Source organism: Lathyrus oleraceus, chromosome 2, assembly GCF_024323335.1.
Source record: "Lathyrus oleraceus cultivar Zhongwan6 chromosome 2, CAAS_Psat_ZW6_1.0, whole genome shotgun sequence".
Classification (NCBI taxonomy): Eukaryota; Viridiplantae; Streptophyta; class Magnoliopsida; order Fabales; family Fabaceae; genus Lathyrus; species Lathyrus oleraceus.
Window position 1 is genome coordinate 426,728,747 of NC_066580.1, and position 72,089 is coordinate 426,800,835.

Below are 72,089 nucleotides of genomic sequence, written 5' to 3' on the forward strand. Positions count from 1 at the left end.
TCCAGAGTTCTTATCCAGGTCAATGAATAATCGCTGTCCAGCTTAAACTATTCATATTAATCATCACTCGTTGGTCCGACGAATAAAGCATAAAGAACGGTAATAAGAACAAATCAATGGAAAAGAATAACTAATCAATGCATTCATAAACATCACATCTGTCACATTCAGAATCAGGGTCACCCCCTAGCAATGGGGGGTTTAGCTACTCATAATAGAAATAAAAACAAAGATTAATATTGTTGTCATTACAGAATTTCGTGAGGAATCAATCTTCAATAGTCGGAAAACTGTTGAACATATGAATCCTTTGATCTTCGTCCAGTCTCCAGCTCTCAAAACGCGTCTTTTTTCTCTCCCAAAACGTCCAACCCTCGGAAAATCGTGTTCTCCCCTCTAAATAGCTATGCAGTTGGGCTTTTCCTGATTATGGGGGCCATACGCGTATTGTCCAGTCTGATACGCGTATTGCCCAGTCTGGTACGCGTACTGCACGTAAGCCAGCCTCTGATACGCGTATTGCCCAGTCTGGTACGCGTATTGCCCAGACTGGTACGCGTATTGCCCAGGCTGGTACGCGTATTGCCCAGGCTGGTACGCGTATTGCCCAGAGGCTTGTCTTTTGGCTGAATTTTCCATCCCTCTGGTCATTTACGTATGCTACGCGTACTGGGAAGGCTCATACGCGTATCATGTAAGGCCATACGCGTATGGACAGCAGGTTCTCCAGAAAAATGATTTTTTCTTCCGTTTTCTTGCTCGGGCTCAATTTCTCATCTGACGTTTGATTCCCTGAGCTTCCAAACTAGTTTTTTACCTGCTAACATACCCAAAAGTGTAAAATATCCTCAAGAAACTCATAAGTAACAACACACTTTATATTATAGAATTGAGCTTATATCTAACTAAAAATGCTTCAGTTTACACAGTTTACCTGACTTATTTACGGTTAAATAGTGGAATGTCTAGCATAAATGGTGACTAATCACAACCCCAAACTTAGCTTGTTGCTTGTCCTCAAGTAACATTTTATTACCATACGATCATGTCACCCCAAACTTACTGTAAAACAGTTCTTACCACAATACTGCTGAAATATTTCGCACTGGACCTCTTGATGTTTTTCAGGTTTTTTGATTCTTCCACATGGCCAACGAGCTAGAAACTCTTTCCCTCAGAGATATGACTTTACCTGTCAGCTTATATTACACTCTCACCAAGTCTCTCTGGGTTAAAGTGTTATCACTCTCAAATCACAATATGCAATATCAAATCAGAAGTTTGAATAAATTCTCTCATCCTATCAACATGTACAATCACACACACTATTTGAGGTCTTTTAGGGTTGTAACGGGGCTTTGGTTTAGGTAGGCTATGAAATTTGAACAAAGGTTTTTGGTTCAGAGTACATGAAATCATTCTCTGACTATGTTTCTTTTCTATTATTCCTGTAGGGTTATGCAATCCTTTTTTCCTTTTATCTATAGTGAATGTCGCATCTTTCAAAAGCTGTTCTTTTATTGTTTTTCGCTTTTCTCTTTCTTTCTTTTCATGTTGTTGTTGTTTTTTTTTCTTTTTCTCTTTTCTTTTTTTTTCTCTTTTTTTTTCTTTTTTTTTTATACGACATTCACTTACTATTCATGTACTGCAAAGCTACCCCAAACTTAAAGGTTGCTATTCCAACAGCAACCCCAAACTTAGATAGAAACGTAGAGATGAAATCAATCACATACTCTGAACAGGGTAGGATAGGTACAAGGTCATGGCTTTAGAAAAAAAAAAAGGGTATATCAGAAATAACTGATTAACCGGCTCAACAGGGTAGAACAATGGATAATAATAATAATAAAGGGATGGCTAGAAAGGCTCTAGGTGATAAACAAAAACATGCCTCAGTGTGTGTATTCGTACAACTAATAATAACAAAAGAACGTACGCAAACCAAGATTGATAAAGACATACCTGATATCTCTCATATGATGATAAGTGTTTGGCTTTTTATGATCTCACCAGGACGGGTTAAGCTGACTTGTTCTATCATACCTCTGAGTTCAAAGCTCATGCTCGTGGTTCTGCGGTTAATCTTAACCAGTGCGTCCAATCATAAACAACAGTATCTACAGTCAGGGGACTGAAAGAGAGGACGCCCCAAGTATTTGGTGTAAGTGATCAAGAAACCAATAGCCAGACATAGTCACATATCTAACGAAATAAACAGGAAAATGGAGGTAAACCAAATCAAATTCATTAGATTAAGACAATCCATAATAGGTGATTACATCAAAGTAAAAGAAAATAAAAACTGAATAAACCAAAAAGAAAAATACACAAAGAAATTTCAAACCTCCCTTGGGTTGCCTCCCAAGCAGCGCTTCGTTTAACGTCGCATGGCTCGACGGGACACCTCATACTCAGATGAGTTTAACAGTTTCAATTGGTCCCCCTTCACCGGGATCATATGGTTTCAACCTCTGACCATTAACCTTGAAGGTGTCGCCATTCTTCTCATTTAAAACACCAATACCACTTTTATGTTTCTTCAGTACCTTTTCATCTTCTAATTCTGGTGAAGCTCTCAGATCCTCCCACCTGCGTGGGTTGTATTTCCTCCAAGGGGTTTGTGTATCCAGCATAGCAAGCACTTCTTTTTCTTTTTCCTCATCCTTCTCATCCTTCTCTCTGACCGACAGACTAAGAACTCTTTCTAACGGTAATTCAGGAAACTTTCTTTGAATTGTGCTAGTTACAATTTGATCAATCACTTCCACGGAGTGGTTTGTACACATATTCTCTTTATGTTTCATAGTATCTCAGACATCAATTCTGAGCTCTTCATCATACACCTTTAGGGTCATGGTACCTTCCTCCATATCTATATTGCATCTCCCTGTTTCTAAGAAAAGTCTGCCCAAAATCAGAGGTATCTCTTCATCTTCTGGCATTTCCAAAATTACAAAATCAACAGGAAAAACAAATTTATCAACTTTGACCAGAACATCCTCAACTACCCCAAAAGGTCTCTTCACTGAGTGGTCAGCAAATTGAAGTGTCATTCTGGTATCTTGAACATTTCCAATTCCTAGCTTCCTGTAAATAGACAAAGGCATAAGGCAAACACTAGCCCCCAAATCAATCAGCGCCCTTTTAAAAGACCTATCTCCAATGGTACACGGGATGGTCACAGAACCTCTATCTGGCTTCTTTACTGGAATCTTCATACCCTGCAAAATAGCACTACAAGTTTCAGTTAATATAACAGGGTTAGTGTCAGTGGTGCGCTTCTTGGAGATGATGTCTTTCATGAACTTCGCATAGATAGGCCTCTGCTCGAGTGCCTCAGAGAATGGAATATTGATTTCTAATTTCCTGAACAACTCCATGAATTTCTGAAAATTTTTCTCATCTTGCTTCTTCTTTTTGTTTCTTTGTGGGAATGGAAGCTTAATGATGGGTTTTGGTTCAGGTAGCTTTTCTTGTACCACCGGCAGTGTCACACTTTCTTCCTCAGGTGGTGTCTTGTTTTCTAAGATTTCCAGGTCCACTTCAAGCAATTGATCTTCTTCTTCCTCCTTCTTTTTAAGATCTTCAACAGATTTCCCGCTTCTTGTTGTTACCGCACTCACATTATTGTGCTCCCTCGGATTTGTCACTGTTGCACTAGGTAATGCGCCTGGTGTTTGGGAATTTGTTATCTGTTGTGCTATCTGACCCAATTGAATCTCCAGATTTTTAATGGATGCATTGGTGTTCTTCTGATTATTCCTGGTTTCTTCCTGAAATTGCATACTCTGAGTTGCCATCTTCTCTATAGCAATCTCCCAATCCGCTTTCTTAGGTACTTGTTGCTGATAAGGTTGCTGTTGCGATTGATATTGTGGTTGGTAAGGTGGTTGTTGTTGTGGAGGTCCTTGATTCTGAATATTACCTTGCTGATCTTTCCAAGAGAAATTAGGATGATTTTTCCACCCCGGATTATATGTATTTGAGTAGGGATTATTTTGCCTTAGGTAATTTATAGCTTGCACTTGTTCTGCGGTTGCAACACAATGCATGGTAAAGTGTGGTCCGCTACAAATCTCACAAATCATGGTCGGAACCGGTTGAACTTGAGCAACAGTCTGGGTACCTAAATTCATAGCTTTCAATCTTCTTTCAACCTCAGCAGCAATCTGGTCTTCCATTTTCACTACCTGATTTGCTAATTTCAAGTCAATTTTTCCCTCCGGCTGATTCACAGTACGGTCATATAATTCCAAATGTTCATTCGCTGCAATAGCTTCGATGATTTTTTTGATACCGGTTTCTGTAGAAAAATTAGACGAGCCACCAGCAGCAGTATCAATGAGTTGCTTAGTCTTCATCTTCAGCCCGTTTACAAAATTCTGCATTTGTTCAGTTTCATCCAGATTATGTGTAGGACATGCAACTAAACATCTCTTGAATCTTTTGTATGCATCTCCAAGTGTCTCTCCGTCTTTCTGTTTAAAATTCACAATGTCATACCTCTTATGGATATACACAGAAGCAGGAAAATACTCGTTCAAGAATGCTGTTTCCATTTGTTGCCAAGTAGTAATGCTTCCTGCGGGTAGGGAATAGAACCATTCCTCAGCGTCCTCAGATAACGTGAATGGGAACATGACCAATCTCTTTGCCTCTTCAGAATGCCCATCAATTTTTAATGATGTAGTCATAGTCAGAAACCTCTGCAGATCCTTGTTTGCATCCTCATTGATCTTTCCTGCAAAAGGTTTGCTTTCTAACTGACGGATAGTTGAGGGGTGTAACTGGAAGTGAGCAACATTAACAGGTTGGTTAACAATGGTCAACCGCACTGCTGGGTTATTCTGTCTGCCATAGTCACCTAAAAGTCTTTCCGCTGGGGGTGGGTCTGCAGCCATGTTAACTGTGTCTGGATGTGAATATGTGTCTGACTCAGATTTTTCGGAGTGAACAGAAGCTGGTGTTCTAGGTGTGGCCGGTTCTTCGGTGTCAGAGTTTGCCAGTTTCTTTCTTCTAGCTTCTCTGAGCTTTGCACGCAATGTTCTCTCTGGTTCTGCGTCAAAATGAAAATCAGCTGAGGCCTTACCTCGCATACACAGATTAGAAAGAAATTAGTTATAATAACAATAAAAATAAAAATAAAATTAGCAGTAAATAAAATTTTGGATGCAGAGCAACAAAATTCTAATTGAAAATAAATTAATAAACTCTATTATCTTTGGCAGTCCCCGACAACGGCGCCAAAAACTTGATGGGAAAATAGCAAGTGTACTATTTTTCTCACTGTAGTAATAAAAGGGAAATTCCCCGTTTGTCGATCTCAAGGACTGCTTGACGATACAGAGTTTATAGATTGTTTCAATTAGACAAAAGCCTTTGGTTTTTATGTTGTGAGTAATTATCCTACCAATTGCAAATAAGTAAAGCAAGTAAAAAGGTTGAACGAGATACAAATGAGAGACGATTGCTAGGGTCGGTGAATGAAACTTCCTGTAACAGATATAATTTATGAAGGCTTAGACAATATTCCTGTCAAATTAATTCCGGCCCTCAAGGGTATCTATTCCTAAGTCCTTAGTAAACAGACCTTTGATTATGCAACCTAATTACTATGTCCATAAATAGTTAAGTTCATACTCAAGCATTCAAATATCAAGAATTTCCGGTCAGATAGAAAATCCCTAGTCCTAGGTTATTTTTACTATCCAGAGTTCTTATCCAGGTCAATGAATAATCGCTGTCCAGCTTAAACTATTCATATTAATCATCACTCGTTGGTCCGACGAATAAAGCATAAAGAACGGTAATAAGAACAAATCAATGGAAAAGAATAACTAATCAATGCATTCATAAACATCACATCTGTCACATTCAGAATCAGGGTCACCCCCTAGCAATGGGGGGTTTAGCTACTCATAATAGAAATAAAAACAAAGATTAATATTGTTGTCATTACAGAATTTCGTGAGGAATCAATCTTCAATAGTCGGAAAACTGTTGAACATATGAATCCTTTGATCTTCGTCCAGTCTCCAGCTCTCAAAACGCGTCTTTTTTCTCTCCCAAAACGTCCAACCCTCAGAAAATCGTGTTCTCCCCTCTAAATAGCTATGCAGTTGGGCTTTTCCTGATTATGGGGGCCATACGCGTATTGCTTAGTCTGATACGCATATTGCCCAGTCTGGTACGCGTACTGCACGTAAGCCAGCCTCTGGTACGCGTATTGCCCAGACTGGTACGCGTATTGCCCAGGCTGGTACGCGTATTGCCCAGAAGCTTGTCTTTTGGCTGAATTTTCCATCCCTCTGGTCATTTACGTATGCTACGCGTACTGGGAAGGCCCATACGCGTATCATGTAAGGCCATACGCGTATGGACAGCAGGTTCTCCAGAAAAATGATTTTTTCTTCCGTTTTCTTGCTCGGGCTCAATTTCTCATCTGACGTTTGATTCCCTGAGCTTCCAAACTAGTTTTTTACCTGCTAACATACCCAAAAGTGTAAAATATCCTCAAGAAACTCATAAGTAACAACACACTTTATATTATAGAATTGAGCTTATATCTAACTAAAAATGCTTCAGTTTACACAGTTTACCTGACTTATTTACGGTTAAATAGTGGAATGTCTAGCATAAATGGTGACTGATCATCCTCATAAAAAACATTAGGAATTACACACCATTGGCACATCATTAGTCGTCACGTTGCTCTTCACTCTCCGAAAAGCCACCCTTAACAACGTCTGGTTGTTGTCCCTCAAAGACATCCCAACTCGACTGGAAGACGGGAATATTGAATCCATAGCCTCTTTGGTTTCAGGAACAACACAACTTCGACATCAAATAAACTCTTGCAATTAGTTACACACCGCACCAACTCTCCACACCTGAAACATCTCAGAGAAGAAGAAGTTTTTCTCCCACTTATTTCAACCCCGCTCCTACAGGAAAGCGGATAGAGAAACCAACGAGTACCGATGGCATTTCACACACATGTCGTATAGTAAGGAACAAACAACATATGAAAACCTAGTCGGACGGATCGACCTGCTCTGATAGCATTATGTAACACCCTAAACTCCGCATACAATTTAATATGGGATTTAATAAAACAAAATGCAACAATTTAGGGTTTCGTGCACAATCAAACATAGCATTCTCCATAACATGGGTTATAACATAACAATTTAGAACTTGGCATCGCATGCTCACCCTCACTTAAGGTATCATCGCAGCGGAATCATTATTAAATCAAATAAACACAATATTGCAACTCATGACATTTAGTCTCATAAATCTCAACATTCATAACACAACAAAAAGAGTTATATTATTCAACTCACAACAATTTTGAGATCTCAACAAAATGTAAATAATGACTTCAACAAGTGAAAGTAAGCGTTCCCAACCCGATGTTACATGATCAGAGCAAGACCCTACTAATAAAACAAAAAACTAATGGAAGCCACTTCAAGAGCTATCTTCCACTTACTCCAATAATACTACTCTTAAGTATCTGCATGATGCCCATGTAAAGACAACATTCAAATAGAAGGGATGAGAATACACTTCAATAATTAACAGTGAAAACAATCAGGAGTAGATTATCACATAACAACAACATACACATTACTCAATCAACACCAACATATTAACTATTCTCATCAAACAACACATCAACAATAATAAATACAAATGCAACATTTATGCAATGTACTCAACACCGACTCAACATGCATGTGGTACCAAATATGAACACTCAAGTTCATTTCGCTCCCCGATACCCACCATAGGATCAAATTCTCTCTTGGAACCAGAGTACAACAAAATCGTTACCATCACCATAGGTAACGCTTCACCGATTCCCATTAAACCAGCTACTTGCACTTGATCCCCACCATAGAACCCCGATTCACCAAAAAGAACTGAAGTTACAACAAGATGAATGCATGGATTCTCAGCAAACAACAACAACACATACACCTTGGCTCATCTTCTGACCGTGTATACCACCAATAACATAATCAACATAAACATATCATATGTATAATTAAATATGCAACATCTTTAACATTCACCATAATTATTAATCACAAGCAACAATCAAATAATGTTACAACAATAACAAAAAATAACAAAAAATAGTATTAACTCAACAATTGTAACTTCATATGCATTTGATCATGTTACTTCACCAACACGACGACACATAATTGTATAAACATTACGCTTTGCTAACCGATCATACAAGTCATCACAAACATCCCTGCAGTAGGCACATGACTACCTCTCAACTATATCACCAAGAACTACAATGATTCAACTCTGAGCGTTATCTTTCTAACACTTCAAACGACACGTCATTTGGACCCACAGATAAACAGTTATGGCATAAATCGTCGGATAATTACACATATAATTTTCATCAATTACTCAGGCCATTCCCCCATATTCGGCCTCTAAAAACATTACCATTTGATATTATTTTGCGTTATCTTTCTAACACTTTGAACCATGTTTCAATCCGAGTCACGAAACTCAAGTTACGACAAAAATTGTTGGGACTGAAAAATCAGTACACATCAGATGTAACTAGTTACACCAAAACACGTAACTGATTACAATCCGGAAAATTTCAGAAAAAAACTTATTAATTTAGTTGTAACCGACTACACCAGTTGGAGGTCTTCTTGACCTCCGATTTCAATTCTGTAAAAACCTCGGTCTCATAATTCAACATAATACACTTGTTCAATGATTAAAACAACAATTTTACAATAATTCACATATTTTCATCAACAAAATCATTCAATCTCATCAATTCATATTTATCCCAAACCTTCAAACCCTAAAACATGGTGGATAATATTTGACATCTCAAAACAGGAAATAATGCACATATAATAGCAACAAAATTCACACCAAATTCATCATACAACAACAATTATAACAAAATTTTAGAATCAACCATTAGAACACCCAATCCTATTGGAGGTCAAGGACTCCTCCTTCTACCCCTCATTCTTAAACACCCATAAAGAAGTAATCCCTCCCTTACCTTAATTCCTAGCAGCACTTTGGTAAAATTCAGATTTTATTGGTCCTTCTTCCTCAACTCCTATCCTTATCTCCATTCTCCCTTGCCTCTTGCCACTTTCTCTCTTTTTACAAATTTCTACGTATTGATCCTCAAAAGCTCTTAAACTTAGGTTAGGCTCTTAACTTATATCATTAGGATAATCTTTTTAGAATCAAAATTCTGACCCAACTCTTATCCCTCTTACTCCTTCCTCCCTTCCACTTCTCATAATTTTCCCTTTGATCCAAAGTCTCTATTTTCTCATTATAATTAAATAATCAAATGAATTACTATTATTTAAATATTAAAATACTAATATTCTAGATTTAATCTACTTTTCTCCATACACTCAACAATGCTAACCACACACCCTCCAACACTTATTTATTTAATTAAACCATAATAACTAAATAAATTGCACACAACTATAACTAAATAAAACATAGAAAATCATCATAAATCATCAATAATTCAAAATAAAACAATTAATAAAATTGGAGTGTTACACTTGGAAGGGTCTTGGCGAGCATATGAACATGTTGCAATAACATTGGAGCAATGCATACAAAAGGCTTGAAACTTTCCGCAGTCGCATCAACCTCTATTTAGTTCGACCCAATAGTATCTAACTGATCTCCCCTTATTATGGTTCATTGTCTCATTTACACTAAAAGTCTGTCTATGACAGTCAAAGATTGTAACCCCATATGTGTTAGCTTTGGTAGTTTCCTCCTTAATAAATTTCATACAACTTTCACTTAACAACTACACTGATTATAACACGGAACTCCACTTTGAACCTTTGGTCGCAAACAGTGATCCTAACCTAAAATAAGATGCTCTCATAAACACAGTTATGGGTAGGTTTCTGATGCCTTTGAAGACCAAGTTCATTGATTCCATAATACTTATTGTCATGTGGCCCCATCGTTAACCATTGCCAAATGCCCTGATCCATTTCTCCACTAGAATATTATCGATCCACCTTAACGCATCCAAATTTGACAATTTGATCTCTTTGAGGTAGTGTTGGAATAATGGTTAAGTTAGCGCATACCCTACGTTTACAACTTTTTTCTGAAGCGTCTTGTCTCTGATCTCACATCTGAAGTTTTGTGCAATATGTCTAATGCAATAAACATGCATAGAAGAAGTGTAAGAACAAAAATTGTTCTACAACAGATTCCATGATTTTGATGATAACAAAGGAAGAAACCAAAAATGGCACCCTAACGAAAAGTTTCTAAGTGTGCAGGGTTCTAAAGAAAGAAGAAACAAATCTGATGATGTCATCAGATGCAAAACAAGATCAGATGCAAAATCTCAAGTATCAGAAGCATCTAAAGAGGAATCTCATTCAAGAAGCTCTGACTCTGGACAAAACTACAAAAGTATCAGAAGCATCTGAACATGAAGTAAAGTCTAGAAGCTCTGACTCTGAACTAATGCCTTCTGTAAACTCTGGAAGTTATCAGCGCCATCTGAACTTTCAAGAAATAACATCAGAAGCAAGATTCTCCAGAAACACGAAGACTCTAATCAGAATTGTTAATCATGATGAAGTAACGTTTAAGCCAAGTTAAAGTTCTGCAAATGGATTTCCTCAATTAGAAAGAGACGTTAATCTCCACTTCCAAGAGAGAAGATACTAATTGTGGTAAGTAGTCACTTCTAAGTGAAAAAGTCTACTGCAGAAGCTATTAATGGAATGGCGTAACTACATCTCAATATCCAACAGATTCAACGCTACTTCAACTCTACTTCAACTCCTATAAATAGAGAAGAAATCTCATTCAGTAATGCAAGAAATCACTAGCCAAAACTATACTGAAATCATATCACGCTCAAGAAAAACATCCTTGTTCTTCAAGATTTTCACTAAGCTTTTGCTTATCAAGTGAAAAATTTGTTCTTAAGTTTGTAATATTTGCTTTCTTAGAAGCACTCTAGATTACACATCTTGTATCTAATTTTTATTTGTTTGATTTCCTCAAGTGACTCTTTGTAGTCTGTAGACTTGAGAGGACTAAGAGATTTTCTTCTCTCTTAGGGGTTGTTTGTAATCTTTCAAGATTAGTGGATTAAGTCCTTGTTGAAGGCGAAATCACCTTGGCCGGGTGGACTGGAGTAGCTTTGTGTTATAAGCGAACCAGTATAAAATCATTGTGTGATTTCATTTTGCAAAAGCGCTTATTTTTTTCAAACAATTCAAACCCCCCCTTTCTTGTTTTTCTCACCTTCAATTGGTATCAGAGCCTGGTTCTGTTATTGATTTTCTAATCAAACACTTAACCGTGTAGAGAGATCCAGTACGAGAAAAACAATGGCCCACTCAAATGAGAAAGATTCTTACAATGCCAAGCCTCCTGTTTTTGATGGAGAAAAGTTTGATTACTGGAAAGATAGAATCGAAAGTTTCTTTCTGGGTTATGATGCTGACCTCTGGGACATTGTCACAGATGGATACACACCTCCAGTCTTAAATGGAGCTGAAGTTCCCAGAAGTAAGATGTCAGATGATCAGAAACGAGCTTTCAAGAATCATCACAAGGCCAGAACCATACTCCTAAATGCTATATCTTATAACGAGTATGAAAAGATCACCAACAGAGAGACTGCTAAAGATATACTTGACTCTCTGAAGATGACCCATGAAGGAAACTCCCAAGTCAAGGAGACGAAGGCTCTGGCGCTGATCCAGAAATATGAAGCCTTCAAGATGGAAGATGACGAAGCTATAGAAGCTATGTTTTCCAGATTCCAAACTCTTATTGCAGGTCTTAAAGTGCTAGACAAAGGATACACGACTGCAGATCATGTTAAGAAGATTGTCAGAAGTCTGCCAAAGAAATGGAGACCAATGGTTACTGCTCTGAAGTTATCAAAGGATCTGAACAATATCAGCCTTGAAGAACTTGTTAGTTCTCTCAGAAGCCATGAGATAGAACTAGAGGAGGATGAGTCTCAGAAAAGGAACAAGTCAGTGGCGCTGAAGTCCAGACCTGAAAGACGGAAGTCAGACAGAACCAAAGCCCTTCAAGCAGAAACTGCAGACACTGATGACTCTGAATCTGAAGACTCTGATGATGAAGAAGAACTGTCCTTACTAACCAGAAGAGTTAAGCAACTCTGGAAAAGAAGGAACAACAACAACTTCAGAAGATCAAGACCCAGAGGGGATCGATCAGAGTCAACTTCAAAAGGTAAACCTAATAAAGATATTACCTGTTTTGAATGTAAAGAAACAGGTCATTACAGAAATGAATGCCCCAAGCTGAAGAAAGATAACCCTAGAAAAGAAAGCTTCAAGAAGAATACCTTCAGAACAAAGAAAGGATTAATGGCCACCTGGGACGATAGTGAATCAGGATCATCAGAATCTGACTCTGATGAACAAGCCAACGTAGCATTTATGGCTACCACATCCAGCAGCTCAGATGAAGAATCTGAAGAGGTATTTTCTGAACTTTCTAGATCTGACTTAGAATCATGTTTATCAGAAACTCTTACCTCTCTTCAGAAATTAAAACAAAAAATTAAAGACATTAAAGGCCTTCTTAAAGCAAAATCTGAAGTATGTAGTAGACTTGAGACAACAATTCTAGCAAGAGATGATACTATCAGATCTCTAATGATAGAAAGAGATGGAGCTAAAACAAAAAGCTTAGAATTGGAAGAAACGTTGTCTCAAGCACCACAAACTTCAAATGAAATTATTTATAAATATGAAGAAGCCTTTCAAAAATTTCTGAAGAATGGGATAGATAGGAGTATTATGGCATCCATGATTTATGGAGTAAGTCAGAATAACAAAAGGGGAATTGGATATGATCCTGAGAAAGATAAACCCTCTACAAGTGATCAAATTAAATCTCCTTTTTCATACCACTACACACATACACAAGAACACCAATTTAAAAATGCTAGAAGACCCAAAGTTGTGAGAAACTCTGGGAAAACTAATCTAAAAGGACCCAAGAGATTCTGGGTACCGAAAGATAAGATTATCTATGTTGCAGATATCCTATGCAGCAAAGTTCAAACACCAGTCATGGTACCTGGACTCTGGATGCTCGCGACATATGACGGGAAGAAAGTCTATGTTCCAAAGCCTGGAACTTAAAGACGCTGGATTTGTAGGCTTCGGAGGAGATCAGAAAGGAAGGATCAGAGGCTCCGGAACTATTGGTAATGGTACTCTTCCCTCTATATCTGATGTTCTTTATGTAGAAGGATTAATGCATAACTTGTTATCCATAAGTCAATTAAGTGATAACGGTTATGATGTAATCTTTAATCAAAAAACGTGTAAAGCCATTAGTCAGAACGATGGCTCTGTCCTTTTCACAGGCAAGAGGAAAAACAACATTTATAAAATAAATCTTTCTGATTTAAAAGATCAAAATGTTAAATGTTTAATGTCAGTTCACGAAGAGCAATGGGTATGGCATAGACGCTTAGGCCACATTAGCATTAGAAAACTTTCTCAGCTAACTAAACTTGAGTTAGTCAGAGGCTTACCTAAACTGAAGTTTTCTTCAGATGCTCTGTGTGAAGCTTGTCAAAAAGGAAAGTTTTCAAAAACATCTTTTAAAAAGAAAAATGTTGTTTCTACCTCTAAGCCTCTGGAGCTTCTTCACATTGACTTATTTGGTCCTGTGAAAACAGCATCAGTCAATGGAAAGAAGTATGGACTAGTAATCGTTGATGATTACAGCCGCTGGACATGGGTAAAATTCCTAAAGCACAAGAGTGAGTCTCACTCTGTATTCACCAGTTTCTGTTCTAAAGTGCAAAAAGAATTTGACTCTAAAATTGTTAGAGTCAGAAGTGATCATGGTGGAGAATTTGAAAATAAAGATTTTGAAGAACTATTTGATTCTAATGGAATATCCCATGATTTCTCCTGCCCTAGAACTCCACAACAAAATGGAGTTGTAGAGAGGAAGAATAGGACACTCCAAGAGATGGCCAGAACCATGATCAATGAAACAAATGTAGCAAAGCACTTTTGGGCAGAAGCTGTAAATACAGCGTGTTACATTCAGAATAGAATCTCTATTAGACCTATTTTGGAAAAGACTCCCTATGAACTGTGCAAGGGAAGAAAACCCAACATTTCATATTTTCATCCCTTTGGATGCATTTGTTTTATATTAAATACTAAAGAACATCTGAACAAGTTTGATTCCAAAGCACAGAAAGGTATTATGTTAGGATACTCAGAACGCTCTAAAGGCTATAGAGTATACAACACAGAAACCAAAATTGTGGAGGAATCAATTCATGTTAGATTTGATGATAAGCTTGACCCTGAAAAGTCAAAGCTAGTTGAAAAGTTTGCAGATTTAGAGATCACTCTGGTAGAATCTGAGAAAACTCCAGAAGCAACTGTCACTCCAGACTCTGAAGAAATTAAATCTCCAGAAATTCCAAGGAAAGTTAAAAGTCGTATTAACGTATCTGAAGATTTGATTCTGGGAAACAAGAACGAACCCGTCAGAACCAGATCTACCTTCAGAACTTCTGAAGATATTCCTCTGGGACTAGTGTCTCTGATTGAGCCTATGTCCTGTGATGAAGCTCTTCAAGATAACGATTGGGTGGCAGCTATGCAAGAAGAGTTAGATCAATTCTCCAAGAATGATGTCTGGGATCTCGTTCCAAAACCCAGAGGCACTCATGTCATTGGAACCAGATGGGTTTTCAGAAACAAGCTGAACGAGAAAGGAGAAGTTGTCAGAAACAAAGCTCGACTGGTAGCTCAAGGTTATAGTCAACAAGAAGGTATTGATTATAATGAAACTTTTGCTCCAGTCGCGAGGTTAGAATCTATTCGTCTTCTTGTATCTTTTGCTATTAATCATTCTATCAAATTATACCAAATGGATGTCAAGAGTGCATTTCTTAATGGTTATATTTCAGAAGAAGTGTATGTCAACCAACCTCCAGGCTTTGAAAATTCAAACTTTCCAGAACATGTTTTCAAACTTAAGAAATCTTTATATGGACTTAAACAAGCTCCCAGAGCTTGGTATGAACGTCTGAGCAATTTTCTTCTGGAACAAAATTTTATCAGAGGGAAAGTTGATTCTACACTCTTCTGTAAAAACCTTAATAATGATCTCATGATATGCCAAATTTATGTTGATGATATTATTTTTGGTTCTGCTAATATCTCTGTTTGCCAAGAATTTTCTAAGTTAATGCAGGCAGAATTTGAAATGAGTCTAATGCAAGAACTAAAGTTCTTTCTGGGAATTCAAATCAATCAAACTCCAGAAGTCACGTACATTCATCAAAGCAAGTACATTAAAGACGTTCTGAAGAAGTTTGATATGACTGAATGCAAATCTGCAAAAACTCCTATGCATCCAACTTGCATTCTGGAGAAGGAAGAGGTAAGCAACAAGGTTTGTCAGAAGCTCTATCGAGGTATGATAGGCTCTCTTCTCTATCTGACTGCTACTCGTCCTGATATTCTCTTTAGCGTCTGTCTTTGTGCCAGATTCCAATCAGATCCTAGAGAATCTCATTTAACAGCTGTTAAGAGAATTCTTAAGTATCTGAAAGGAACTCCTAACCTGGGCCTGATGTATGAGAAAACATCAGAGTATAGGCTTTCTGGTTATTGTGATGCAGATTATGCAGGAGATAGAATAGAACGAAAAAGCACATCTGGAAATTGCCAGCTTCTGGGAAACAACTTAATCTCCTGGGCTAGCAAAAGACAGTCAACAATTGCTCTATCAACTGCAGAAGCAGAATACATCTCAGCATCACTGTGCACAACTCAGATGCTCTGGATGAAGCATCAGCTAGAAGATCTCCAGATAATTGAGAGTAACATTCCTATCTTTTGTGATAATACTGCTGCTATTTGTTTAAGTAAGAATCCCATTCTACATTCCAGAGCCAAACACATAGAAATAAAACATCATTTTATTAGAGACTATGTTCAGAAAGGGATAGTAACGCTGAAGTTCATTGATACAGAACATCAATGGGCAGATATCTTTACTAAGCCTCTAGCTGAAGATAGATTTCTTTTCATCTTAGAAAATCTGAACATTAAAAATTGTCCTGAGTAATATTTGGCTCTGAACATGCAAAATGAGACTCTGATAAAAACAAATACACTTCTGCCTCTGACTCTGATACTTCTACCAAGTTAAGAATATATCTGAGTTAGAAATCTTCAGAAATCCTTTGGTATTCCTGAATATCAGATACATCAACACGTGGGGAACATGCGTCTAACCTTAGAACTTCTAGACAGCTGTCAAGAAATTCAAAAGGCAGACGTTTGAGTTTTCCTCGAGCAGTGTGCAAGCTGTGGGATTAGACATTCATTAATGAGCTGTAATCATTTTTCCCCCAAACGTGCTATTTTGGTTTTTGTGCTAACGCTGGTATGTGTGTCGTTTTGCATGTGTTTTTACCCTTAGTATATAAACACTTTCTCTCACTTTTCACACTTATCACTCTCACTCACTCTAAAACCCTAAACCCTTCTCTGAAAGTTCTCTGCAAGTTCTTCATCTTCTTCTTCAATCTTCATCATCTTCATCAACATGGACGCTCAACAACAAGAACTCTTCAACCATTCTCAACAAGTGGAATCTAGTTCCAATCCCCAAACCTCAAACACTCAAACACCCACGGTTATAAGCGTCACCACAACCCCAGTTTACAAAAAACCTCACATTCTTGACCGTGAACAACACATTCATCTTTCAACTCCCTTTGAAGGTTTGGATGTACTGTGTGAATCGCTGGTAGATTTTGAGAACTTGAGAAGAAACGGTGTTGATCTTACTGAAGATCTTCGCAAGCAAGGTTGGGAAAACTACTTCGACAGGCTTTATGGTCCAATCTACCCTCTTCTGGTGAAGGAGTTCTGGAGATGTGCAGATGCTGATGACCAGTTCATTGTTTCTTTTGTTCTGGGAGTGAAGATAGTGATCACAGAAGGATCCATTGCCTCTCTGTTGAATATGGAAAGTAGTGGAGGTAAAAGGATTTACAACATTCCTCCAAGGTCAAAGCGCATCACTGAAGTCATCAACCCTACAATCTTCAAACCTAATGTTGAAGGAAACCCCTCTAAAAACAAGGAGCTTCATCAGAACCTCCGAGTTTGGCTGAAGATTATTCTGGGAACAATCCATCATCGTCCAGCCTCCAACTCCTCTGACTACATAAATGCAGACCAGAAATGCATTCTGTACTGCATTCAGAAGGGTATCAAGATCAATCTCCCTACTCTCCTCTTCAGATATCTGAGAGATTCAGTCAGAGAAACGAGGAATAATATGAAGCCCAGATCCTACATTCCTCTGGGAAGATTGCTCTCTGATGTCTTCATTGAGCATGGCTTGATAGATGATCTGGAGAAGACCAGATGTATGGATGATCTGGCAATTGACGTGGGAAAGCCTCTGAATGCCAGAAACCTCAAGAGCATGGGAATCATCAAAGACATTAGAGTCAAGCCCTCTATGGATGTGTCCTGGGAATGTCTAAAAGATCAGAGGAAGATGCCTCATGGCCTGGTCAGATTCTTCAAGGATGAGCCCAGAGACGCTGTTGCCCTCTATCTTCATCGAATGTTGGAAGAAGGTGTTGATGTTTCTGATTTCCGCCTTGAAGACTGTCTGGACTCTGTAGAAGATCTTGTCAGATACAAGAGAGGTGTCTCTAAGAAACAGATAGCTGATGAAGCAAGAAAGGCAAAGAAAGCCAGAACTGAAGGAGCTTCTGGAAGTGGATCTTCAGCTCCTCCGCAAATCTCAACTGGTAAGTCTGTTCCTCTTGCTACTTCTGTTCCTATAATGGCTTCCTCTAATCCTCTCTCTTCACAACCAATATATACCACCTCTGAAATACCACCATCAATCATCAGAACCTCCCAACCTACACCTGTTCTAAACATTGCTAGAACCTTCATTCCTCCCTCTATACCTGCACAAACTCACCAAACTACTTCTTCTTCCTCATCCTCTGAATATGAATCACCCCCTTACCTTTCCCCTTCTTCTGACCAAGAGTTATCTGATCATGAGTCCTCTGATCAAGAACACTCTGACCCAAACTCCCCAACCATAGCAACACTCTATGCCCATAGACTTGCTTCACAACGAACACAAACCACAGAACCTGAAATAACTTCACCACTACAACAAACAACCACCATACCCTCTGTAATTCAACCATCTGCTCCTTTCACCTCTAATATCATTCCACCAATCCTTCCCGCTGTCCCAGAACCAGAATCCGAACCCTTAGATGTAAACCCACTCTATGCTTCATCCCCAGATTCTGAACTTCAAGCAGAATCTGAACCTCAACAAACTGAACCTCCCTCTCTAAATCTCAGCCCTCAAAACTCTCCACCTCATTCACCTGAACCTGAACCTGAACTTACCATACCTACCCTTGAGGAGGCCATTATACAGGTTGCAGAAGCTTCAGTCCAGAAGGTCAAGTCTCTGGCTAAAAACTCTGAAGTTAGTGATGATCCTAAATCTGTTAGGACACACTGGAACAGAGTCATTAGTTGGATGACCTCTGAGTCTTATAGGCTGAAGAGTATCTCTGAACAAGTCAGAAATGGCTACATCAGAGATGCTGAGGAACGGCTCCAAGAGAGATTGGCCAGAGAAGCTGAGGCCAGAAGATTAGAGGAGGAAAGATTGGCTAAGGAAGCTGAGGAAGAAGCAAGAAGGTTAGAAGAAGAACGACTGGCAAAGGAAGCAGAACTTCTAAGGATTAAGGAAGCTGAAGCCAAGGCTCAGGCAGATGCAGAAGCCCAAGCTGCTGCTGAAGCTGAAGCTCAGCAGGCTCTGACTCAGGGGGAGTCCTCTTCTGCGATCCCGTTGATTCTTAACACTCTGAAAGAGATCAAGCAAGATCAGAAAGAGATCAAGCAAGATCAGAATGAGCTTCGTGCCAGAATGGACAAACAAGATGCTTTGAATGAAAACATCCAGAACATGTTTGCCATGTTGCTTCAGAGACTTCCTCAACCTCCAAACCCTTAGGCACTTAGGATTTATTTTGTCTGCTTGCCTAGTGTTTTTGCTTCTGTCTTCTTTAGCTCTGATATTCTCTTGGATCTGATGTTTTGCATGCTTTTGTGCCTTTGTGCTTCTGATTAATGAAATGTTTTTCTCTTTATTATTCTTTTTATTTTTTATGCCTTTTTGATTATGCCAAAAAGGGGGAGAAATTATTAAATAGCTCTGATGAAAATTATGTCTAAAACCTTAAGCATTCTGCAACAATTGTAGAAATAGTTCTGATTAAATTAGCTCTGATTAAATAATAGCTCTGATTAAATAGTTCTAACATTAAATTTAAGAAATTGCAGAAAGTTTTCAGAAATCTCTTTACTTGGAAAGCTCTGGTAAGAACTTCTGAACTCCCTAGTACTAACTCAGGGGGAGCTTTTGTCTATCTGATCTAATATTTTTCATGTTTCATCTGATAATTTTATTTGTTTTGTCATCATCAAAAAGGGGGAGATTGTAAGAACAAAAATTGTTCTACAACAGATTCCATGATTTTGATGATAACAAAGGAAGAAACCAAAAATGGCACCCTAACGAAAAGTTTCTAAGTGTGCAGGGTTCTAAAGAAAGAAGAAACAAATCTGATGATGTCATCAGATGCAAAACAAGATCAGATGCAAAATCTCAAGTATCAGAAGCATCTAAAGAGGAATCTCATTCAAGAAGCTCTGACTCTGGACAAAACTACAAAAGTATCAGAAGCATCTGAACATGAAGTAAAGTCTAGAAGCTCTGACTCTGAACTAATGCCTTCTGTAAACTCTGGAAGTTATCAGCGCCATCTGAACTTTCAAGAAATAACATCAGAAGCAAGATTCTCCAGAAACACGAAGACTCTAATCAGAATTGTTAATCATGATGAAGTAACGTTTAAGCCAAGTTAAAGTTCTGCAAATGGATTTCCTCAATTAGAAAGAGACGTTAATCTCCACTTCCAAGAGAGAAGATACTAATTGTGGTAAGTAGTCACTTCTAAGTGAAAAAGTCTACTGCAGAAGCTATTAATGGAATGGCGTAACTACATCTCAATATCCAACAGATTCAACGCTACTTCAACTCTACTTCAACTCCTATAAATAGAGAAGAAATCTCATTCAGTAATGCAAGAAATCACTAGCCAAAACTATACTGAAATCATATCACGCTCAAGAAAAACATCCTTGTTCTTCAAGATTTTCACTAAGCTTTTGCTTATCAAGTGAAAAATTTGTTCTTAAGTTTGTAATATTTGCTTTCTTAGAAGCACTCTAGATTACACATCTTGTATCTAATTTTTATTTGTTTGATTTCCTCAAGTGACTCTTTGTAGTCTGTAGACTTGAGAGGACTAAGAGATTTTCTTCTCTCTTAGGGGTTGTTTGTAATCTTTCAAGATTAGTGGATTAAGTCCTTGTTGAAGGCGAAATCACCTTGGCCGGGTGGACTGGAGTAGCTTTGTGTTATAAGCGAACCAGTATAAAATCATTGTGTGATTTCATTTTGCAAAAGCGCTTATTTTTTTCAAACAATTCAAACCCCCCCTTTCTTGTTTTTCTCACCTTCAAGAAGGATCTTGCCAATTGTTATTAGGGTTATTATATGCACTCTCAATAGATGCATGTCTATCTGAAATCAAACAGAGGTTGGGTTATAGAGCAACATGTATTCATATATTCTTGAGAAATAAACTCTAGCCACCATCACTTTCACCTTCAACCAAAGTGAAGGCAATTGGAAAGCTATTATGGTTGCCATCTTGTGCCACTACCGTGAGTAACGTTTCTTTATATTTCTCGTACATTATGTTCCATCAATTTGAATAATTGGTTTTCAAAACACAAAACCTTTGTAGCATGGTTGATTCGCTCAGAAGAGTTGGTGAAATATTCTATTTCCACTAACACAACTTCTATCTGGCGTAAATGTTGGCAGTGTCTCCGAAATTGCAACAGTTTCTATAGCATATATCTTAAGTGAGACAAATTTTCATATACTCATTCAACAACCTTAGTCATCGCTATGCATGACTTCTTGTATGAGGGAGTATAATTGTATCGTGTAATGATATGGGAGACTATTGTACTCATCTTTAATGAAGGATCCTTGCTTTCAAGAGGAAACCTTTCTTAGCATATTATCTAAGAGCTTAGTTTACGATGATTATGTATCAAATTGGTGGTAATGCAAGTGTGAGGTGGATCCATAAAACTTATATCCCAAGAATCATTTATCTTCCTGTAAGATGTTGTCAGTCGGAACATGCAAAACAAGTTACGACACAAAATAACGTACCTCCCTGCATTAGTGTGATCTATATTATAATCAATAGAGTTTTCCACATGAAGATTTTTTATAGATGTCATACAGTCTTCTTTTGTACAAAACTTGTCTCCCAGTTTTAGCGATCCCCCGTATGCATATACGAGTTCTAAAAGATACATGAGGATGGCTCATCTTCGTTTAAGTTAAAGTTTGTCATGTGCACTACTACAAATAACACTTTTAACGTCTCACACGAAAGAGATGTAACCTCAGCTACTAAGGCAACATAATGAAGGGCATCATAAAAAGTGCACACTTTACCTCTCGATTTAAAAAAAATCAACGGGTATGTGATAAGGTCAGAGGTTGATCCCCAAGGAGACCTTTTTGGAATTCTGAAATGGCAAAAACACATGTCCCATCGGTTTTGTAATTTCACCAGCGAATGTACCATATTTTCACCTCAGTTATCTCATAAAACCAATGGGTAAAACAATTTTGAGTTTATTAAATCTAATATGGATTACTTATTTCACTAAACCCTATACTGAACATATAGATTCTCCAAATTTGTTAGGAAAATAATTATATGAACAATTATGTTATATTTGAAGAACAATTTACATTGACTATAATTGTGAAGCATCATGCAACTCACCATTTATCTCACGCTGTTTTATGGTTAAAATCTTTCCAATGTTTCAAGTTATTTATTTAACACTTTCTTTTCTACTAATTCATTCTTGAAAGCATATAATTTGATGTTTCGAAAAATGAACAAATATGGAAAAATATTGAATGAAAACTAGAAGTATTGGGGATATTTTAACAATAAAATAACGTGAGATGAATGATGAGTTGTAGAATGCTAGAAAATCATTAATCAATGTAAGATAAGTTTCAAATACAACATATTTTTGCATATGATTATTTCCAAAATTAATTTACTAGGTTATATGTTCAAAGAAGGGTTAGTGAAACAAATATTCGACATTAGATATAACTAGCGTCGAAAGAGGGGTGCATGTGTGTGTGTGTGTGTGGAAATTTATAAATTTATCCTTGCATCTTTTTTTAACAGCTCCTTAACATATTTTTAACTCCATTGATTATAAATTTATCCTTGCATTACTAGAAAGATGGAGATCTAAAACACACACATTTCATCTTTCTACCGGTGAATGTACCATCGCACTAGAGGGCATGTACGTGTTGTTGGGTCTACATATTAAAGGCAAGTGATAAATCACTTTATGTGAGATATTTAATCCTTTTATACTTGAATTTTAGGGTAATTTATATCTTGAGTAATGTCATTTATTATGTTTTATGTTACTTTAGTTAATTTGGGATATAGCATACTAGGTGCTCTCTCTTGTCAAATTTATATGTTTTGTGCTTGTGCAGAATCAACTTTTGTGACGAGTTCTATCATGCCAGGAAGTGTCACGCCAAAAAGTTATGACCCATACTCAACAAGCCTTGAGCCAGAAGATGCTAGTATGAGTTCTCAAATTCAGTATTAATGCTGACATGGCAGATATTTGAGAAGAACATAGAGTTGAGTTGGAGAAAATGAATGGATAAGGATGAAACACTACAAGATAACATTTTGAAAAAGCTGCCAAAGTTTGTTATTGCTACTGCTCCTGCATTGCTGCTACTATTGTAATGCTGCCACAATGTCATGTTGTCTCCTATGTGTAGTGTACTATCATAGTACATCACAAAGGAATATGCTTTATTATTTGGGCTAAGTTAATGGATCATTGTAAAGGCCCAATAACCAAGGAGAGACATTATGCAGCAGGAAAACCTCTATAGATAGAGCTGCAATGCAATGAAGAATTTTTTTTCTGAAACTTGGAAATTTTTTGCATAAGTGAAATAACGGTTAGCAAGATCCTCCTTCTATGCATGTCTACTGTATTAGGCATATCACACAAAATTTCATGTGGGATATCAAAGATAAGACACTTTGAAAAAAAGTTGAGAACATAGGGTATCCGTTAACAGAACCATCATTCTAACACTACCGCGAAGAGATCAGATTGACAAATGTGGATGTGTTAAGGTGGATTGATAATATTCCAGTGGAAAAGTGGACCAGGGCATTAGATAATAGGCAACTATGGGGCCACATGACAACAAATCTTGTGGAATCAATGAACTTTATCTTCAAAGTCAATAAAAACTTATTGATAACCGCGTTGGTGAAAGCAACCTATTTTAGGTTACAGTCATTGTTCGAGACCATAGGTTCAAAATGGAGTTCAATGTTACAATCAGGGGAATTGTTTAGTGAAAGTTGTATGAAATTTATTAAGGGAGAAACTATCAAAGCTAACACACATGCAGTTATAATGTTTGACCGTCATAGATGTTGGTTCGGTGTACGGGAGACAATGAACCATAATGAGGGGAGGCCAATGGGATAATATTAGGTCGAACTAGATAGAGGTTGGTGCGATTACAGAAAGTTTCAAGCCTTTTGTATACCTTGCACCCATGTCATAACGGTATGTTCATATGCTCGCCAAGACCCTTCCAACCAACTACTAGTTGTTTAGAAAGGCATAAACGTATTCAATGTGTACAACAATAGTTTTCCAGTGGTTGCAAAGGATGATTATTGGCCTACATATTAAGGGGACATAGTTTGGCACAACGAAAATATGCGAAGGAAGAAAAAGGGTCGCCCAAATAGTATGTGTATTCGAACCAAAATGGATACAACAAACAAAATGGTAAGATTAGGTAGTGCATGTCGTCAACTCGGACACAATCATAAAAACTGTCCCAATGTTGGAGCAAACTCCACAGGATAATTATTGTATGCACTTTTGATATGTAATTTATTTTTTGTAACCATTTAATTTTATATTGAATACAACGTTCATATTTTGAATATAACTTCTGGTTACAACAAAACAAACACAAGCACACATATAATCACAAAAAAAAGACTAAACACAAAAACATATCTAGAAGACTACAACCATCAGGACAATATCATTTGAACCATGCATCATAACACGACAAACACTATTAGTTTTAACTGACTCCCACATACGATGTACTCCATTATTGTTGAACATCTTAACAAGCCTTTCAATTCTTTTAATATTTTCACCATCTTGAATGTCTCTGTCTAACCAACGAATAAAGATCCTCTCAAGATGCTTGGAAGTCTCAGTGTTCCAAAGTCGGATCTTCATTGCAGGTTTTACTGACGAATAAAAAAGATTATCATTTCTTTTAATTCTATAAGAAAATTTGAAGAAAAATTTAAGAATGAAATGAGAAGATGGGTGGAAAATGGTGGAGAATGAATGATTTATTTATAAAAAAAATACAACATAAGTACCAGGGGGAAGGGCGTCTGTTCTTAGGCCAGCATGCATGCACTAGAGGAAATGTCGCATCCTTTTAGGCAACAATGCATGCGCCATTGGAGTTGGCGCGTTTCCAATGCATGCGCCACTGGACATGGCGCCTGAAGTCAATTTTGAGTGCATGCATTAGTAGTAGTGGCACATCCTCTTACATGCAGATTTTTTTTGTTTGAAACACGAGTATTTTGGAAGATAATCTAAAATGTTAGTTATATGGAGATAGAAAAATCCACTAGGAACTTTATATGGAGTGGTGATATCAAAACTAGAAAAATGGTCATGGTTTCTTGGAAAAACATTTGTACCCCTTATTCTAATGGAGGGCTTGGCATCAGATCCCTCATTTCTTTAAATGAGGCTACAAACTTGAAGTTATGTTGGGATATGATGGTCAACAAAGCTAAAACTTTTAGATCCTTTGGGAACATTAATTATCACATATTGTCCTCCATTCGGGCTGGAATTAAAACTGAGATGAGTATGATAAATACTCAGTTTAGTTGGATTCTAGACAAAGGGACTGACATTAAATTTTGGTTGGATAATTGGTGTGCTCAACCTCAGCTCCTTAAGACTAGTTTGGATTCCATTTAATCTAATTAGATCAATCCTTATAGTAAAGTAGCAAATTTCTACATAAATAGTCAATGGTTTTTCCCAAATCATTGGAATAATTTGTTTTCTTTCATATCAGAGAGAATTATCAAGGTATGTTTATCTAATAATGGAACAAAAGATTAGTTGATATGCCCTCATAACACCTCAGGAATCCCGTGTCTAAATGAAGCTTACTTGCTCAAATCAACTCCATCAATTAATTTCCCTTGGACAAAAATGATTTTGAATAAGGACATTCCTCCTTCCAGAGCCATGTCAGATTGGAAATTGATGTTTGATAAGCTATCTACTGATGAGCAACTCGTTTCTAGGGGTTGCAATATGGCTTCAATTTGCTCTTTGTGCAAAATCAATTCTAAAAATTCGGAGCATTTTTTTCTTTTATTGCAACTATGCAATGATACTTTGGCAGTGGTTTTGTAGAAACTTAAATATTACACACTTTTCGACTAGCTTGAATGATTTATGGAGGATTCATGGTCGTTCTTCTCAATACTCTCTAGTAATAAACTCTAGTATTGTTTTCATCATATATGACATTTGGAATGCTAAGAACAATGTTACATTCAACAACAATAATTCTACTGTCATAAGCACAATTGCAAGAATAAAAGCTCAAATCTCTTGTACCGATAAACACTATAATCAACATGCTTATTCTACCATGGATGACTTCGTGCTTATCAATACCTCACATCTAATTTATTAACTTTGATAAAAATCTTTTGCACCTAAAACAAAATTTCATAAAAAATAGGCTGTCTTTTTTTCTAATTTATCTTTTTTTAAGTGAGTTTTGGTATAGTCTCTCACTTCCTGTGTATCTCTTATGCTTTTGCAATTATCCTTATAAAAAAATTTGAAAAACTTAGTTATTTAAAAAATTAAATAATTAAGTACATTTAAAATTTATTAAAAAATCTAAAAAAAATGATATATAATTATAAACGGGATAATAGTAATTACAAATGGATGTTGTAATAATTAAAAATTCAAATATTTTATATTTTATGGGAGAGAAATCTTATCCTGATTATTTAGAAATTAGTAATAATACGGGTACCAAACTACCAATCTTTGGTGGAGTTTTACATAAAAATAATCATTCTTTTGTTGACGCAAGAAAATTTATTTACTAGATATTTTATTCTTTTACTCCACTTTTTATAAAAAAAAATTAATAACTATGTTTTATGAACAAAAATAAATAAATTTTAATAACCATGTATCAAATCATATGCTGCTTTGAAGTTGGGTGGGATCAACGGCAACACAGATAAATCAAATTGGAAGAGAAAAGAGAAGAGAAGAGTCCAGCCGAAACAATGAATCCGATGGGTGCAGCATCAGGGAGGAGGAGCATGTCGACGGTATCTAAAGCCGTCGCTGAAATTGTAGGCGTCGGCAAAACCAAGAACCGAAAAGCTACCAGTGAGCTCTGCACCTTCATGGGCATCCCTCATCACTCTCGTTCCGAAATCGCCTCCATCATTTCAAAGTTCATCAAACTCTACAGTTTCAGGGTTTCAACTCTACACTCTTTTCCCCCTCTGTTTCATCAATACACACCAACTGTTTGATCAATGTTCTCACTCACAAAACATGCCATATTTTTATAATTTTATTTACACTTATTTGACAATGGTATGTTGTGCTGTGCAGAGTCCTGGTATTAAGAAAGACAAACTTTGGGAGCAAAATTTGCAAACACTGTTGCGTGGCAGAAACAGTGTTGGTTTTCCTGAGATTGCTAAGATTTTGTCTCCGGAATTCAGCCAGGGTGCCATTAATATCAAGGATACTAATATGGATTCTTCCACGGACAATACTAAAGGGAAAGGCTCACAGAAGAAGGGGAAAAAGAAATAGGAAGTGGAGGCACTTGGTTGTTTTTTATTTCCTATTTGCTAGGTAGGAACCAAGTTATATTTTGAAAGTTTCTCTGTTGCTTATTATATGCAATTCTGCATGATAATTTCTTGAAAGTGTTACAATAACAAGAGGTTAAGTATTGAAACTAGTTTGGCTATTGCCTTGTGGTCTGTTGACAAAATAATATTTATATTTTCTGTGTCCTGTCTGTTTGCTGATTCATTATTTTTCTACTTGTTTGTTTGATTGAACTAAATCACAACAGTTATAATACTTTCACAATGCCTATTGAGTTTTGGTGGACACATATTTCTGCTAGAGTGGTTTTGGGGAAGCCAAGCCCTGTTCTGGAAAAGGAAGGAAGTACGTCTGATACATTTCATTTGACCATTCCACTGTTTTCAGTAAAATTCATGGAGCACTAGAAACTAAGTCACTCAGTTGTAGTTGGGTTCTCAGTGACTTTCCGTATTTGCAATTCCATTTATTTAACCATCATGTCTACTCTATATTAAAGTCGTAGAACTGTTGGATCTTGGAAGTTATCAGGAGAAATTACTGATTCTGATCTACCAATCCAACCTGAATGAGGTTATAGTTGTTTAGTGTAGCCTCTGATCTACCAATCCAACCTGAATGAGGTTATGATTGTTTAGTGTAGCCTAGTCTCTGTCTCTCCCTTGATATCGATCTCTTCAATTTTCTTATCAATTGGAAGTAACAGAATGGTAAGGAGGGTTGGGACAAAAGTAAATGTGACCGACAGGAAGAAAAAAAATCATACTAGTACTTAAAGCATGGAGAGAAAAAGGTATGAAAGTGCAAAAAGTACAAGCACAATTAGGCATAGAAGTTATTCCTTGTAACTTCAAAGTGGTGCCTGCACATTGGGTATTTACATGTACAAATTTGAGAAATGTCAAAGTCCAACTAATTTCTTTTCTTTCTCTAAAGTCTGCAGTCTGCTGTTTAAACAGCTGCAGACATTGAGCATTCATCTTATATCCATCATCACGCACTATCTTATCAAAGCTGTCCAGAGTCAGTAGTTTCATTTAAAGGTTTTTTTATCTTTACAAAATCATATGCCGCTAGTGCTGTCATGATTGTTTCTATATTATAAAGTGCTGCATGATTTGGTTTTGGTTTCTCTTTTGTGGATTTAATTTTGGTTTACTTGTGGTTAGACTGTCTTTGCTACGAGAAAGCAAGGTTTATTATGTATTAACGAATAACATCAGTTAGGTTCCCCTGTTAAGTGTTAAGTGTTAATAGGTAGCGAGTAGGACTTTTTCACCCAGTTTTTTTTTTTACTTGTTCACCCAATTCTTTTTATTGTTACTGTACTACATTGATATTTACATTTGTTGTGAGTTTGATATTTTATCAGTCTGTCCTATTTATGTACTTCAGTTCATTTGATAACAATTTCTGAAACACAACTCAGACATATTATTTCACATTTGGTTTGTGAGTAAAATTTGTGTTATGTGTGTCTCATCCATAAATTGACATAGACCTGTCAAAATGGCTACACCCTAAACCGCGGGCGCCTCAGAATTTTTAGGACCGGATCAAAAAAGCCCTAAACGGCGCGGACCTTAGGATTTTTAGGGCTGAACCAAAAAAAACTCTGTTGTAATATGAGCCAAACAATTACTACCTGAGTTCGGTTCTAGATGAGCTTTAGGCTACCCAATCTTAAATGGGGTTTTTTAAATAAAAAATTAAAATTAAAACCCTATAATATTTATTATAAATGAAATTAAAAATTATATTATTTTAAAAATAATATATTTTTAAGTATTATATTATCTTGAAAACGATGAAAGAGTGTTTATTATATTAATGTATAAGATTTAAAAGATAAAAATTGAATAAAATATAAATAAAATTTAGTTAGTTGAGAAAAATCAATACGTTATTTTAGAATTATTTTAGAATAAGAATATATATATATATATATATATATATATATATATATATATATATATATATATATATATATATATATATATATATATATATATATATATATATATATATATATGGACTAACCTAATAACTAGTGGGATTTTTAGGGACAGATTTAAAAAAGTTTTGAAAAATAGAATTTAATTTTAAACCCAAATTTTATGATTTTTTTATATTTGACGGACTAATCTATATGAACTTGCCCATTAAAAACATTTCATTTGAACATTAAAAGAAAGTAGAAAGAATCCTCGTGGCATCAAAATCAAGCATAACCAAAGGACCGCATCTTTGTGTTTAAACCTCACATTCCCTCACTCCATTTCATCTTTTTTCTTGTAGTTCAAACTCAAGAGAACTCTGTATATTGTCTACATTCTTTAATGCATATTTTAAGGTCTATTTTTCCTTAACTAAATTTCTCCCTTTAGTGATGGTAGATTGATTATATTGATAAGGAGTTGACTCATAAAGGGTATGAGTTTAATTTTCGTTATTGATATAATGATCTCTTTAGTGAATATACGTAAATATCTCTATAAATGTTATTTAAGTTTTGAGACCTGTACTTATCCTGTTGATCCTAAACCCCAATTCACATAAACTTTAAAAAAAAATTCTCCTTTTCAAAATTCAATTTGAACAGTGCCCAATACTAGAGTTCTTTCTCATTCTTGCCATTTGTAATGACCGATGAAGATGATCGTCCATGACATTGTTAGCATCCTTTCTCAACGTCAACCATCTTTCTTGTTTAATTCCTAGCTCGCGTAACCAGGTTTTTGACATCATCTCTTATTGACTACTCCCTCCGTTCCTTTACAAGTGTCACTTTCTTACAAAAAATTTGTTTCTTTTTAATTGTCACTTGCAAAGTTTAAGATAGTATTAATTGTTATTTTGTCAAAATTACCCTTATATAATGATTGCAGAGAGAGAAAAAGTAAAGTGAATGTAATAAATAATTAAGGACATTATAGGTAAAATAAGAATTATTGTTTGAAAAGTAACAATAATGATTAGCTTCTTTGACATGGGTAAAAAGTAAAAAAATAACACTTAAAAAGAAACGGAAGAAATACTAAATTGCCTTGGACAACATCTCTTATTGGTGCCAAATTGCCTTCTTTTGCACGGTCTTCAATAAAAGCTGCAGTAGCAAGGAAAACATAATAATGACATGAAATGGAAGGACACGTCCATCAGTTTGCTCTAATAAGTGCCGCTTAATTAGCATACTTACCGCATATTGAAACCTCATGGGTGGCAAACAATGGAATTCCTCTAAAAAGTGAAAAGTGAATTGAAAGGGATAATGAGGGTGGGGATTGTCTCCGGTAAATTTATCATTTAATGAAATCCACATCACACAATAAAATATTAAGAATACAAAAATATGAGAAGATGGAATTTGAATGCTCCTTCTGCGGTGAAATCTCCACAGGAAGGAATACTTTCCTAGAAATAATAATGGTTGCAAATTTTTTATTATTATACAAAAAAATAAAGTATAGATAAAAAGAATTACGATAAAAATATATTTAAAATATTTGTTTCCATGTTAATCTAACTCTTGAATTCAATTTATTATAGTAGTTAACTTCAAACATTTCTTTAGAACTAAGTTCCAAACCCGAATCCTTTACACAAAAACTCAAGTTTGAGTATTATTGACGAAATAAATAAATTGAAAAATAGACTCCATTCGTGGTGATCGCTATTATTTTCTTTGGTAGAGAATAATGTTTAAAAGAAGTTGATAGAAAATTTACACTATAACATGGTTATATAAAACCAACTGATACATCCTCATTCAAATGGATAGCTATTGTATGTTCACAGCTACAAATTTAAATTATTCATCGTACACAAATTATTCTGGAAAATACACAATCCAAAACTCTCTTGAAACAAATAGAAAAAGAAAACAAGCGGGAAAACAAGGAAGGGAAAATCATTTTATATATTTTTATTTTTGTATTAATTAGAAAATTGGAATCTATTGGTTGATGATTCCATACAGAACCTATAACATACACATCAATCTCTACAATTACCGTATAAGTAAAGTCCAATCAAAAATCGCCACGTGGACTACAATTGTAAAAACTAACAAGTATCGAAAAGTTCCGGAGTGAACATCGAGCTCAATAAACGGGAAAGGGAACTAAACGGCTAAAAGCTTGAAAAAATCTCTCTCTCTCTCTAGGGTTTAGTAAATTTGAAAACGAAAAGCATTTTCTCGGAGCGATCATGGTGCACGCTAGGGTTTTCGGAGCATTTGCCGGCAGAGCGCTCATGGCGGCTGCGGCGAAGGGAGCTGCCAAGAAGACTGCTGCTTCCGCCGCAGCTGCCTCCACAACTGTCGTGAAGAAAACGCCAGTGAGCAGGGGTAGCGGAGGCATACAGAAAGTCGTTCCGGTCACTTCTGAGCTCGGCAAATTCATCGGTTCGCCTCAAGTTTCTAGAACCGAAGCCGTTAAAAAAGTCTGGGAATACATTAAGCTGCAAAATCTCCAGGTCTTCTTTCATTTCCACTCAATGCTGCCATTTCTCTCCGCGATCTTCGTTTTTCTCTCGCTATTTGTTTGATTTTGCACTGAACATAAAATTTTGACTAGGTTTTATTGATTGATTTTGTGCTGGCGATTTGATTAGGTCATTGTTTGTTGTAATCAAAGTGCTTTGTGCAGTTGATTATTGCGTCAAACCATGTGTTTGAAGCTAGGTTAGGGTTTAATTTTTTGAATGGATATTTGTGCTTTATACAGTATTGTTGCATCAATGAGGCTGATCATTTCTCATCAAACTTGTGTATCTTTAATGAAACCTGATTCTGTTTTATGTAGTTTTTGAAATAACAAATGCAAAGTTGTTTGTGTTAGGCTTATCTGTTATATTGGTTTCACTGCGTTGGTGGTATGGGGAAATTGTAGAATCATTCAAAATCCATGTAGTTTGCTTAAAGTTTATTTTAAAAGAAAATACATTGTTGGATCATAGTAAGGTGTTTAGTATTGCATTATCATTATGTAATGTAATGATAATTTGGAATGGGAGCTTTGATGCCGTTCTGTGATTTGTAGGTCAGGGGTTTGAGTTGTGTTGTCAGTCTTTGTATTGTATGGCTAGATACGTTACAGGTCCAGTCCTTTTGAAACCTTTTCCATGGTGCGATGGATATGGTTTTTGTGAAGTGGCAAATGGATATGGTTTTTGTGAAGTGGCAAATGGATATCATTTTGAAAAGTGGCAGATGGTAATGATTTTTGAAAAGCAGGTTTCTAATATGTGTCTAAACGATATCCCTAGCTTTGAGATTTGTTTATTTTGTTTGTTTGTTAGCTGGTGATAACTATTGTTGTGTTCACGCTGGCATCTCAGTCCTGTCTGTTTTTGTTTCCTTGTTTCTTTCTTTTTTCAACTGTGTTTCTATGTAACAATTTGTGTAAGCTATCATGATTTACTACTCTGCTTAAGAGTGACAGGGTAATTTGTCTTCAATTATGGAACTTATTATTTTATTATACTTTTATCTCTTTTTAGTTTTGGTTCTCTTCAAAATGGCTTAACAGAGATACTGTTTTGCAGAATCCTGACAACAAGAGGGAGATTTTTTGTGATGAAAAGCTGAAGACCATTTTCGATGGGAAAGATAAAGTAGTGTTCACTGAGATTGCCAGATTGCTGGCTAACCACTTTGTGAAATCGTCCTGAAATTCAGCTCTGGTGGATTCCTAACGACGGTAACATGCTTTAGTACATTTAGTAGGTCTTTTTGTCTTCAACCACATATTTGGTGACCAATTGTTGGAGAAACTTGGAAATTTGTAATATTAGACGTTCACTTTGGTTTGAAAGTGGTGTTATTTTGTCCCACTGTCTTGCTATCAGGCTGTTATATGCTTTGTTATATATTCCAAACCATATCTCCATTACTTCCTCTGGTTCTTTGATTTTGTGAGAACACGCCAAATTGATTTTTTAAAATGTTAACCGGGTATAAATGAATAAGAATAACAATATACTTGTCAAGTGTTCATTGTTATGTTCCTTTAAACATAGTCTACACTGATATCTAACTTTTTTCTTTCTTCCTAATATCACAATTATTTTCATTAATTAATCAAACATGATTCCTGTTCATATTGCTCCTTTCAAAATACATAGAGAACCAAAGTGAAAACAATATTAGGGGGATTGTTTGCATAAATATTAAGAGATTGAGATATTAACATGTTTGAGCAAGCTAATTGTATTGTAGCTTTGGTTAGATTTTTTATTAAGTGAAGAGTCATTTGATTTTTAAAATGTGTTTGAATTCTCTTTTATGAACCTGTCTTGATTAAATCATTATTTTGCTTAAGTTTTTATTTGACTGCTACATGACTACAATTTCTTGTATGCCGGTGAAACATGTCTTACTTGAAACCAAAGCATATATAAAACCTATATTCCGAAATTGTATCATGTCTCTAGTTGAACTTGAACCATGACGTAGTGGCGGAGTTATGTGTGTATACTTACATAGTGAAATAGTCAAAGTGACATCAATGGGGTTTACTTCTCCCACCGTTAAAATTCAAAAATGTCTTTTCAATTTTTTTAATTTCAGGAGTATGTATTTGAATGCACCTTTTTACACCAAATCAATATGTAACTAAATACTTTTATTTTTGACATAATTTAGTTTGAAGCATCTCCGAAATAATCCTATATGCACTCTAGTCAGTTGTAATTGAATCACATATTTATTTTAACATAGTTATAGTTTAGTTTGGAGATACATCTCTTTAACAAAATACATATATACACTTTTGTAATCACTCTTTATGTAGTAGATTTTGATTTTTTTTAAATACATTGATTTAATTGATCATGTATTATAAGTATATTATCATAATAAATTTTTGGCTTAAATATAATTTTTGTCCCCTTAATTTGATGATTTTTAAATTTTAATCTTCTATTTTAAAAATCAATTTTTTGGACTATGAACTTTACCTTGGTCTCCATCCAATGTTGTAAATTTTGCACATGAATGAATATGAATTATTTTTAATCAGTTGATAATGATGACTAGAATAATTTATTATTTAATATTTTTTTATAAAATTAAATAATAATTAATAATTTTAATAATTATGGATGATCATGAATTAATTTTAATAATTTTAAAAAATACTTAATTAAAATTAATAATTATTAATTATTTTAAAAAAAATATTAAATAATAAATTATTCTAATTATCATTGTCAACTCATTAGTTTTTTTCATCATGCCATGTTTGCAAAATTGGAGGGGACCAACAAAATCTCATGGGAGATAAAATTTAGAGACTAAAAATGTGGTTTTTAAAATGAGGGGATTGAAAATTAAAATTCATCAAACTAAGAGGACTAAAAATGCATTTTATCAATTAAACCATACACAAATATAATAAGATGAAAATGACATACATAAATGAATCAATTTTAAATCCATAATATTGTCAAAATAACAAATTATAAATGATAATACTACATATAATCCCTAATATAAATATTATACTACTGTGTATATCGAACCCCATATTCCTTTGTTGCCTCCTATATTGCAATGCAATTTTGTGTGTCAGATAGAATGATATCTACAATGGCCCTTCTAGAAGTGCTTTATGGAAAGTCTACTCACTCTATATCCGCTCGCGCAAGATACGTGATACGACGACATGATCTGCCATAATGTGCTTCTCTTCTAATATCTCTTGATGAGCTGACCTAGGTGACTTTCCTTTAACATTTGGTGTCATGTAAAGATGTGACAATCTGAAAGACCACTAAATCTATTCTAATGCATAACTCCATTCGCTAAGAGCTACGATACCTCATGCTTTAGCCGATACTAGATGATTAAAGAAATCTTTATACATGGCATCAACATCTCGGTGGGGCATAACAGAAGGAACATATACGGAGAGCTCTCTTGGAATAACCTACATATATCCGAATTGGCGCATGACTCACTTAGGCAGAAGTGGATACATCAGATGTGACTCACAAGCCAACCATCTAAAGTAGAAAGTTATGTCATCTAAGGGATGCGTCTAACAATGATCGTCGTACGATCGGAAGCATATATCATCTGTTGTTGTGCAAACATATTATCGTTAACAACGTGCAACTAACAGTCATCTGTTTGATCTTTCAAAGACAAACTTCAGTTAACTTGGAGTGCAGGTAAACCAAACAAGCGCCCCCATTGTACTCATGAATCCGCTCAAAATGTGTGAAGTATCTGAGGTAAACCACATCCACAGAATATGCACCTTTGTCCGCAAATATGGATGTGTCAACCAATTACATTAGTTAGGATCTCAATGCACTTACTTTAAGATACATAACATGTTCATCATCGTTGCACTTCCGCAATCAAATGGTGGGCATATGGGCTCTCCAAGAATCCAAAATCTAGCATGACACCCTTTAGTGTCTTCTATCTCCTTCACGACATCCTCTAGGTCAACTCCCTAATGGTTCAACATCGTCTATTGTACGTCAGGTATGGTAATCCTAGAGTGGTCTAATAATCTTCCCTAATCAAAAGATATAGCAAGCATGACACTTCATATAGTGTGACGAACATCTCACGACGCGAAAGATGAAAATGTGACGTCTCATAATGCAATCTCTCAACAAACGCTTACTGTAACACCCAAGGCCAAAAATGGCAAAGAGTGGTTACATGTTACACTCCTAGCAGCTTCTAGGAAGAAAAAAAAAATGAATTCACATTGGAATGAGAGGGATCCAGAGGCTGTGCAGGTATTAGACTGCATGGTTGAAGGAAGACTTATAAGGATTAATTGGTACTACGTATACCAACAAGATGCATCTTCTTTTCGGTAGTCCGTTCCATAAGAACTCCACAGTTAAGCGTGCTTGACTTAGAGCAATGTGATGGGTGACCTTCTGGGAAGTTTCTAGGAAAGCGTGTGAGTGAGGATAAACATGCTGAAAAGACCCGTGTTGGTTTGTGGGGTCAGTCGGTAATCTTGAAAGCAGTATGAGGTGTTACAAATGGTATCAGAGCTAGACCTCTCCTAGTACGATATGGTTCGGGGGCGAACCAAGCGGAAGCTGGTGGACATGTAACACCCGAGGCCAGAGAGACCAATGAGTGGTTGTCGGTGCACGAGGCATGACGGAAGCTGGTGGACATGTAACACCCGAGGCCAGAGAGACCAATGAGTGGTTGTCGGTGCACGAGGCATGACAATGAGTATAAGAATTAATTGGTACTACCTATACCAACAATATGCATCTTCTTTTCGGTAGCCCGTTCCATAAGAACTCCATAGTTAAACGTGCCTGACTTGGACCAATCTTGGGAATGACGGAAGCTGGTGGACATGTAACACCCAAGGCCAGAGAGACCAATGAGTGGTTGTCGGTGCACGAGGCATGACAATGAGTATAAGAATTAATTGGTACTACCTATACCAACAATATGCATCTTCTTTTCGGTAGCCCGTTCCATAAGAACTCCATAGTTAAACGTGCTTGACTTGGACCAATCTTGGGATGGGTGACCTTCTGGGAAGTTTCCAGGAAAGCATGTGAGTGAGGATAAAACATGCTGAAAAGACCCGTGTTGGTTTGTGAGGTCAATCGATAATCCTGAAAGTAGTTTGGGGCATTACACTTACAACATATCATGGTTAATAATAGTATAATAGATCATGTATAAATCTCACATCCCAGATAGCTACATGGCATCATGTTCCTAAAGTTGTTGCATCCTCGCAATCTTCCGACCATGGTTGATGAATAGATCATGTATAAATCTCACATCCCAGATAGCTACATGGCATCATGTTCCTAAAGTTGTTGCATCCTCGCAATCTTCCGATCATGGTTGATGCATTTTAAAGCAGCAATGTACTGCAAAAAATACACCATTGTCAGACAGTTAAAATATTATAACAAATGTGTTTCAAATAATAAATATCAATAAATTTTACCCATGCATTCCACACGTGCCTGCTAGCATGGTCCGCATATAGAGGCATCAATGATGTGTCATGTGGGTCTCCTCCAAATTCCTCAAGAATGTCTGCATCGACAACAGGTGTATCAACCTGGACATGTAGGGCTTCCGGGGAAGCAACATGTGACACTTGCCTTCGGAAAGGCGAAACCAGAGACACCTGGATCCTAGAAATTGATGCATCTGTATCAAATGAGTTGGCATCAATTGGTTGCCGTGAGGGTCAAGCTACTTCCCTATGAAAAAATGCATGTTTGGACACTCTGTCGAGCCTCAATCAATCTTGGTTATCAGCCATATTACCTATAATTAAACCACAAAGCTAGACGAAGTAGAAAAAATCAAACCCAGATGAAACACATTCAAAATCAAACCAAGTAATACAGACAGACAAAATACGGAAATGCACTTTCGTATTCTTTGGAAATCAAATTCTGAAACAATATGGAAGTGTATTTTTGTATTCACCTATTACTCAGAAAGCACGCAAATGGCAAAAATGCATTGCTTAATTATACTACCTAAAAATGACTATAACTACCTATATATTGATGTATATTACACAACCTAATATTTTTATTTATCAATGCATGTATAGAAATTAAATGTGAAAAATAATTGGATTAAAAAACTTACCTAATGTGTAGTTGATGTGATCATTTTGATTCATTGAATGTTGAGAGTAAAAATTGACAAACCACTTGGATTTGATGGAGTAGAAAGGAAACTGGATTGACAAAAAAATATTGGAAGTGAGGAATGTAATTGAGAAGAGTTTTAGAGTTTTTATTTTGTTGTAAATGAGGAAGAGAGAGAGTCTGAGCGTATTTGATTGAAACCCCTCTTGGAGCTGCACTTCCATAAGTTATACGAAGATACTTTTCCGTATTAATTTTTTTCAAAGATGAAGGTCTGACTCACTTACGAATGGATTGAGTGTGGACTAGTGTGCATCCAGAAGTACATTTTTGAATTTCAAGAGTAGTTTTTTTGCTTTTCTTAAGAATGCGTTAACACCCCTTAAAGTGGGTGAAGTAATCCTTTTTAAAATGGAAAATTCCATGGGGAAGTCATACAATTGACTTCTTTGGTGAAGTCACTAATCTGCCCAATGAGGAAGCAATGTTGACTTAGCCAGAGCCACATAGGATTATATGGTACATACCACTTACTATGTATCCACATATCTATTAATATTGCAACTAAGTCCCTAACATATTAAAAGTGAAAAAATTACCCCAATATTTATGTTGTTTTTTATTTTTTAATTATTATAGTGAAAAACAATTAAAACAACATCATCTTTCTATCAAAAAAATATCTCAGGCTTATTTCATGTTCGTCAGTAATTGTTGAAAAAACTGGCCTTTTCCATTCTTCCCAACATTGCAGACGAACAAACCTTTGATGTTCTCCCATTCAGTCACTCGTCAAACATAATACCACCAAAAATCTGCATTTGAAGGCGAGATTGAAAAAAGCAGTTTGCTTGTTTTCATATTGAAATCACAGTTGTTAAGGTAAATACGAAAATGTTTGTTACATTTATTCGAAATTAATTATTAAGATTTACTGATTTTGGATAAAGTATAATTGGGGGTGTTAAATTGGATTTTAATTTGGGAGGGTTTATGCTTTGATTTTTTTTATGTATATGCGTTTCAAATTTAATGATTTCGATTTTATATTTTGTTAGTTACCTTCAGTTTTAATTAGGGAACTAGGTTTTGTGATAGATGTTGAGTTTTGTTGTGTTAATTCAAGTTTACTATGGAAAACTACGACGATTCTGTTGATGTTGATTCCAATGACGTTCATTCCACTGATGGTGATACATCTGATGTTTAATTGAATGATGATGAGGATGAAAATTATTTGGTATTTAACGGGTATCAAAGTTCAGATGATGGCGATGATGTTGATAATGACGATAATGATGATTTAGTTGAAGTAGATGCAGTTATAGGTGGTAGATTGGTGATTATTAATTTCATTACTTCTAATGAAATGTGTGTTATGGAATGTGGTATTGTTGATGAAGCTTATGAATTTTATTATCAGTATGGTGTAAGACCCTAATTTTGACCCTAAGATCCCTCATGGCATCATATCATTTGCTCAATGCATTGCCTCAAGGATCATAGCATGTGTGGTTCCTTAACCCTATGGGTGGGACTTGTGTGAGTGGTTTGAAACCACCAAGCATGCTTGTATTGTATGTTATTGCTTTTCTTATTTTGATTACTAACCAAAAGCACAAAAATATGTCACTAACTCTTTTTGTTTTGAAGCTCAAGTGATCATGTGCTCCCATGCTCCTAAGCTCAATGAAGTGGCTAGATGAAGTTGAGAAAAAGCATGACAATGGTCCACAAAGCTCTTAATCATCATATATGTCTCCCAAGTATCTCAATTTTCCAATTTGATCAAGATAAACCAAAGGGCTTGAGGATTGTTTCCCAAGGAAACCCTAATTTCATTGTGCTTCAACTGTGCCTTGCTCATGAAGCAACCTCAACCTATGATTAAATTTAATCAAGTAAAGTTATTTCATTCATTATTTTATGCATATATGAGCTTATATGAGGTTCCTCAATCATTCATTCATCAAGATTTGAAGTTTGGCCTTGAGAAGTTGACCAGTCAAGTCATCTGACTAAACTGAAGATCACTGAGACACAACTTGTGATGTGTTTGTCAAATGAAGATGACCCCAAGATAAACAATGTTCTTAAGAACCATATGAACAACTTTCATGTTCATAAAAAATCCATTTGAAACTTGGAAGGTCATCATTCATTTCAAAACATTATAGGTCATTTTGACTGAAACCCTAATTTTGGGTCAATTTCCCAAGGACCTAACTTCTTTAATTTTTATGATTTTGAGGTGAGACCAAATGAATTAGAAATATTGAGATGTCTACTTCAAATGTTATGTTGGAAAATTTCATAATCCTACAAGAAACACATGTGATAATACAAAACATTATAGGTCACTTTGGACCTAAGTCATTGAATTTGAAAAATGTCCAACTTTAAGTGCCCATAAGTTTCTCATGAAAACTCCAAATGATGCAAAATTTAAGTCTAAATTGATCATATTGAAAAGATTTATAACTTTAATGTTGGAGGTTTTTCCATTTGAGGCTTTCATCGTTGAAACAGAAGGGCTTGAAGATGCTTGTTTTTGGCAAATTTTTCAAAGGGGAACCTAAACATGTTTTGTACCCAAAACTTCACAGCCAGTTTTCATAAATTTCCAAACTCCAAATGAATTTTTTCCCAACATGACTTTTGTTCCTTATTTCAAGGGCTTTCAACCATTAATGACATTAATTTTTTGGACTTTCCATGAGTGAGTTTCGAAGAGCTTAATGTTTATGTTCATTTGTGCATTTCACTTTGTAACTTCATGTGCAAGCAAATGCCAGGCCAATTGCTCGTCCATTTCACTTCCATATGAGTTCAACATGGATTTGCATTCATTCTTGGGCCTCACATGCTCCTGTACAGGCCCATGCATGGAGGATCCAAATTTCATGCACACGAGGGAAAGCATTGCTTTGCATCCATTCCAACTATAAATAGAAGCTCATACTCATTCAAATGATAACCACAAGGAGATCTGAAGTGCTGTTGGATTGAAAACCAAACCCTCACCTAAAGGAATTTCAGTTTTCTATTTCATTTTCAAGCTTGAATTTCAACATCATTAGTTGATCTTCATAGCTCAATTCCTTAACCTTGCATCACCATCACACTTCCAGATCAGAATTGGATCAAGAGCTTGGACAATTCGTGCTGTTTGAAGCTCCATTTCAGAGGTATATTACCAAACTTTCTTGATCTAGATCTTGCAAAATAATGTGAATCTCTTTGGTTTGTGCTGTTTTCTGAAGTCCTCATGCATGAGGCAGGCCAGTGGTGGTCTCAATTTTGCAAATCGTGTCATTTCAGATCAAGCACCATGATCTTCAAGCTCATGTTTCTCTTTAAATAGGAACTTTAAGAATGATCCATGGTTACAGGGGTGATGTACATCACCTCAGCTTCATTTTGATACATTCCTTTTTCATTTTTATTGAGGTTTGATTTCCTGCGCGTGGTGGCCGGATCTGGTTAGATCGCCGGAGAAGATGGTGGTTTCCACCACCATCCCCACGTGGAAGCCTTGGAACCATTGGATGATGCTGAAACGTTATAATCTTGGCCCTTGCTTGTGTTGACTCATTTTAAATCCAAGTATAGTGCGCTTGACATGAGAGCATCGTGTGTCCGCGCCTTAGAGCCACAGGATCCATGCCACGTCAATTAATGAAATGATCCAGTGGCTGCGCATTTTTGTTATTTTCTGATTTTTGTTTTAACTTCATTTAATTCATTTTATTTTCAAAAATTCATAAATATTTTATTTGAAGTCACAAAAATATGAGACCAATGCTAAAAAATTTCTTGAAAGATCTAGTTTCATATTTTGATTTTTAATTATTTTTGTGACTTCATTTAATAATTTTTGTGAATTATTTGGTTTTTAATAGTTTTAATTCATTTTAAAATACTTTGTGATATCTGAAAAATCCAAAAATATTTTCTTAACACATATGGATCATGATAAGTCAATGAAAAATAGTCTCATCAATTTCTTAATTGGTTTGAGGTTTATTTGAGATTTTAATTCATATTATGTTATTTTAATTGTTTTTAATTGTTTTTTAATTAGTTTCTGATTTCAAAAATTGTTGAATTTTTTTGTCAAAGCTTGTTTGACCATGTTAGACGTATGAGAATTTAATTGGACTTGTTGAAGTTGATTTGAATTGAATTTGAGGTTTGACCATATTTTGTTCATTTTATTTTGCATTTATTTTTAATTCAAAAAATACCAAAAAATATGTTTGACTTGTTGACTTGCGATCTTCATTTCTCTTCTGTTTAGCATTGGTTGATGATGATTTGATTCACATTTGATCATTTGTGTTTGATACTTTATTTCTCTTTTCATTCATTTCATCTTCATCTCATTTCTTTTTATTTTTGGCCAATGAGTTAATGTCTTATGGTTAGTCTTGACAAATGAGAGGCTTAACCTTCTTTGATCCAAATCAAACTCAATTTGATCCAAGATCAAGTGAGTTGCTTTGTGTCCAAGAGAAGTTGCTTCTTGGTCAAGCAAAAAACCTAAAGTCCATACAAGGTCTTTCTCTTTTCTTTTGGCATGGCAAATTTTTGGAGCAAGGCTTACTAGTCATGATCTCTAACTTGTGTTTATTTGCCTATAGTTTTATTGACCGGCCTCAGATAGGTGTGACTACTACATTAGTCCACTTACGATTGCTTAACATAACGCTAAATTGTCTCATGACAAGCTAACATAACTACACTAATTACTAACTTTAATTTGAGCATTTAATTTCTTGCCCTTTACTTTAATGCACTTTATTTTTTGCTCATTTATTCATATTGATTTTCATTTTGCTCACTTGAGCACATATTTTATGTTTATGTCATTTTCCGTTTGCTCATTTGAGCTCATTATTGTATATAAATATATTGTTGTCTTGTGTTGGTTTTGTTCTTGTGTGAACCAAATGCAAAAAGGAGAAAGGACTTAGAATTAGGACTTACCAATGCTTAAAGGAGTTCAAGAGCAACTAGGTCTCATGCCTTTAGAATGCTAAACTTGTTGAAGAGCAACTAGGCCTCATGCCTTTAGAATGCTAAATGTCAAAGTTGACTTCAAAGGACTTTCTTTCCAAATTCATTCTTTGTCCATTCCTCTTATTGTGTTGTGAACTTTTTGATGTTTGCTCTTGTGTGATAGGGATTCCATCTTGAGATAGAAAAGAGGACCATTGTCATGAGTAACCAAGTTAAGAGAAACAAGCCAAATGGAGATCCCAGGAGCTTGAATCTAAATTGTTTGATTGCTCGACTGTATGCTAAGTCCAAAGAAAAGGAGCATCTTGAATCATCTCTATGATTTCAAGAAAAGGAACTCCAATGGTTTTATCTTCTCTCTTATCTTTGTATACTTTAGGACTAGCCTTTCTCTTCTTCTCCTCACTCTAACCTAAGCCAAAATCTTTTCTTCCAAATTTTGACATTGTTTTCAAATTAGAAACCTAGGCCTTATGCCTTTGACTTTCAAAAATCTTTTCATTAATACTCATATTGAATAAGATCCTAATCCAACTTTGACCTCATTTTGTAAATACACTTAACTTGTAAATACAACTCACTTCAAGTTGATTTTTGTGGTTCCAATGGCCACCTTGTTAAAACCTTCTTCAAAACATTAGTCATAGGTTTGAGTTATCATAGTGGTTGATGTAAATCTTACCTCATCCTTAGTGATTGGACTATAAGTCTTCCATACTTATTATAGGGTTAACCCCTCACTAGTATGTTGAAGCTCTCCTCACATGGTGGATTGTTGGTTTAGGTTGAGTTTTCTCCCTTTGATAAAAAAAGACCTTAAGGCTTTTGATCAAATCAATTCACCAATATTTGTGATTTTTACCCCGAACTACGAGGTTTTGATCCTACCTTTTTGATGGTACGTAGGCAATGGGTTCATCCATTCAAACAACAAAATTTGTAAATATAATTTATTCTCTTCTCACCCCTCCAATCTTTTGCACATATTTTCACAAATACCAACCTACAACACACATTTGCAAAAAGGGTTCCCTTAGAGTCCTAAGGATATTTTGGGTGCGTAAAACCTTCCCATTTCATAACCAACCCCCTTACCCAGATCTCTGACTTTTTTATTAGTTTTTGATTTGATAAAACTTCTTACTTGGTTTTTGTTCGCTTTTTAACCTTTCCTTTGGATAAATAAAAGTGCGGTGTCGACTCGAATTGTATGTTTACTTTTGGTTTAGTCAATAAACCTAAAGGTAACGAATATCCCGCTACATATGGTAAATGTAACGATTTTTCCATTAAGAAAAAATGATGTTAGGAGAAAAGGGCATGAAGGTAGTAAAATAACAGTAATGGGCACAATAATAATATTGACTTCCAAACATAGTTGTAATACCACCATAATTACCTTAATATTAAGCTCATTATTGTTGATGATTTAGGTTATAGTCATCATACCAGACCAAATTGAAAATATGATGTTGTTCTTAATTGGCTTCTAATTCCTTAACACTCTAGATTTTAAAAGAGTGGACCAACTACTATTCTCAGTTAGGAAATCCTAATAATGCTTCAGGTTAGAAGCTTTGTTGAGAGTTATTAAGGATACCAATCAAAGACATCCCTCCTTAAAGGGCTTGCAACACTTATGCCAAGCCATAGTAATTAATTTATTTTCTCTATATAACTCTTCCATAAAAAATTCCTAACCCATATTTCATTTTTTTTGTAAAATAACCAGTTTTTAAAAAAAAAACTGAAAATAACAAATAATTCAAAAAAAAACAAACCTAACTAACCACTTTTAGAAGAGGATGCACCAAATGAACTAGTGCATCCCCTAAGCAACCAAAGGAGGCGCTGTAACACCCTTCTAAAATACCCCAAATATTTAATTAAAAATAATAAACATATAACAATCAGAGTAATTATGCCCTTCAAGGGTGTCACACACAATATTCCACACAATTCAACAATAGGACGGTCATGCTCTTTTATTTATTCAAAACATAAACATTTGCATAAAACGCAGCGGATAGAGATCTCCTCAATCATGTAAAACATGTAACATTCACATGTAAATTATTCAACAAGGTAAATATCCCATCCCGATGTTACATCTATCAGAGCACGACCCACTAAGGAGACTACACTAGACTCCAAGCATTCGCTTCTACTCAACTCATTTCTCGTTACCTGAAAAATAGTTGTAAGGGTGAGTTCCTCAATCAATATAATAAGCATTATAAAACAACATGTAATGCCAAGTAATTAACACATCAATCACCCTAATTGCAATACACATTCAGTAATAGCTCATTGGCTTAAACATCATACTCAACATCAATATACAATACCAGTATAATCTCAAATCATACTTAACAACAACACAACACACGTATAATATTGGAACACATCCATTCATATTATACGCCATACATATTTTTATGCAATGAGACTCTACACATGCGGTACCGACTATTCTTGAACATATAGTTCAAGCTCACCGATCCCTCCAGATACGGCTACTAAGCTCACTAGTCCCATTCATTTGAGACCTAGTGACTCACTCACTAATTCCTCACCACGGGAATTAGCTACAGCCCCGAAGGCTAGACTATGCACACTAATCATCTAGTATGCAAACATCAACAACAAACCCACAATGGTTCACTCACTAATTCCTCACTATGGGAATTAGCTACAGCCCCGAAGGCTATGCCATACATGCTAATCATCTAGCAATGCAACATCAACAGTAATTCAAGAATAAACATATGCTCACACTCTGAGCCATACAACAGTCCATTCACACATACATGCATGATATATATATTCACAGCATCATATACATCATTATACATCATCAATCTTTCATCACATAAGCATGTCAGATTATGCCAAACAACAACCACAATATTAGTACATTTCAATATTGCATATACGGCTCAAAACAGCGGGAATTTATCCCTATTACACCATAGGCAACATAGGCCAACCCTCAATTAGGTACACCACATTTAAAAACAATAATTTTTCACTCTGCAACAGTGTTAACCGGTTAACGCCCTGGGTTAACCGGTTAACGCAGGCAAAACACATTTTCTGGCAAAACGCAACAGTGTTAACCGGTTAACGCCCTGGGTTAACCGGTTAACGCAGGCAAAACAGTACATTTTCACAATTCAAAACAGTGTTAACCGGTTAACACCCTGGGTTAACCGGTTAACGCAGACAAAACAGCAGTTCCTGCGCTAACACAAGGCAGAATGCAGAATTCTCCGCATTTTCCGCCGTTGGAGGATTTCCGAACCTCCGATTCCGATCCCGTAAGAAGCTATACGTTCGGAATTTCACAACTAACCCAAACACAGATCCAATTACAGTCTAAATACAATTTATCCAACATAATTCTTCAGCATCAACAATCCCAATTAGGGTCAGATTAACGGCTTATCACTACCCATCACATATTATCCCATAATACCCATTAATCGACGATAAACCCCCCTTACCTTAACAATCCGGCGAATCTTTGAGCTTCAAGCCTTTCTGTTCTTCAACCCTTGCTCTTCAGCTCCTTTCTCCCCTTCTCCGCCCTTTTCCTTTTTCACGATTTTCTCTGTTTTCACGTGAAATGTTTTTACTCCCCCTGGGGCTTTTTCCTTAATTCCAACTTATATATATTTTCCAAATAATAATTATTATTCCAAAATAATAATAATTCAAAAAAATTAATAATAATAATAAAATTTCCAATTGTTTAATTAAATTAATAATTAAATTATTAACTCAATTCAAATAATTATTTTATTATTATCGGGGTGTTACAACTCTCCCCCACTAAAAGAGTTTTCGTCCTCGAAAACATACCTCAAGCGAACAACTCTGGATAAGACTCCTTCATCTTACTCTCCAGTTCCCCAGTCACGTTGCCACCTGCTGGTCCTCCCCAAGCTACCTTCACCAAGGCAATCTCTTTACCCCGCAACTGCTTCAACTCTCGATCCTCGATCCTCATAGGTGATGTTTCAACAGTCAGGTTATCTCTCACCTGTACATCATCTATTTGGACTACATGCGACGAATCATGAATGTACCTCCTCAACTGAGACACATGAAAGACTTCATGCAAATTCGCAAGCGACGGCGGTAAGGCGATACGATAGGCTACTTCTCCTATCCTCTCCAAAATCTGATAAGGACCAATAAATCGAGGTGTCAACTTCTTCGACTTCAAAGCTCGACCAACACCAGTTATCGGAGTGACGCGAAGAAACACATGCTCTCCCTCTTGGAACTCAAGTGACTTCCTCCTCTTATCGTGATAACTCTTCTGACGACTCTGAGCAATTCTCATCTTCTCCTGAATCATCTTAATCTTTTCCGTAGTTTGTTGAACAATCTCCGGTCCAACCACCGCACTCTCACCGGACTCATACTAACATAAAGGTGTCCGACATCTCCTACCATACAAAGCTTCAAACGGTGCCATACCAATGCTCGAATGAAAACTATTGTTGTAGGTGAACTCAATCAAAGGCAAATAACAATCCCAAGCACCTCCTTTTTCTAAAACACAAGCTCTCAAAAGATCCTCCAGTGACTGAATCGTCCTCTCAGTCTGACCATCAGTCTGCGGGTGATATGCAGAACTCAATCTCAGTTTAGTTCCCAAAGCCTTCTGCAACCCCTCCCAGAACTTCGATGTAAATCTAGGATCTCTGTCCGAAACAATACTCGACGGAATACCATGCAAGCTTACAATCTTCTCAATATACAACTCGGCTAATCTCTCTAACGGATAATCCATTCTGATCGAAATGAAATGAGCCGACTTCGTCAATCTGTCCACGATCACCCAAATGGCTTCAAAATTCTTACTTGTCCTCGGTAAACCAGAAACAAAATCCATACTGATACTGTCCCACTTCCACTCTGGAATAGCCAACGGTTGCATTAGTCCAGACGGCTTCTGATGCTCAATCTTTGACTTCTGACAAGTCAAACAAGAATAAACAAAACTCGCAATTTCTCTTTTCATTCCCGGCCACCAAAATAACTTCTTCAAATCATGATACATCTTCGTAGCTCCAGGATGAATACTTAAGCCACTACGATGTCCCTCCTCAAGAATACTCTTCTTAAGCTCAATAACATTCGGAATACACACCCGACTACCAAATTTCAAAACACCATTCTCATCAACTCTGAATTCACCACCTCGACCTTGATTCACTAAAGTCAACTTATCAACCAAAAGCATATCGGATTTCTGACCCTCTCTGATCTCCTCCAGAATACCACTCGTTAACTTCAACATTCCCAATTTAACACTGTTGTGAGTACTCTCACACACCAAACTCAAGTCTCTAAACTGCTCAATTAAATCCAATTCCTTAACCATTAACATAGACATATGTAATGATTTCCGACTCAATGCATCAGCCACTACATTTGCTTTACCCGGATGGTAATTCAAACCAAAATCATAATCCTTCAGAAACTCTAACCATCTCCTCTGTCTCATATTCAGCTCTTTCTGATCAAACAAATACTTCAAACTCTTATGGTCACTGAAAACCTCAAATCTTGATCCATACAAGTAATGCCTCCACAACTTCAAAACAAACACTACAGCTGCCAACTCTAAATCGTGCGTCGGATAGTTCCTTTCATGAACCCTCAGCTGTCTCGAAGCATAAGCTATAACCTGCTTATTCTGCATCAACACACCACCCAAACCCAACAATGAAGCATCACAGTAAACTTCAAATGGTTCCGACGAACTCGGTAACGTCAAAATAGGAGCAGTAGTCAACCTTCTCTTTAACTCTTGGAAACCTTCCTCACATTTTGAGTCCCAAACAAACGCTTGCCCCTTTCTAGTCAACATCGTCAACGGTAACGCCAACTTAGAAAATCCCTCAATGAACTTCCTATAATAACTAGCCAAACCAAGGAAACTTCGAATCTCAGCAACAGACTTCGGAGCTTCCCACTTAGATACCGCTTCTATCTTAGAAGGATCAACAGCAACACCACCTCTTGAAATCACATGACCAAGAAAACTAACTTCTTCTAACCAAAATTCACACTTAGACAGTTTAGCAAATAACTGCTTTTCTCGCAGCACTCCTAAAACCACTCTCAAATGCTCAGCATGCTCTTCTTCAGATTTCGAATACACCAAAATGTCATCAATAAACACCACAACAAACTGATCCAAGTACGGATGGAAAATCCTATTCATGTACTCCATAAATACTCCAGGCGCATTAGTCACACCAAAAGGCATTACAGAATACTCATAATGTCCATACCTCGTTCTGAAAGCAGTCTTCTGAATATCCTCAGTTTTCACACGTATCTGATGATACCCAGATCTCAAATCTATCTTGCTGAACACACTCGCACCAACCAACTGATCCATCAAATCATCAATCCTCGGCAAAGGATACCGATTCTTGATCGTCACTTTATTCAGTTACCTGTAGTCCACACACAACCTCATAGTACCTTCCTTCTTCTTAACCAACAACACTGGTGCACCCCACGGTGACACACTTGGACGAATAAACTTCTTATCCAACAAATCTTCCAACTGACTTTTCAATTCAGCTAACTCAACAGCAGACATACGGTACGGAGCCATTGATATCGGTCTAGTACCAGGTACCAATTCAATCGAGAACTCAACTTCACGCTCTGGCGGTAACTCATTCACTTCTTCCGGAAACACATCAGGAAAGTCACACACCACTGCTAGATCACGAATCACCAGTTTATCTTTAGCCTCTAAAGTTGCCAACAGCATAAACAACTCTGCCCCATCTGCCACTTCCTCATTCACCTGCCTGGCTGATAGAAACAGACTCTGCCCTTCCTCAGTCTCAGGAAATATCACCGTCTTATCAAAACAGTTGATATAAACTCGGTTAAACACCAACCAGTTCATACCCAAGATAACGTCAATCTGCACTAATGGAAGACACACAAGGTCTATCCCAAAATCTCTACCAAAAATATTCAAAGGACAACTCAAACAAACCGAAGTAGTAGTCACTGAACCCTTTGCAGGAGTATCAATCACCATACTTCCACGCATCTCAGATATCTCTAACTTAAGCTCCACAGCACAATCCACAGATATAAAAGAATGAGTAGCACCTGTGTCAATAATAGCTATAAGAGGAAAGCCATTAATATAACACGTACCTCTGATCAAACGATCATCTGCAGAAGTCTCAGAACCTGATAGAGCAAAAACCTTGCCTCCTGACTGATTCTCCTTCTTCGGCTTCGGACACTGGGGACTGATATGACCCAACTCTCCACAGTTGAAACAAGTTACAGTCTTCAATCGGCACTCTGCAGCCAAGTGACCACCTTTCCCACACTTGAAACACTTCATCTCAACACTGGTACACTCATGAACACGATGTCCAGCCCGACCACATCTATAACACTTAGCAGGAGCACTAGAGTCTCCCCCACTAGGCCTCTTCATCCCACTCTGCTTCTGAAAACCTTTGCCAGCTGCATACGGTTTTCCACGATCCATCTGATTCTTACCCTTCCTATCAACCCTCTGCTGATAGCTCTCTGCTCTAGCCTTGGAATCCTGTTCAAAAATTCTGCAACAGTCAACCAAGTCAGAAAACACCCTGATCCTCTGATATCCAATAGCTTGTTTGATCTCAGGACGCAACCCGTTCTCAAACTTCACACATTTCGAAAATTCCCCAGTAGCCTCATCATAGGGAGTGTAATACTTCGACAGCTCTGTGAACTTAGCAGCATATTCAGTAACAGACCTGTTACCCTGCTTCAATTCCAAAAACTCTATCTCTTTCTTTCCTCTGACATCCTCTGGAAAGTACTTCCTCAGGAATCTCTCTCTGAACACAGCCCAAGTGATCTCAGTATTCCCAGCAGATTCCAACTCAGTGCGGGTAGCAACCCACCAATCATCAGCTTCCTCTGACAGCATATGTGTACCGAACCTGACCTTCTGGTTATCAGCACACTCAGTTACTCTGAAGATTCTCTCGATCTCCTTCAACCACTTCTGAGCACCATCTGGATCGTATGCTCCCTTGAACATTGGAGGATTGTTTTTCTGGAACTCACTCAGTTGCCGAGCAGCTCCCATTCCTACAACATTTGGATTCCCTCCAAGTACTCCAGCCAGCATACCCAGAGCCTCAGCAATCGCAGCATCATCTCTACCTCTCCCAGCCATCTCTATTTTGAAAACCCAAACAAACTAAAACAATAAGTACTGATAGGGCTACACAACACCTATACCGTACAGGGGAAACAGAATAATTACGACTCGACTCGACCGACTATGCTCTGATACCACTAATGTAACACCCTTCTAAAATACCCCAAATATTTAATTAAAAATAATAAACATATAACAATCAGAGTAATTATGCCCTTCAAGGGTGTCACACACAATATTCCACACAATTCAACAATAGGACGGTCATGCTCTTTTATTTATTCAAAACATAAACATTTGCATAAAACGCAGCGGATAGAGATCTCCTCAATCATGTAAAACATGTAACATTCACATGTAAATTATTCAACAAGGTAAATATCCCATCCCGATGTTACATCTATCAGAGCACGACCCACTAAGGAGACTACACTAGACTCCAAGCATTCGCTTCTACTCAACTCATTTCTCGTTACCTGAAAAATAGTTGTAAGGGTGAGTTCCTCAATCAATATAATAAGCATTATAAAACAACATGTAATGCCAAGTAATTAACACATCAATCACCCTAATTGCAATACACATTCAGTAATAGCTCATTGGCTTAAACATCATACTCAACATCAATATACAATACCAGTATAATCTCAAATCATACTTAACAACAACACAACACACGTATAATATTGGAATACATCCATTCATATTATACGCCATACATATTTTTATGCAATGAGACTCTACACATGCGGTACCGACTATTCTTGAACATATAGTTCAAGCTCACCGATCCCTCCAGATACGGCTACTAAGCTCACTAGTCCCATTCATTTGAGACCTAGTGACTCACTCACTAATTCCTCACCACGGGAATTAGCTACAGCCCCGAAGGCTAGACTATGCACACTAATCATCTAGTATGCAAACATCAACAACAAACCCACAATGGTTCACTCACTAATTCCTCACTATGGGAATTAGCTACAGCCCCGAAGGCTATGCCATACATGCTAATCATCTAGCAATGCAACATCAACAGTAATTCAAGAATAAACATATGCTCACACTCTGAGCCATACAACAGTCCATTCACACATACATGCATGATATATATATTCACAGCATCATATACATCATTATACATCATCAATCTTTCATCACATAAGCATGTCAGATTATGCCAAACAACAACCACAATATTAGTACATTTCAATATTGCATATACTGCTCAAAACAGCGGGAATTTATCCCTATTACACCATAGGCAACATAGGCCAACCCTCAATTAGGTACACCACATTTAAAAACAATAATTTTTCACTCTGCAACAGTGTTAACCGGTTAACGCCCTGGGTTAACCGGTTAACGCAGGCAAAACACATTTTCTGGCAAAACGCAACAGTGTTAACCGGTTAACGCCCTGGGTTAACCGGTTAACGCAGGCAAAACAGTACATTTTCACAATTCAAAACAGTGTTAACCGGTTAACACCCTGGGTTAACCGGTTAACGCAGACAAAACAGCAGTTCCTGCGCTAACACAAGGCAGAATGCAGAATTCTCCGCATTTTCCGCCGTTGGAGGATTTCCGAACCTCCGATTCCGATCCCGTAAGAAGCTATACGTTCGGAATTTCACAACTAACCCAAACACAGATCCAATTACAGTCTAAATACAATTTATCCAACATAATTCTTCAGCATCAACAATCCCAATTAGGGTCAGATTAACGGCTTATCACTACCCATCACATATTATCCCATAATACCCATTAATCGACGATAAACCCCCCTTACCTTAACAATCCGGCGAATCTTTGAGCTTCAAGCCTTTCTGTTCTTCAACCCTTGCTCTTCAGCTCCTTTCTCCCCTTCTCTGCCCTTTTCCTTTTTCACGATTTTCTCTGTTTTCACGTGAAATGTTTTTACTCCCCCTGGGGCTTTTTCCTTAATTCCAACTTATATATATTTTCCAAATAATAATTATTATTCCAAAATAATAATAATTCAAAAAAATTAATAATAATAATAAAATTTCCAATTGTTTAATTAAATTAATAATTAAATTATTAACTCAATTCAAATAATTATTTTATTATTATCGGGGTGTTACAGGCGCCAATAGCACTGACGCAAACATTGGACTCCTCTTGAGGAGGCGTCAATGCCCCTGGCGCCTTAGTGTTGCATGTGGTGTATGCGCCAATTCATCTGGCGCATACACCCCTTGTATTATTTATTTATTTTTAATTTTTTTAATTTTTAATTTTGTTTATTTATTAAATAAAAAAGAATAATATAATTTTTTTATTGATGTCGTAATAATTGGTTACATTGGACTGACAATAAACTAATGACCGATCCAATTATAACGTCCCCCTGTTCCACATCCAGGTGCGTTAGTTTGTCTCCGAGGTCTCCCACGATTTTCTTGAGGTGTTTGAGATCTTTGTGTGCTGACATGATCGAACGATGGCTAGTGGGAAGGTCCGACGGAAGTTCCAGCAGTATTTGACAGATGTGTCATCAATATCCGGAGGGGCTCTGGCCAATGGCGCTTCCGTAATGGAGTTTGGTGCCCATGTCATCGTAGTTAGGTCGTTGGGGTTAGGTGGATTATGGATGGTATAGTTGCCCAAATTGGGCCATTAAATCGTTTTGGAAACAAAACAATGATTCCTGGGGCATACTATAGTTAAACAATGGTTGGGTGTTATGGTGATGGGATGTTTGGGTGGTCATTGGTGGAGGGCTACGATGAAGTGACCCATATGAATCATCTGGGCTATAAACGGTTATGGTTGCGGGGGTTGATTCTTGGTTTTGTGTTTGGGTGAGTGGTATGAATGGATTGCGATGTTGGATGGTTGGTTGTTGGGTGGATGGAATGAACGGGTTGTGAGGTTGGGTGTTTGGTTGTCGTGTGTATGTGGTAGGTTGACAATTACACCAAGGCGCCAAGAGGAAGGGCACCCCTTCCATTTACTTACACCTAGGCTCCAAGAGGAAGGGCGTCTATTCCTTGCATGTGACTAATCACATGCAGGCGCTAAGAGGAAGGACGCCTCTTCCTTGCATGTGATTCTTCATATTCATGCGCCTAAGACAAAGGCTAGTCTACTTTTGTCATTGCATAGTCTACTTTTGTCATTGCATGCAACCAATCCCATGCTTCGTAGGTTGCAAACCTACTAACTCATTCATCTATAAATAGCCTTTCATATCACAATATCAAATCATCTCCAACACTACTCATCTATAATCTTTCTTTGCCACACTATTTCTCTGCCACACTCAAGCTCTGCAACATCAATTTATGTCTCTATTAACTATGGGTGATAAATACAGAGGAACACTCGAGAATATCTCGACATCTGTATGTTATCACTCTCTTTTTACTTATTTCGTTTTTAAGTTGTATACCTTTGTTATCTATGTTTGTATTATGTATTTCTTCTTCTTATTGCATTTCTTACTTATTTGTTATTAGGATCCGAAGCGTTTTAGATGCCGTGTACATGAATATGTATCCAACGATCCTTTAATAGAACCATATATTAGAGGATGTGGATTTGGAAATCTCCTTAACATTGTTTTGTACTCGGTGGACTACACGTTCATTCTTGCTTTGTTGGAGCGGTGGAGACCCGAGACCCACACATTTCACCTTCCGATTAGTGAGTGTACCGTCACACTTGAGGACGTGTACATGTTGTTGGATCTCCGTATAGATGGAAAGGTCGTGAATGGTAGAGTTAACCAAGACAACTCTATCTGCAATGAATTATTGGGTGCCCCTTTGTTAGACGACGAAATTGAGGGAGAGACATCCGGTCAAGTAAGGGGGCAAGGTATAAATTTAAAGTACCTTAAACAATATTATGCCAGTATAGTATTGTCCGAAGATTCAACCGAGTACGAGAAAATAATTAAAGCTTGGTGTTATATTATGATTTTATTTGGTGATTTTTTGTTTCTAGAAAGTACAGGTAATTCAGTACATATTATGTATTTACCTTTGTTACGCAACATTAATAAGGTAAGCACATATAGTTGGGGTTTAACTGTGCTGACCCATCTATATAGTGCAATGTGTACAACTGTAAAAAAGAAAACCTGTATTTTTTTTTCATGTGCGTATCTGCTACAAGCTTGGGGTTGGTTAAGAATGTCGTCGCTCGCCCCGATAAACGAGAACCCATCCGTGTCCCATTTGCAACTAAGTAAGTCTAACACTTTACCATTTAGTTAATTATATTTTATATTATAATTAACAGTAAATAATAATTTTCACTTTTTTAATCTAAGGTGGTCAGTAAGGGGGATGAACTACAATAGGTGTCCCAAACACGTTATTGTAGTCTATCGCAATCTATTGGACCACATTGGACATGACGATGTAATACTCCTACACAACTAAATTTTAATTTAAAAATACTTATCAAATTATTTTTCATCTAATCGTTTCGTACTATTTTACAGTTTATCTGGAGGCCATATATGGGTCTTGATCATGATGTGAACCATGACGATGCTGCAGTTTGGACAGCGAAGACACCGATTATTTGATTCACTACGGTGGAAATGCACCAGAGTGACCGGGTCAAACTGCAGTTCGGCATGCTACAACAGATTCCAGAACCTCCCACGTGTTTAGGGAATTGTCATCAAAAAAGGGTTGATGCACAATGAGATTATTTTGACTGGAGAGACTTTACAAAAGAGATGTGTCGTCAATGGAGGAATTGACGACAACACATCGTAAATGAACCAGTCATCCATGGTGCAAGACCGACTCAACAATATATGGCATGGTTTAGTTCGGTAACAACTCAACAATTTGTATCTGAGCCACGATATTTGATGGATCCACGCCAACTTGCTTCGTCATCGTACGCCCCACAATAATTCCCCACCCAAACCCAACAACCAACCTCACAATGAAGACACCGATTATTTGATTCACTACAATGGAAATACACCAGAGTGACCGGGTCAAACTGTAGTTCGACATGCTACAACATATTCTAGAGCCTCACATGTGTTTGGGGAATTGGCATCAAAAAAGGGTTGATGCACAATGAGATTATTCTGACTGGAGATACTTTGCAAAAGAAATGTGTCGTCAATGGAGGAATCGACGATAATACATCGTAAACGAGCCAGTCATCCATGGTGCAAAACCGACTCAACAATATATGACATGGTTTAGTTCGGTAACAACTCAACAATTTGTATCTGAGCCACAATATTTGATGGATCCACGCCAACCTGCTTCGTCATCGTACGCCCCACAACAATTCCCCATCCAACACCAATGTCAACCCACCCAAACCCAACAATCAACCTCACAGAAAGATACCGATTATTCGATTCACTACGGTGGAAATACACCAGAGTGACCGGGTCAAACTGCAGTTCGGCATGCTACAACAGATTCCAGAATCTCCCACGTGTTTGGAGAATTGACATCAAAAAAGGGTTGATGCACAATGAGATTATTCTGACTGGAGAGACTTTGCAACCATCAAAACAATTTTGAACATGTAATGCATCATCCTACGAGCGTCTTGGTCGGTCTTAATATCCACCCATTCGCGCACTTCTCCGTTTTGGTTGAACGTGGACACAAACCATTGTATTCTTCTAATCCTTTCAACCTCTCCAATTTCTCCCTCTAATCAATTGTACAACGTCTGATTAAGACGTTCAGGCGTATCTGTGTTCGAAAGCCGAATCTGTACCAGAGCCGCAATGGCGGAAAATATTACATCAGCATTTCGTTTCTGAATGTATGCAGACATTGTTAAAACACAGAAACTTGAAGGTGAGTGGGGTTTTATTAGAGAAAATATGGTAATAGGAGATGATTTTGTGTGAAAAATATTGCATCCAAGACGTGGCATTTATACAGAGTGGACATAAAATGCATACGTCAATAGGGTTGACGCCCAACATGACATGACATGCAGGCGCCAGAGGCATTGGCGCTTGTACTTAAGCCAACACTAAGGTGTCAGGGGCATTGGCGCCTCCCCATGAGGGCCAATACATGCACCAATAACATTGGCGCCTTCTCATGAGGAGTCCGATGCATACATCAGTGCTATTGACGCTTCCTTTGGTTGCTTAGGGGATGCGCCAGTTCATCTGGCGCATCCTCTTCTAAAAGTGATTTTTTTAGTTTTTTTAATTATTTGTTATTTTCGATTTTTTTTTAAAATGGTTATTTTAAAAAAAAATCCCATATATCAATATCTTAAAGAGATTTCACAGGCCAACCATAAATTTGAATGGAATGAAGAATCATACTTTGAGCCAGAAACATGACTAGTTGAAGTCTTCATGCCATTGAGAGAAAAAAAAAAGCCTTCTAGCTAGAGAGCTTGAGCTTGATCCTTTCCGCTATAAACTAAAAGTATTTGGCTTTAAGCCTTCCCCCAAAGATTTGAACCTCGAGATAAATGAAGGGAGGCTCGGCCATTTAGAAACCAATAATATAAACCATAGATTTGTGTCTTTCATGAATCATAGCACCATCATAGATTATAGATTTGGAAGTGTTGCACACTTGGCCTGAGCATTCTGCATACCTATTGAGAAGATGGACAATGGATCTTATAGATTTTCTATCCCCTTTGCCATCAACAAAAAAGGGTATAGAATAGTACCACCAGTTTAGGAGCAAAACCAAACTTTGAAATAACCCTGAGAAGGAAAGGCCAATGCAAAGTATCAAAGTTATATTTTGACCAAAAAAACATTGGTATATGTATTAGCTGGAATAAACTACCTCTATCTGTAAGAAAATCAAAAATCTTAATGCTCTGTCACTATAGATAGATGGGAATGTTTTGTAACCGCACCCATGAAGAGAACCACATTTGGATGACGAACATGTTTCATTATTGCAACATGAAGCAAGGAAAATAACATAAAAAATTAAGAATAATAGACAAGAAAAAGAAAGTAAATTGACTAATAGTGTATAAAATACATAGAAGTATTATTTTATAAAAGATAAATTAACTAGATTTAGGAAATGATCCAAAACCAAAAGTAACATATCACCTTGAATGACATGCAAGACAAAGACCACTTAACCAAAACAACTCAACCCCTATGAAATAAATAACTAGACACAACACTGCATTTGTTTAATCAATATTAGGAAAACAAACCTCTCTCAAAAACTCTTTCAACTGATCATCATGAAAATTCTGATTGATAAAACTTTGCCAGCAACATCCTGCAATTTTGAAACTACGGATAAATCCATTATTATTTTTCAGCAAATTAGTTTCTTTTACTTTGTTGTTCTTTTACCACAACCAATACGAAGCATATAAATGTTTGCTCTAAAAGCTAAAGCGTTGAAGTGAAATGATAAGAATTCAATTTGCACAATTGAAGGAAGATTCATGATAATCTGGGAGAAGGAAGAAGAAGAAGATGAAGTACTAAGAACTGATAACAGAAGCACTACTTTTATATATCCTGTTAATATGAAAATACAACCTTGGTCTTTATATAGACCGAAAGATTTCTGTTATTCTAGGAAATTAAAACAAATAAATACTATTAATAAGTCACTATCTCTTGGTCTTCCAACTACAATAGACTCTTTGTCTTTCCACTAACTTATTAATAGAAACCACTTAATATAACATTAAAGTTTATTCAACAAAATTCCCGTGTAAACTTAAATGTTTCTTCTATCCATCATGCCTATCAATTTCTTGTCTCTGTTGAAAATTTCTTTCGATAATGGTTTTGTGAAAATATCTGTTGCTTGATCCCTGCTTGTTACATGTCTCAATTCGACACTTCCTTCCTTCACATATTCTCGAATGAAGTGAAAGTGAACGTCGATGTGTTTGCTTCTTTCATGGTTTACTGGATTCTTTGCTAACTCAATTGCTGATTTGTTGTCCACTTTATTACTGTGGCACCTACCTGTTTTAGCTCCATTTTGCTCAACAATCTTCTAAGCCATATTGCATGACAAACACACCAAGATGCTGCCACATATTCAGCTTCACATGTCGAAAGCGTTACTATCGGTTGCTTCTTAGAAAGCCAAGTAAATGCGGTATTTCCCATGAAGAACACATATCCTGAAGTGCTTTTTCGATCGTCTATATCTCTGCACCAATCACTGTCGGAGTAACCAACCAACTTGTAATCTTCTGTTCTTGAGTAAAACATTCCAAATGACAACATTCCTTGAATGCACCTGAGGATTCGCTTCAATGCCTTCCAATGTGAATATGTTGGCTCCTCCATAAATCGACTTACAATTCCGACACTTAAAGAAATGTCTGGCCTTGTACACGTGAGATAACGAAGACTGCCTACCAAGCTTCGATATTTGCTTGCTTCGACACGTTATCCTCCATCAAATTTTGACAACTTTGCACCTGGTTCCATTGGCGTAGAAATCGGATTACACCTTTCCATCTTATATTTTTTCAAGATTTCTTTTGCATATTTCTCCCGTGAAATAAAGATTCTTATTTCTTCTTGTTGAACCTCCAGACCAAGAAAGAATCTCATCAGACCTAAGTCTGTCATCTCGAATTCACGTGTGATTGTGCCCTTGAATTCTTCTATCATCTGACCATTATTACCCAAGAAGATTAGATCATCGACATAAAGAGCAATAAATAACATATTACCTCCATTCTTCTTTACATACAGAGCATGTTCGTATGGACATTTCTTGAAACCATTCTCTTTGAAATATGTGTTGATGCGTGTATTCCATGCTCACGGTGCTTGCTTCAACCCATAAAGTGTCTTCTTCAATTTTAGCATTTTTTCTTCTTTTCCGACTTTCATGTATCTGGGTGGTTGTTCGATGTAAACTTCTTCTTCGAGCACACCATTTGGAAATGTTGACTTAACATCCATTTGAAATATCGGACATTTGAATTGAGCAGCTTGAGAAATAAGCAATCGAATTGTCTCCATTCTTGCAACAGGTGTAAATACTTCGTCATAGTCAATTCCTGCTTTCTGCTTGTATCCCTTCGCAGCAAGTCGCGCCTTATACCGTTCTATTTCTCCTTGAGCGTTCATCTTTTTCTTGAATACCCACTTCACACCAATGGGTTGACTTCCTTTTGATAATTCTGGTAGTTCCCATGTGTTGTTACATTCAATGGCCTTAATCTCTTTGTTCATGGCAATTTTCCATTTTTCGTCTCGCAGCGCCTCTTCGAGTTTAATGTTTTCAGTATCTTCCAAAAGACATACAAGGTGTACCTCTTCTGTCGTATCATATAAATCTTACAGACTTCGCATTTTGGGTTATAAAGGTTCATCTTCATTGTCTGAATCTTCAAGTTCTGTTGAAATGTTTGTTGGTACAGCGACTGATGATTTTCCAACTTCGACGATAACTTCTGTCGAATTGTTCCAATCTCACTTGCTCTCTTCGTTCATTCGAACGTCTCTACTCATTATCACCTTCTTGCTTATGGGATCGAATAACTTGTACCCTTTTGTCTTATCATCATACCCAATGAATATGTACTTCTGACTTTTGTCTTCAAGCTTCGTTCTTTGTTGATCTGGTATGTGCGCATAAGCCACACTACCAAATACTTTGAGATGAGAAACTGTTGGATTCTGTACACTCCATGCTTCTTGTGGTGTTTTATCTTCTAACTTCGAATGTGGACATCGGTTCTAAACATAAATCACACATTGTACAGCTTCTGCCCAGAATTCCTTCGACATGTTCTTGCTCTTAAGCATTGATCAAATCATGTCGAGAACTATTCGATTCTTCCTTTCAGCCACACCATTTTGTTGAGGTGAATATGATGCAGTTAGAAATCTCCTTATGCCCTGCTCTTCACAATACTTCATAAAGGTTGTCGAAGTATACTCACCACCTCTGTCACATCGAACGACTTTGATGTGTCTGTCAGTTGCCTTCTCCACCATTACTTTGAACTTTTTGAACACCTCGAATGCTTCTGATTTTCTTTCAAGAAATAAACCAGGTATTTCGTGAGAAATCATCGATAAAGGAAACGAAGTACCTTTTGCCACTGAAAGATTCTGGAGTGATTGGCCCATATATGTCGGTATGAATCAGTTCGAGAATATGTTTAGCTTGATATTCCGCCTTCTTTTGAAATGAGGTTCTTGTTTGTTTGCTAAGCACACATTCTTCACAAAACTTTCCTTCATAGTCCATGTTTGGTAGCCCGTGCACCATGTTCGTCTTCGCTAACCTTCTCAGACCAACATGATGTAGATGACCAAAACATAGATGCCACAACGACGCTTTTTCTTCGACATTGACTTGCAAACATTTTTCTAGAACGCTTCTAAAGTTCAGTTTGTACATTTGATTTCTCGTCATTTCGACTTGAGCAATCAGATGCCCTAGCTTGTCCTTCAAGTGTAATATTCGATCTTTCATGAGTATCGAATAACATTTTTCTGTGAGTTGCCTTGAGATCTGGTACATAATAAACATCTTGGATTGACCCAGTCAAGTCATCCTTATACAAGTAACAAATTGTACCTTTTCCTTTGACCTTCACTTTCGATGCATCTCCTATTGACACATGACCATCTTCAATCTTTTACATTTCTTTAAACAGGTGTTTGTGACCACACATATGATTACTTGCCCCTGAGTCGAGATACCACCTAGTGTCATTTTTCGCATCTATTTCTTTTTGAGTCATCAGCAGAAAGCCTTCATTCGCTTCGGCTTCCAAAGCTAGATTGGTTGTTTCTTCTACCTTATTTTCGACTCGACAGTCTTTTTCAAGATGTCCCACTTTACCACAGTTATAACATTAGTATGAGTTATAATCCTTCGCGTAATGACCATACTTCCCACACTTGTAGCATTCGAAGTTGGAGTAATTCGACCTGCCACCTCTTCCTCGACCACGTCTTCTTCCACGCCAGTTTGGTTGATTCGACTGTCTCTTCTCTTTATTATATCCTTCAAGATTGTTGCTTTGACCACTTTCATGAACCCCACGACCACGTCCTCTACCTCTAAAATTTTGAGAGTAGAGTACCTTTTCGTCTTTGATTGACTCCTTGGTTTGATGTGCTTCCTCGACTGCTTCCTCCTTCTTTTTTATCTTACGTTGTTCGTGTGCTTCGAGAGAACCAACGAGCTCTTCGATTGAGAGCGTTGAAAGGTCCTTCGACTCTTCTATTGCACACACAACATTCTCAAATTTATCTGTTAAAGATCTCATAATCTTTTCGACAACTCGTGCATCAGTCACCGTTTTGCCATTTCTAGTGAGTTGGTTCACCACTGTTTGTACACGCGTGATGTAGTTAGATATAGTTTCTGACTCCTTCATCTGCATCCTCTCCAATTCGTCACGAAGAGTTTGGAGTCGAACTTGCTTCACTCGGTCTGCTCCTTTTAACACTTTTTCTAACGTGTCCCATGCTTCTTTCGACGTAGTCGAACCGACAATTTTTCAAAGCCTGATTCATCAACTGCTCGGAACAGCATGTACACTGTTGTCTTATCCTTTGATCGCGTCTCTTTCAACGTCTTATTTTGAGCTGCCGTATATCCCGTAGTGTTTGTTGGTTCTTCAAACCCATATTTGGTCACCTCCCACGTATTTAGAGATCCAAGAAGAGCTTTCATTTGAATACTCTAGTTTTCGTAATTTGACTTTGTTAGTCGCGGCAGTGACATTTGACTCATCACATTTGCCATTAGCTCTGATGCCAATTTGATAATAGAAGCACTACTTTTATATATTCTGTTAATATGAAAATACAACCCTTGTCTTTATATAGAACCAAAGATTTCTGCTATTCTAGGAAATTAAAACAAATAGATACTATTAATAAGCCACTATCTCTTGGCCTTCCAACTACAACAGACTCTTTGTCTTTCCACTAACTTATTAATAGAAACCACTTAATATAACATTAAAGTTTATTCAACAAGAACATGTGGGTGGGATATAGGGATTTAGGATTTTCAATTGCAAAATTAATTTTGTCAAATAAAAACCATTATAAATTATTATCTCATTCAAATTCAAATAAAATGAGTTTTTAATTTGTAAACTATTACTAATTTAATGAATGAATGATATGCAATAAGTAAAAGTTTCATATAAAAAAGGAATCACCATAGACTTCCTGCACTATAACATTGATGTGATATCATCTGGTATTCTATTGGCCAGTTAAAACAATTTCACCAAAGAAGTTAATTGTATGACTTTACCATAGAAGATCCATTTTAAAATAAGGGATTTCTTATCCCATCATATGATATGAAAAAACACCATATGGAAAATCCAAAATACCCCTCAGATTCCGAAAATGCATCTTCGGACGTATCATATCTTAAGTCAAAACGTTACAACTGATCCAAAGATGCATCTCTGAAATATTTCAAAGTACCCATACATCCTTCTCTGAAAGTATGATTTTAAACATTTAATTATCTAAAAATGCATCTTCGTTTAGGGTTTACAGAGATGCATCTTCGTAACCAGCCAAACCAGTGAAAGTTAAGTTAGTTTTATGGTTACTCGGATGAAAATGACGATTTATAAATGTTAAGGACCATGTTATATGATGAGCATTAAACCATTATATCGATATGCAAAAAATGACATATATAAATTCAGATGGTCAAAATAAGCCATCAACCGATACACAGTGAAGTCGAAGTACACAATAAAGTTGAAATAAGTCAAAATAAAATACAATCGATAATAACTCTAAAGTACAAATACTATATACTACTACGTATGACAGACTATACCTCCTCGAGATCCTTGACCTCCTCTGCCCCCGTCCTCCAACGGTGTCTCCGGTACATCAGTGCCTCTTGTGCCTCCATCATAATGGCATCTAGGATTCCCCTCACCTCATAACCATCAGGAAATATACCTTTGTCAATATCTATCTGCACAATATCTACAATACAACGACATCTAGGCAACACATCATGAACATGATCTAACCTAACATACTCCTCCCCTAGTATCTCCTGATGAACTGACCTCGGTGCATCTCCTAGAGCAGCCTGCACCATATATGAATGTGACACCCTGAAGAACCACTATATATACCCGTCTACATAGCTCTAGTCGCTCTCAACTATGGTATTTTGTGCCTCATATGATACCAGATGACTGAGATAATCATCAAACATGGCATTCATATCTCTATGTGCCATATGAAGAGGAGCAAAGACATCAGGGTGTCTGGGAATAGTCTGGGTGTAGCCGAACTGCCGCATGATACGCTCAGGAAAATGAGGAAATATTAGACATGAACCGCAATCCAACCATCTCGAGTATAACACTATGTCTCCAAATGGCCGCATTCACGGTGATTAACATAGTTGTTAAAGTGCATATCTTCTACTACCAAGTAGTCAAGATACACTTGAAATAGATTTATCGCATGGTTCCCTATGAACGGGGAAAATGCTAAAGCACACGACATATCCTCAGTATAGGTTAGTACGCACGACCATTCGAAGATGCGTGGAAAATGCTGGAGGATTAAAGCCTAGAAAGTCTTGGAACACATTAATCATTAGTAAGGACATTGTAAAAATATAATGAAAATGAAACACAAACACTTAAAGACCAATAAATATTACCGTCAAAAGTGTGATGCTGCTTGTTACCTGGTTCGTCTTCCACCTACAACCCTCAGATAACTTAGAGTACAAGTAGACCAAACAAGCGGCCCCTCAGTTGTACTCATGGATCCGCTCAAAATCCTCGAAGTATCGTAGGTAGACGAGATCTATATAAGTGACACTCTTATCCATAAAAATGACAGTGATAACCAAATATAACATGTATGCTGTAACACCCTTCTAAAATACCCCAAATATTTAATTAAAATAATAAACATATATCAGAGTAATTATGCAGTTAAGGGTGTCACACAATCATTCACACCATGTTCCAAAATAACTGTCATGCTCTTTATTTAATCAATTAAACAATTGCATAAATCGCAGCGGATATAAATCAAATTAATCAAAACATGTAACATACTACATGTAAACTGGTTCAACAATCATCAATAACACATTTAAAATGTTCCCTCCCGATGTTACATCTATCAGAGCATGACCCACTAAGGAGACTACACTAGACTCCAAGCATTCGCTTCTACTCAACTCATTTCTCGTTACCTGAAAAATGGTTGTAAGGGTGAGTTCCTCAATCAATATAATAAGCATTATGAAATATCATGTAATGCTAAGTAAATAACACATTAATCACCCTAATCACAACATACAATCAGTAACAGCACATCAGCTCAACCTCATACTCACACCAGCATACATCACAAGTGTAATCTCAAATCATACTCCATAACAACACAAACACACGTATAATATTGGAATACATCCATTCATATTATACGCCATACATACATTATGCAATGAGACTCCACACATGCGGTACCGACTATTCTTGAACATATAGTTCAAGCTCACCGATCCCTCCAGATACGGCTACTAAGCTCACTAGTCCCACTCATTTGAGACCTAGTGACTCACTCACTAATTCCTCACCATGGGAATTAGCTACAGCCCCGAAGGCTAGACTATGCACACTAATCATCTAGCATGCAAACATCAACAACAATTCCACAATAATTCACTCACTAATTCCTCACCATGGGAATTAGCTACAGCCCCGAAGGCTATGCTATGCACGCTAATCATCATAGCAATGCAGCATCAACAACAATTCACAATAGACATAAGCTCACACTCTAAGCTATACAACAGTCCATTCACAGACACATGCATACTATATACATTCATAGCATTATGCATATCATCATACATCATCAACACATCATTATTATGTCAATCAATTAAACACGGTATTAGCACGCTCTACTAATACCTATACTGCTCAAAACAGCGAGAATTAATCCCTATCACATCATATGCCAACATAGGCCAACCCTCAAATAGGCACACAACATTTAAAACACCAATTTTCCACTCTGCAACAGTGTTAACCGGTTAACGCCCTGGGTTAACCGGTTAACGCAGGCAAAAACACATTTTCTGGCAAAACGCAACAGTGTTAACCGGTTAACGCCCTGGGTTAACCGGTTAACGCAGGCAAAACAGTACATTTTCACAATTCAAAACAGTGTTAACCGGTTAACACCCTGAGTTAACCGGTTAACGCAGACAAAACAACAGTTCCTGCGCTAACACAAGGCAGAATGCAGAATTCTCCGCACTTTCCGCCGTTGGAGGACTTCCGGACCTCCGATTCCGATTCCGTAAAAAGCTACACTATCGGAAAATCACTACACATACAATCACGGATTCAATTTCAGTTTTTAACACAGTTTAACCAACGTAATTCCAGCATTCACCAATCCCAATTAGGGTCAAATAACGGCTTATCACTACCCATTACATATTATCCCATAATACCCATTAATCGACGATAAACCCCCCTTACCTGATTAATCCGGCAAATCTTTGAGCTCCAAGCTTTTCTTTCTTCAACCTTTAGCCCTTGCTCTGTCTCTTTGCCCTTTTCCTCTTTCACGATCGTTCTCTGTTTTCACGTGAAACTTTATTTTTATCAAATGGGATTCTTTCTCTTATTTCCAAAATATATATATTTTCCGAATAATAATAATCCAAGAATAATAATAATAAAATTTCCAATTATTTAATTAAATTAATAAATAAATTATTAACTCAATTTAAATAATTATTTTATTATTATCGGGGTGTTACAACTCTCCCCCACTAAAAGAGTTTTCGTCCTCGAAAACATACCTCAAGCGAACAACTCTGGGTAAGATTCCTTCATCTTACTCTCCAGTTCCCAAGTCACATTGCCACCTGCTGGTCCTCCCCAAGCTACCTTCACCAAGGCAATCTCTTTACCCCGCAACTGCTTCAACTCTCGATCCTCGATCCTCATAGGTGATGTTTCAACAGTCAGGTTATCTCTCACCTGTACATCATCTACTTGGACTACATGCGACGGATCATGAATGTACCTCCTCAACTGAGACACATGAAAAACCTCATGCAAATTCGCAAGCGACAGCGGTAAAGCGACACGATAGGCTACTTCTCCTATCCTCTCTAAAATCTGATAAGGACCAATAAATCGAGGTGTCAACTTCTTCGACTTCAAAGCTCGACCAACACCAGTTATCGGAGTAACACGAAGAAACACATGATCTCCCTCTTGGAACTCAAGTGACTTCCTCCTCTTATCATGATAACTCTTCTGACGACTCTGAGCAATTCTCATCTTCTCCTGAATCATCTTAATCTTTTCCGTAGTCTGTTGAACAATCTCCGGTCCAACCACAGCACTCTCACCGGACTCATACCAACATAACGGTGTCCGACACCTCCTACCATACAAAGCTTCAAACGGCGCCATACCAATGCTCGAATGAAAACTATTGTTGTAGGTAAACTCAATCAAAGGCAAATAACAATCCCAAGCACCTCCTTTTTCCAAAACACAAGCCCTCAAAAGATCCTCTAATGACTGAATCGTCCTCTCAGTCTGACCATCAGTCTGCGGATGATATGCAGAACTCAATCTCAGCTTAGTTCCCAAAGCCCTCTGCAAACCTTCCCAGAACTTCGATGTAAATCTAGGATCTCTGTCCGAAACAATACTAGACGGAATACCATGCAAACTTACAATCTTCTCAATATACAACTCGGCTAATCTCTCTAACGGATAATCCATTCTGATCGGAATGAAATGAGCCGATTTTGTCAACCTGTCAACAATCACCCAAATGGCTTCAAAATTCTTATTTGTCCTCGGCAAACCAGAAACAAAATCCATACTGATACTATCCCACTTCCACTCTGGAATAGCCAACGGTTGCATTAGCCCAGACGGCTTCTGATGCTCAATCTTTGACTTCTGACAAGTCAAACAGGAATAAACAAAACTTGCAATTTCTTTCTTCATCCCCGGCCACCAAAATAACTTTTTCAAATCATGATACATCCTCGTAGCTCCAGGATGAATACTCAAGCCACTACGATGTCCTTCCTCAAGAATACTCTTCTTAAGCTCAGTAACATCCGGAATACACACCCGACTACCAAATTTCAAAATACCATTCTCATCAACTCTGAATTCACCACCTTGACCTTGATTCACTAAAGTCAACTTATCAACCAAAAGCATATCGGATTTCTGACCCTCTCTGATCTCATCCAGAATACCACTCGTTAATTTCAACATTCCCAATTTAACACTATTGTGAGTACTCTCACACACCAAACTCAAATCTCTAAACTGCTCAATTAAATCCAATTCTTTAACCATTAACATAGACATATGCAATGATTTCCGACTCAATGCATCAGCCACTACATTTGCTTTACCCGGATGGTAATTCAAACCAAAGTCATAATCCTTCAGAAATTCTAACCATCTCCTCTGTCTCATATTCAGCTCTTTCTGATCAAACAAATACTTTAAACTTTTATGGTCACTGAAAACCTCAAATCTTGACCCGTACAAATAATGTTTCCATAACTTCAGAACAAATACCACAGCTGTAACACCCTTCTACCCAAACGACATATTTAAATAGATTATCAGAGTACAACATGTAGAAGAGTTTACATTTCTTACAACATAACAATTATCGCATCACAACATAAAACATATTATTTATTTTATTAAAACTTCGCAGCGGACAACAATATTAATATTATCATTCATCATATAACAATTCATAATAGTGGTTCAACATTATCTCAACAAAACATCTCAACATGGTAGTCATCATAAACAACTTAAATAATAATCAATTATCTATCGAATCCCATATCCCCGGTGTCACATGACCAGAGCATTTGACTCGACTCTGTAGAATAACTCTACACTTATTCTTCAAACCTCAACAATAGCTACTCCTCTTTGTCTGCACATTGCTCATCATAGATGAGCATAAACACATGCAGAAGGGGTGAGAATTACATTATTAAATAATAATATAACGACAGAAATATAAACATAAATATATTTCACAGATGCTAACACAGCTCATCATAATCATCATAATCAACATATTCATGAACATCAACAAAACAACGTATCAAATGCAGTGCACACACCCATGCATGACTCAACACGACTCGGTATACCCATTTTGTGACCAACTACAGGATCACCACTCCCAGATTCATCACCATAGAATCCGAGTTCCCCGCAAGGAACCAAGCCTCTCAACAAGCCCGGAGTCAACAACATCATTGGAACTCAGTCCGTTCATCACTAGGCTTCGGCCTTTCATGAATGCATGCACACCAAGCATGCATCATAATCAACATAGCAACAACAGCATCATATAGTCATGTTATCATCATCATTAACACATTCTATCACAAAAGCATATCACATCATGCCACATAATCAAACACAGTATTATCACACTCTACTAATATCTATACCACTCAAAGCAACGGGAAATGATCCCTCGTATACCATGCATCAGCTAAGTTACCTCGCTCAGCCTAAACAATAAAAACTGCTCAACAACAGTCCAGGAAAGACCACAATTCTGCCCATACGCGTATTGCCTATGCCCATACGCGTATTGCCCACGCCTGACCAATTCCATACGCGTATTGCCCATGTCCATACGCGTATGCTACGCGTATCACATTCCCATACGCGTACCAACAGAGACCAAAACACGTTCAAAACATCATCTTCCTCATCCATACGCGTATTGCCTAGTGCCATACGCGTACCAGCCATCTCATACGCGTATTGCCTAGTGCCATACGCGTATGACCAGAAACCAGATTTCCAGATCTGCAATGGCTTTCTCTGCTACGAGATCTATCCAAATTCATCCTTCCACAGTCTAAATTTCACACAAAATCACTCATATCATCTAATACAAACCGTTCCCTATTCGATTTCACAAATCCTAACATCATTGCATATAATTTCTACGAATTCCTTCGATTAAAATCCCAATTTCGTTCATCCAATATTTCACCATTTTCAGCATATTATTGTTTAATAAGGTTCAGACCCCTTACCTCTTTGGATTGAAGGAAGCTCTGAGCAATCTTTGGCCTTTTCCTCTTCCTTCTCTTTCTCTTCAGCGTTTCTCCCCCTTTCTCTGACTCTGAGGCAAAATACGTGAAAACACTCTGAGTTCTCCCTTTGACCTCTTATCAAATTTCCACTTTTACCCTTCCACTCTTCATATTCCATTTATTTTATTATTTAATTATTATTAAAATAAATAACACCTATAATAATAATAATAATAATAATAATTCCCGATATTATTTAATAATTCCTTTTACCTTCCAATAATCATATTAAATAATATTTAAATTACTCTAACAATATCATCCAATCGAATTGGCAACACCTCAACGGTCAAATTATCCCTCACCTGGATATCATCCAACTGAATAACATGCGAAGGATCCGCAATATATTTTCTCAACTGAGATACATGAAACACATCATGCAGATTAGAAAGCGACGGCGGTAAAGCTATCCGATACGCCACTTCCCCAACCCTCTTCAAAATCTGGTACGGACCCACAAACCTCGGAGTAAGCTTTTTAGACTTTAAAGCTCTACCCACACTTGTCGTCGGAGTAACTCTCAAGAACACATGATCTCCCTCCTGGAACTCAAGTGCCTTTCTCCTGTTATCATGATAACTCTTCTGACGACTCTGAGAAATCTTCATTTTCTCCTGAATCATCTTAACCCTTTCAGTCGTCTGTTGCACAATCTCAGGTCCGAGTACAACACTTTCACCTGATTCATACCAACACAATGGAGTTCTACACCTCCTACCATACAATGCTTCATATGGAGCCATACCGATACTAGCATGAAAACTATTATTATAAGTAAACTCCACCAACGGCAAATAAATATCCCAAGAACCACTTTGCTCCAACACACAAGCTCTCAACAAATCCTCCAAGGATTGGATAGTTCTTTCGGTCTGACCATCAGTCTGAGGATGATAAGCTGAACTCAACCTCAACTTAGTTCCCAACGCTTTCTGTAAACTTTCCCAAAATCTAGAAGTAAATCTGGGATCTCTATCAGACACAATACTGGATGGAATACCATGCAGCCTCACTATCTCCTCAATATACAACTCTGCCAACTTCTCTAAAGAGTGATTAATCTTCATCGGCAAGAAATGCGCCGACTTAGTCAATCGATCCACAATCACCCAAATAGAATCATTACCTTTCGTCGTCCTCGGCAATCCCGTCACAAAATCCATGGAAATGCTATCCCACTTCCATTCAGGAATCTTCAAAGGTTGCATCATACCTGCCGGTTTCTGATGTTCAATCTTTGACTTCTGACAAGTCAAACAGGCATACACAAACTTAGCAACATCTCTTTTCATACCAGCCCACCAAAACAACTTCTTCAAATCTTGATACATTTTAGTTGCACCTGGATGGATACTCAATCCACTCCAATGGCCCTCTTCAAGAATACTCTTTTTCAATTCAGACACCTCAGGAACACAAACTCTACCTTTAAATCGCAGGATACCATTCTCATCAATCTCAAAATTACCACCATTACCCTGGTTAACCATAGTAATATGATCAACTAGAGCGACATCAACTTGCTGACCATTCCGAATATCTTCCAGAATTCCACTAGTCAACTTCAGCATACCCAACTTTACACTATCAACGGAAACTTCACAACCCAAACTCATATCACGGAACTGTTCAATTAACTCAAGCTCTCGAACCATCATCATAGACATATGTAGAGACTTTCTACTCAGCACATCTGCAACTACATTAGCCTTACCGGGATGATAACTCAATTCAAAGTCAAAATCCTTCAGTAATTCTAACCACCTTCTCTGCCTCATATTT

General features: G+C 37.0%; 2 protein-coding genes across 2 annotated transcripts; both read left to right on the forward strand.

The window, feature by feature from the left end:
- Positions 1–26,607: 26,607 nt before the first annotated feature.
- LOC127119917 (uncharacterized) lies at positions 26,608–27,485 on the forward strand. Its single transcript, XM_051050280.1, has 2 exons — positions 26,608–26,932; positions 27,072–27,485. The coding sequence occupies exons 1-2, from the start codon at positions 26,735–26,737 to the stop codon at positions 27,276–27,278; spliced, it is 405 nt and encodes a 134-aa protein (XP_050906237.1). The 5' UTR covers positions 26,608–26,734; the 3' UTR covers positions 27,279–27,485.
- A 3,808-nt stretch (positions 27,486–31,293) lies between these two features.
- Positions 31,294–33,193, forward strand: LOC127119918 (upstream activation factor subunit UAF30). The gene is made up of 2 exons (XM_051050281.1): positions 31,294–31,775; positions 32,847–33,193. The coding sequence occupies exons 1-2, from the start codon at positions 31,509–31,511 to the stop codon at positions 32,970–32,972; spliced, it is 393 nt and encodes a 130-aa protein (XP_050906238.1). The 5' UTR covers positions 31,294–31,508; the 3' UTR covers positions 32,973–33,193.
- Positions 33,194–72,089: the final 38,896 nt, after the last annotated feature.

Coding starts and splice junctions, on each gene's coding strand:
- LOC127119917 (XM_051050280.1), top strand. CDS start 26,735: ATGAATCCGATGGGTGCAGCATCAGGGAGGAGGAGCATGTCGACGGTA. Junction 26,933..27,071: donor TCAAACTCTACAGTTTCAGG/GTTTCAACTCTA, acceptor TGTGCTGTGCAG/AGTCCTGGTATTAAGAAAGA.
- LOC127119918 (XM_051050281.1), top strand. CDS start 31,509: ATGGTGCACGCTAGGGTTTTCGGAGCATTTGCCGGCAGAGCGCTCATG. Junction 31,776..32,846: donor TTAAGCTGCAAAATCTCCAG/GTCTTCTTTCAT, acceptor ACTGTTTTGCAG/AATCCTGACAACAAGAGGGA.